The sequence below is a fragment of the Peromyscus leucopus genome, chromosome 11, assembly GCF_004664715.2.
Source record: "Peromyscus leucopus breed LL Stock chromosome 11, UCI_PerLeu_2.1, whole genome shotgun sequence".
NCBI lineage: Eukaryota > Metazoa > Chordata > Mammalia > Rodentia > Cricetidae > Peromyscus > Peromyscus leucopus.
Genome location: NC_051072.1, coordinates 11735549 through 11807637, shown reverse-complemented (window position 1 = coordinate 11807637; position 72089 = coordinate 11735549).

Below are 72089 nucleotides of genomic sequence, written 5' to 3'. Positions count from 1 at the left end.
CTTCTACCAGAGAATGAACACCTGTAGCTGATACACACCTTTAGTGAAGTGGTTAGATATAAGATTAACTAAAAAAAATCAGTAGTTCTCTAATATACAAACAGTAAATGGGTTGAAAAAAATAAGGGAAACAACACCCTTCACAATAGCCACAAATAATATAAAATGTCTTATTGTAACTCTAACCAGGCAAGTGAAAGACCTATATGACAAGAATTTCATGTTTTTGAAGATAGAAATTGGAGAAGATATCAGAAGACAGAAAGCTCTGCCACGCTCATGCATCAGTAGGATTAACACAGTTAAAATGGTCATCTTACCAAATTCAATCTACAGATTTAGTTCAATCCCTATTAAAATCCCAACATAGTCCATTACAGATCTGGAAAGAACAATACTCAACTTCATATGGAAAAGACAAACAATCCAGGAGAGCTGAAACAATCCTGTACAATAAAAGAATTGTTGGAGGTATCAGCATTCCTGATTTCAAGCTCTACCATAGACATGTAGAAATAAAAACCCCAGTGGAATTGACATAAAAAATATCAGACAGGTGGATCAATGGAATCAAATTGAATGCCCAGACATATAAACACACATTTAGGAACATCTGGTTTTTGACAAAGAAGCCCAATTACACAATGGAAAAATGAAAGCATTCTCAGCAAATGGTGCTGGTCTATTTGGATGCAGACATGTTGAAGAATGCAGACAAGCCATATGTATCACCTTGAACATTTTCTTTTCCTTGATCACACTCTTAACATTCTTTTGAATCCTCTGCTCTTTTCTTGTTCTTTTTTTCATTTTTTTACTATGTGTTTCTTTTCTTTATTTATCTTTCTGTCTGTGTATTTATATAATATGTGTATATTTATACATTTGCATGTCAGAAGTCCATACCGGGTGATTTTTTTTCCAATCACAATACCATATTGAGACAGATGTCATATGAACCCAGAGCTTACCATTTTGCTGGAATACTTAGTGAATCCCTAAAGTCCTTATGATTTATTTCTTAAGCAACTGGATTATACTACCATACATCTATCATACCATCATACAAAGCATACTATCACTCTGATTTTTATAAGAGTGTTGGTAACTGTCCTCTGGTAGTCATAATTGCACAGTTAGTACTTTATGGACTGAACCACCTCCCCAAGATCCATGTCCTTATAGTTTGCATGATCATTTACTTGTGTGGCTGGTTGGGAACTGAACTAATTGACAATGGGGCTCTTCTTTGGCTTAGACTGTTCAAACATCCTCAGCTAAAGAAAAGATGGCAAGAACCTATATACATTGTTGGTTATTGTTGTTGGTTTCTGACTCAGAAGTTTGAGGGATGCATTTAGCCTTTCACTTCAGGCCTCTAGGCAAGATAGCTTTCCTGGATAGTACCCTCCATTTTCAAATGCACAAATCATTTTCTTAACATAAGAGATCCTGTGCTTCTTTCATGAAAATGGACTGGAATTTTCAGCAGCAGAACTGGACACTATGGCAGAGTCAGGCTTCACAGGGGTCCATGTACTAACATACAGAGCTATGCTTTCTAAAAGTATGTGATGGAACTTTTGTTTCTTAATTTAGTGTAAACAAAGAAGATATGGGAAGGAAGGAGAAGGATCTTGTTTCTTTCGACTAGAAGTTAACTACTATGCAGAACACCTCTCTGCCCTGTTAACATACATGTAAGCTATGTCCATGTTGATGTTATCACTATGAGTAAAGAATGAGTTCAGGGTTTTGATGCAGAGTAAAGCAACTGCAATCAATAGTTCCTTAATGATAGGAGCTAAAAGTGTAAATTTGAATAATCTTTAAAAACACTCAGCCTTGATGCAGGGGAGAGGAGCTTGGTCCTACCTCAACATGATATGCCATGCTTTGTTGTGGGATAACACTCTTGTACACTTGAAAAACTTGTCACTCCTATTGGTTTAATAAAATGCTGATTGACCAGTAGCCAGGAAGGAAGTGTAGGTGGGTTGATCAGACTAGGGGAAGGCTGGGAAGAGGGAAGGGAGAGATGGAGTCGCCAGCCAGAAACAGAGGAATTGAGATGAGAATGCTGGACTGAGAAAAGTTACCAAGCCACAAGGTTAACCATAGGCAAGAATTATGGGTTAATTTAAATGGAAGAGCTAGTTAGTAATAAGCCTGAGCTATAGGCCAAACAGTTTATAATTAATGTAAGCCTCTGTGTATTTATTTGGGACTGAATGGTTGTGGGACCAGGCTGTACAGAAACCTCTATCTACAATGCATTGTTGACACCCATGGGAAGCCATACTGTCTCTGAGGAGTCGATGGGGGGGGTGAGGGTTTAGAAAGGAGGTGGAAGGAGGAAACGGGAGGAGAAGAGGAAGGAGAAACTGTCCTTGGTATGTAAAATAAATAATATGTTTTAGACACCAAAAAAGCTACCTAAAAAATAATACAAAAAATAATTAAGCAATAATTTAATCCTGAGGTAAAATCTTGTTTTAAATAAATCATGCACACATTTCAAATGGAATGATACTGGTTTTTATATGTGAGATTTTTAGGAAGCAAAGAACCTGATATTGACACAGGGAGGATTAAAGAGTTATTGAATCAAAGTCATTATGCTCTGTCTCCTGCAAGGAAAATGAAAACCTTTGGTGAAAACCAAACCACTTGAAGATTTGGTGTGTGCCTACATATTTATGATCTTAACACATTCATAAAGATGTAAATATTTATTTTATCAAAGATTTTAAACAGCTGAAAAGAAAGAGTAAGAATAAGAGAAATATAACAAAAAATCCTACCTCTGCTGTATTATTATCATTTGGGAAGGCAACTCTGCCATTTATACCTTCATTTTTTTTTCCAAAACAAAGAGTTGCTTTCTGTTCTGCAAACCTTTACAATATTCTTCTGATGTGACATTTTATTTCAGTTCTTAACTCTGGTGAAGTGTCAAAGCTGAAATTATTATATTTATTGCACATTACCTTGGACTGAATAATCCCAACTTCATGTCTGCTACTAATTGCCATTTTAACATCATCTAGTTCTCCAATCAATGTCTTCTTCTTTAGAATTGTGTCCGCTAGCTATTTTTTCTTTCAACACGTCATTGTTTGGTAACTATCTTAATCAGAAAAACACAGGGCTGGTGGTTAGGTTACTGCACTCTCAAAATGAAACATAACAAAACAAAATTAAAACAAACATGTCTGTCAGACGTTCATATAGGTTGTAAAACCTAGAGAATTCAGAAATTAGTGAAGAACACGAGAAGTGCTTTTAATGGCAAGGAATTATGTTTGCTATCTCAGTATTATGAGGAGAAAATGTACCTGGGGTTGAAGGGTATTAGCTCCAGAAAAATCAACTTTCTTCAAGAATTTCTTTAGAACTATGGAGTACTTCTGAACTCCATTGGGATCTCAGTCAGGGATACACAGAAGTGAAATTACCCATCTACAGTATTGAGTGTTATCTAAAACTTTCATCACTAACTATGAGCGTTTCAGAAGATTTAGTCTTAATGAGATGGATTGTACTTTAAAGTTCCTAAAAGAATGAAATTCAAGAAGTAATTTCAGTGTCCATTTAATTGCTTTTTCAATTCTCATGTTTTTCCAGGCAATTAAATTTAATTTTATAAGTTCTGGTTCCTTGATCACTTATAAGCAATGTAAAAAGTTTTTTTGTAAATGAAATTTGAAGATATGTCTTATTTTTAAAGAAAACTTAAATAAAAAAGTTTCTTTTTCTAACTGGCAAAGAAGAAAAGAATACAAATTTTGCAAGTTAAAAATCTGACCTAAATCCCTTAATGTGAAACAAGTGTTATTTCTTTCTGATTTTCCCCCTTCAAGGGGGGTTAGACATAGAGGTCAGGCAGTGGTGACACACACCTTTAATCCTCCCATGTGGTGATATTTTAATTGTGCTGAAATGTGATTTTATTTGTATGTTAATAAATAAAGTTTGCCTGGAGATCAGAGGTCACATAACGAGCCATAAGCAGAAGTCAGGTGGTGGTAGCCCATGCCCTTAACCCAATCACATGGCAGGCAGAGTCTCTGTGTGGTCAAGGATACAGCCAAGTGTGGTGACATAAGCCTTTAATCCCAGCACCAACAGTAGAGACCTGGAGGTCTGTATAGGCAGGCAGTGACAAGGAAGTCATGTGGCTGGGCTTAGAGCCAATGAGAAGGCAGAACAGAAAGGCAATAAAAACATAAATCAGACAGGAAGAATCTCTCTCTGGGGAAGAGATGGTGGTGAGGTGGTAAGATAAGGTAGTTGTGGCTCTCTGCTAGTTCTCTGATATCTTTGGCTATTACCTCTGTATTTGGCTCTGTGTTTCTTATTTAATAAGACTGTTTAGAAATTCATCTACACTCCAACTCAGGAGGCAGAGATCCCTCTGGATCTCTGTGAGTTCAAGGCAACACTGAGCTACATGAGATTGATCTAATCTAAGAGAGAAACAGAGCCAGGAAGTAGTGGCAAACACTTTTAACCCCAGTATTTGGGATGCACACACGCCATTAATACTAGCACTAACAAGGTTGAGATAGGAAGTGAAATGGCTAGGTGGTGAAAGGCACATGAGGCATGAGGAGACAGGAACTAGAGAGCATTTCGCCTGAGGACCCGAAGGCATTCAGTCTGAGGATTCATGGAGGAGACAGGATCAGCTGAGGAATTGTCGAGGTGAGAAGTGGCTATGGTTTGTTTCTTTGTCTCTCTGATCTTTCATCATTTACCCAAACATTTGGCTCTGGATTTTTATTATGAGAACATTTAGGATTCGGGCAACAGAATTTAGAACTTGAAGTTTATGGGTCAAGTTAAAGAAAATAATGTCAGGCACAAAATTTCTAGACAAATAAGCCAAATAGATAATGTATTGATCTTCTTTTTATATTATATCCATATGTGCATTTATATTTAAAACTTATTTCTCAAAGCCTAGAATATAGAGTATTATGTTATTCTACAGCAATTATTTGAACATATGTTTCTGTGACCAAAATGAAAGGCATGGCAATGTAAGTAGCCCAAAAAGACAAAATGAACTCTAAAGGATAAATCTATCAACCTTTGTTTGACTCGCTGCCACTACTGTTCTTATTATATTTAGTAAGGATGCAGGGTGTACATGCAAAGTAAAAATCAATTTTATTTGCCTGAAATATGCAATTTGAAAAAGAGATTAAAGGTAAAATAAAACAGTTACTTTCATAAGAACAGGCCAAAAAATAAATAATACAAAAATAAAATAACCCAGGATTTTTTACATTATAATAAACTAAAAATATCATTGGATTAAAGAGAAATCTAAATGAAAATATTTTGTGTTCATAGCTGAGAGAAGTAATGTTGACTTTCAGTTCAGTTAAAGAGACTATAGATTAAATATAATGCCCTAAAATTCGAATAACTTCTTTTTTTTTCTTCCGAAATAAATAAGAACATCATCAAAACCAAAAAAATCAAGGAGTCCAATCATGGTCTTGATATTTCTTGTTCATATAATCCCTCCTCTCTCTTGTTGATTGGACTCCTGGAGCTCCACCTGGGGTTTGGTGTAGATCTCTGTATCTGCTTCCATCAGTCACTGGATGAGAGTTCTGTCTTGACAGTTAGGGTGTTCGGCCATCTGATAACCAGAATATTTCAGCTCAGGCACTCTCTCTCAACCATTGCCAGTAGTCTATAGTGGAGGTATCTTTGTGGATTTCTCGGGACTTCTCTAGCACTCTGCTTCTTCCTATTCCCATGAGGGTCTTCATTTATCATGGTGTCTCTTTCCTTGTTCTCCCACTCTGTTCCTGATCCAGCTGGGACCCCCTGCTCCCCTAAGCTCTCTTTCCCCCAACCCTTGCCCTCCATTACCCCCTACCCTCAGTTTGCCCATGTAGATCTTATCCATTTCTCTGTCACTGGGCAATCCCTGTGTCTTTTTTAGGGTCTTCTTTACTAGGTAGCCTCCCTGGAGTTGTGAGTTGCAGTCTGGTTATCCTTTGCTTTACATCTAGTATCCACTGATGAGTGAGTCCATACTATGTTTGTCTTACCTCTGGGTTACCTCACTCAGGATGGTATTTTCTAGTTCCATCCATTTGCCTACAAACCTCATAATGTCATTGTTTTTCTCTGCTGAGTAGTACTCCATTGTGTGCATGTACCACATTTTATTTATCCATTCTTTAGTTGAAGGGCATTTCGGTTGTTTCCAGGTTCTTGCTATTACAAATAATGCTGCTATGAACATAGTTGAGCATGTGTCCTTGTTTTATGATTGAGCATTCCTTGGGTATATGCCCAAGAGTGGTATAGCTGGGTTTTAACGGAGGTTGATTCCCAATTTTCTAAGAAAGCGCCATATTGATTTCCAAATTGGCTGTACCAGTTTGCATTCCTATCAACAGTGTAGGAGTGTTCCTGTTGCTTCACATCCTCTCCAACATAAGCTGTCTTCAGTGTAAAAGCACAGGGACAAATAGCCAAACTAGAGGAAACACATGAACTGTGAACCAATAGCTGAGGAGCCCCTATGGAACTGGATGAGGCCCTCTGGATAAGTGAGACAGTGGATGAACTTGAACTATTTAGGAGGCCCCCAGGCAGTGGGACCGGGACCTGTCCTTGGTGCATGAGCTGGCTTTTTGGAACCTAGGGCCTATAGTGAGACACTTTGCGCAGCCTTGGTGCAGGGAGGAGGGGACTGGACCTGCCTCAACTGAATCTACCAGGCTCTGCTGACTCACCAGGGGAGACCTTGCCTTGGAGGAGGTGGGAATGGGGCTGGATTGGGGGGATGACTGGGGGGTGGGAGGAGGGAGGACAGGGGAATCCATGGCTGATATGTAAAATTAATTATAAAATAAAATATTTATTAAAAAATCAAGCAGTCTATGTAGCATCCATGAAGTTCTCATTTTTATATCAAAATTTTTGTGACAAAAAATGATTTTTTATACTGATTTCAGGTCAGAAACACAATCAGTGGCAGAGGAGTGAGAGGTTAGAAGTAGCCCCTATGTATAAGACTGATTGTTTTAACAGAATACTATACTACTAAATGAGGGGGGTGAGAAGCATGCTCTTTAAAAATCATCTGAGGTTGACCTACAAGAAAAGGCTAAAAGGAGATGGATTCTGATGTCACAATGTGTCATCCAAAATATTATTAAAAATGAGTCAATGGCCTAAACATCACCATTATACTCATAAACATCACAGGTTAATAACAAACAAAATTGCAAACAGTTTATAGATTGAAGAGGCCAGTGAGTCATGTGAGTTTCAGGGAAACCTTGAACCCATTGAGTTGTTTATTCCTGAGCTTATGGAGATCTCTGCTCAGATAGAAGGAAGGTTTATTCTCAGGATTCTCCCATACAGCATTCCCTCTAGTTGAGAAATAATCTGCTCATCTTTGAAGCTTTGAGAAATATTATGCAAGTCTAAACTATGGCACTCAGGATGTGTGAATTCTTTAAAATTGCAAAATTGGATTCAAAGCTTTTTTATTCAATTATTCTATTTGTCAGCGAAGAAATAAGAGGTAAATGGAATGTAAGAGTGTATTTAAGGAGATTTCCCATGTATTTGCATATATGATTTGCATTCCTATCCCACTAACCATTGTGTGGACACATGTAAGTGTGTAGCTATAAAGAAACCTATCATTCTGCCATGTGTCTAAGTACCAAGAAGCTATTAAATGTTCAAAAAGTAAAGGGCTAATTTGGGGATAGGGAGAGAAATTTTTCATGACCTACTAATTTGATTACCAATATAGCATCCTTCTGTGTACAGTACATCCATTCACTGGCCCAAAACATTATCCACCAATCATTTCCATTTTTAAGTAAATGGTTCAAAATTTCTATGTTCAATTTTCTTATCAGACCAACATCAATATTGTACTGAAAACAATTAGTATAAGCACTTACCATTCCATAAAATAAGAGAAGGTATGTTATCAACAAAATTAGAATCTGATAGTTGTATTAGGTAACAGCCAAACAGAATTTAAAATGATGTGTTGGATTGAAAAAGGGTCATAGTCAGATAGCAGCCCTGTGTTGTCCTTACTCCAACTATTGATTCTCTTAGGATGATATTCCTTTTTCACTGGGCGGATCTTTCCTGACAGATAGGAGAAGGAAGAGAGTGTGCATCCACTTTAGCTAAAAAAGTATGAAGTCAATGGGAAGAGTCCACACAGCTCAAGATGTTAGAGATCCTCTTATCCCAGTTTAGATTCCTGCTGACTCATGGTTACTGATGATCATTTTCTTTTTTCCCCTTCTCTCATACAATACATCTCAACCACAGTTTCCCCTCTATCCTGCTGTGGATATTGATCTATATAAATAAAACACTGATGGCCAGTGACCAGACAGGAAGTATAAACGGGACAAGGAGAGAGGAGAATTGGGGAAACAGGAAGAAGGAGGGAGAGACACTGCAGCCACCACCAGGATAAGCAACATGTAAAGACACCGGTAAGCCACAAGCAATGTGACAATGTATAGATTTATAGAAATGGGTTAATTTAGGATATATGAACAGTTAGCAAGAAGCCTGCCACGGCCATACTGTTTATAAGTAATATAAATGTCTGAGTGATGATTTTATATGTGGATTCTGAGACTGTGGGGCTTGGTGGAACCTGGAGAGAAGCCCTCCAGCAACACTATCCACTCCTCCTTGTTTCTTCCCACATTGCCCCTCTATTCCAGATCCACTTGTCCTCCATTTCCCTTCAGAAAATAAGAAGAATCTCAGGAATATCGACTGAATATGGCATAACAATATGCAATAAGACTAGGCACAAACACTCATATCAAGCAAGGCAATCTAGTGGGAGAAAAGGATCTTAATACATCAGTATACAACTTATTGGCCAATGCAATGGCTGGAAAATCATAGTAATTATGGACTTGCCCTAGTTGGGTTTATCTATAGATAACTACAATCAAAAGTTTTGCCACACTATTTTTTTTTATCGATTAGATGAAGCACATATTTCTCTAGACTCCCAATTTTGCTTTTCCTTTGGAGGTGTTTTAATATTCTTCAGTGGAGCCAAAATCTTTGTATAGTCAGGCTATAATAATTAGTTTTTAACTGTCATCTTGATATAACCTTCACTCACCGAGAAAGGTAGTTACAATTGAACAATTGTCTAGATCAAGCTTGCCTGTATGTGTTTGAAGGATTACCTTGATTTTTAATTGTAGTAGGAAGACCCATTCCGGTGTTGGTGGTTCCATTTCATGGGGTAGAGCCTGACATCTGTAAACATAGAGAAAACTTTATGAGTATGCACTAGGCAAACGAGCAGACAACATGGATCCTTCACATGTGTCTCCTCTTGACTGTAAAGATGATGGGACTAGTTATTTGAATTCCTGACTTAGCTTCCCCAGTAATGATGTTTAGTCCAAATTATGAGCCAAAATACACTCCTCCATAAGTTATTTTGACGAGGTTTTTCATCATAGCAGCATAAATGAAACTAGAAGTGAGACATATCTATTCCTTTGGTTGCATGGCACTTGACTAACCTGAGAAATGTATCTTTTATTCCTGTTGGCCTTGACAGCTACTAAATTCCCATTAAATATGTTGTATGCAGGGCAAGCCACACAAGAGACAGTTATACGTATTTGTAAAAAATTATTTCATTTCTCTCTAGTTTTCCATATATTATAATAATTCAAACACCTCGACATAACCTTTACCTGATAGTAGAATGCGGTTAAAGTAGCAGGACCTTACTGATTTATGCTTTCTGAAACTCATCTTTCTTTCATAACTTTTGGCTGCCATCACGCTCTCTTTCTTCTGATATTTCTCAGGTCTGACTTCCATTGTAAGAAGAATACAAATGAGTGGTTTTGATTACTCACTCTTCAGATATGAAACTAGACATAAAATACAATGAAGAAACAAGTAATTTTCAGTGAACAAAGAAACCAAATAATTTCACCAGGTCATTGCTTTTATGATTTAATAGCATAAAGAAGTATACAGAAAGTAAACAGAACTATATTAAACATATATAAGTATATTTGTTGAGTTTGTAAAATGTAAATGAATTCAATACACGTAGATGATATATTTCTTCACATTTTAATAATATATAGTGAAAATTCATTAACAGGCAGCAGAGCTCAAATTAGTCAGTATTGACAAATATAGAAAATTTAGCTCCATTTTGTCATAGTCCAATATTATTATTGCCAGTTGTACTTAGCAAAGTAACTCCAAAGAATGTGTTAGTTGTGTGTTTGAATATTCCTGTAATCTTCTTACTTAGGAAATAGAGACAAGAAGATCAGCAATTCAAAGCCAACCTCAGCTATACAAAATGTTAAAGGGTAGCCTGAGATGCCTGAGGACTTGGATAAAAAATAAATAAGCAACAGAAAACAAAATTAAACAACAAAAATATTAACAGGAAGAAGAAAAACCAAAAAGTATTTCAAAAACATCTGATACTATCAAGTTATTTGTGATCTTTGGAACTGTAGAAGTACTTACATGAAGAAATTCTTTCAATGAGGGGGGATTAAAATATGTTTCTCTAGATTTCATCTACTGAGCAAATAAAATTCCATATAATTTGAATTTTGAAACATTATTTTTTACCTATGGGAATGAGTGGCCAACTGGATTCAAGGAATAAACATGCACCAAGAAAAGCAAAACAAAACAAAACAAAAACAAACAATAACAGAGAACCCAGCCAGCAGAGCAGAGGGTGAATGGTGGTCAGATTTTCTGAGCCATTTATATTACATCATGCACTAAGAAAAAATGGATGGAAGAGGAGTCTGGCTGGATTTGATTCCAGTCTTTCCTGATGAGTGTGCCCTACCATGTATGCTACCAAGAGTGAATTCACATTGTGCATAAAGTAAATATTAGCCATGCTGTAGCTTTGTTACAGAAACATGTGAGCAGTAATCTATAAGTTTTGGAAAAATATGACTAGTCTGCAAGTTCTACATCTAAACTTGCGATCTGCACTAACTCTGTTAGATAGTATAGGTTACCTTAAGATGCTTTTAGGTAAGTAGCTGTAGGGGTCTAACAGACTGAATATTTTGTGTCTAGTACTAAATAGAAGAATTATTTAACAATTTTGATACATTAAGAAATAGAATATATGAAACTGGTGAGAACAATTTATGACTTTGTATTTTTTAATTCTTTTGAAAATCTAATTTACTATTACTGAATACCAAACGCCAACATTGGTCAAAAAACATGGCAGTATGAAATAATATGGCGGTTAGTGTTAAGGTACAATACGGTTTTACTTTAGCAACCTTTTTGTTTGCTAGTGTTATATTTTCTTACAATTTTCTTCTTATTATCATTATTATTATTGTTGTTGTTGTGTGTATTGTTATTAAGTGTGCATGTAATACCTTTGGGGAATCTGCTTTCTCCTTGTACTTTTATTTAGGTTCACAGGATAGAACTCAGCTCCCCCAGTTTTGCAACAAGTGTTTTTATCTGCTGAGCAATCTCTCTGACCCATGATATCTTTTCCGTAATTCTGACTTTTCAGGTAGAGCGATAGATTTTCCTTAGATTTTTCATTCCTGCCAAAAACAGACTTGGAAATCTGGCTGATGCATGAACGCCTTATGTTTACCTGAACCCTAGACATAGTCCGGGGCAAATCTGTATGTGGTTAACAAAGCATCTTCCAGAGCCTACATAAGCCAATATAATAGAGAGCTTTATACCAAGTAAACAAACCAGCAGTGGCACTAACTGGATAGAGATGGCTTTTTGTGAGGTGCAGCTCTAATGACACAGGTCATCTTGCACCTTGTCCGTCGATTCACTTTCCTGCAGAGTCAGGATGGATCTACTGCTTAGATGAATGTCAAGAATACAGAATGGTTGGACATACAGTGACTAGGAACACACCCTTGGGAAAAATGTGTTATGTGTCTAATTAATGTAAAATAATGACATCAATACAAATTCCTTACTAAAATTAAAATATTACAAAAATAAAAATTATAAAAAGTGTCTTTATTTTGTATTTACCCACCACCCCCATTTTTGAGAAGTGAAATAAAAGTTCCAGGAAGGATGATCGGTGGTTCAAATGATAAATGAATGTGTATAACAACTATCCTACTGCTGTTCAGAAAAGAAACCATCAGTAGAGCACATAGACAGCCTACAAAATGAGAGAAAATATTTATGAGTTATACTTCAAAAATAGGCTAATATTCACAAGTTACAAATAACTACAGAAAATTAATAACATAAAACTGTCAGTCAACAAGCAGGCTGATGAACTGAGTAAACAGTCTTCAAAGAAGTACAAATGTTCAATAACTCTTCAAAATCATTTACTTTCATTTCATCTTGTGTATGGCTGTTTCACTTCCCTGCATGTTTGCATTACCATGTATTTGCCTGGTGCACTCAGAGACCAGAAGTGGATATCATATCCCCTGGAATTGGAGTTGCAAAGCGTTGTAAGCTGCCATGTGAATGCTGTGGATTGAACGCATTCTTGAAGAGCAGCCAATGCTCCCAATTGATAATCTGTCTCTCCAACCACAAGTAATTATTGTAAAAGAAGGTGTTAATCTTCCGTAGTTTTCAGGGATATGCAATAAAAATTACTTTGAGATACAATCTTACTCAAGGAAGTATGACTACTGTCAAGATCTGACAGTAAATGTTTGAGAAGATGGAAAGAAAGATGATTTATTTACTTCTGGTGTGAGTGAAAACTAATGCAAATGATATGGAAATCAATATGGAAATTCCTAAGAAAAATAAATATAGAAATATCATATGGCCCAGTGTAGTGGGTAGCCATTCCAGCTTGGTTCTGGAAGTTCCAACCCCCATTGAGACTCTGGCAACTGTCACGCCTACGAGGCGGGGCGAGGGGAGGCGCCTAGGGACCCGAGAGCTGGATGGGCCAGCGCTCGCTCTGGGCGCCTCCCCTCGCCCCGCCTCGTAGGCGTGACAGTTGCCAGAGTCTCAATGGGGGTTGGAACTTCCAGAACCAAGCTGGAATGGCTACCCACTACAGCCCAGCACTATCATCACTTGGCATATACTAAGAGAACTGTTTACACACCTTGAGAGATATTTGTACCCCTGTTTGTTCCTGTTGTATTCAATTTTGCAAGGAAATAGACCCAATCTAATTGTCTATCAACAGATAAATTGCCCATGCAAATTTGGTACATATATAAAATGAAATATTATTCAGATATAGGGAAAACTAAATTCACAAAATTTGTAAGAAAATGGATGGACTAAGAGTATGTAATATTTAAATGAAATAACTTTATCTCACAAAGTAGATAAAGATCCCAGCATATATTGCACACACACACAAATCAACACATATATGTGTGTAAGTATAGTATAACATTCTAAAAGGAGAGTAAGAAAAATTAATTTTAAAACCAAAAATACTAATTATGAAAACTCATGAGAAATAATGCACATGAAAATAGATGAGATTCTGTTCTAATAAAGATTATTATGCACTTTCTTAAGTTTATCCTCCTCTCTGTCCAATCTTTTTATATGAGTTTCAAAACATTTTCTAAACCCTGTTCATACTATCTTATAATATGAAACCTAATTTCAAGAGGGGATTATCCATAGAAGAATATGAACAGCTTCAGTACATTGTTAGGTGTCCACAGAGATGACCTCAATTTCAATATCCTAACAATAACTTCTGATAGCTGTATTTTCAAGTAGATGCTTGATAACTTAGTTTTGTTCAAATTTGCTTTGGATCTTTGATTATTTTCCCAAGCTTAATATTAACATTTTCTGTTTGGTAAGCAAACCATCATTATCATACTCACTTTTCTTATTTCCTTGTCTCAATACAAATATTTTATTTCAAAGATAAAAGCAATATAGCACATTCAATTATGGAACACATTAAATGGGAATATTACCTTGTCAGCTTCAATATTATGGTGCATTTCCAGAAGACATGGGAATTTTTTTCTGTTGTAGTCATGTGTCCTTTATTTCACAGTTCCTCACAAAAGCACATTGTGAAATAAAGAGTTATTTTAAAGTGACACAATTTTCTACACATTTCAGCCATATTATTACAATCTGCATTCTGTCTAAGGTTTAATTTTGAAAATAATTGCCTCTTATTAAATTCCCCAACATTACATCATTGCTGGTCATGCAGAAAATTAGTTTGCTGCAGGAAACAGAACCATCCAATATAATCTCTTCTCTTTATAGCAAAAGAGATAATTGTGTTAATCACAAGTCAAAATCTTGGAAGTAGAATACTTTATGGCTAAACTGAGCTGTGCTTGTTCTTCAGAGATGATATATAATAGAATATTAGTGATGTAACATAATGCTGCACATCTAGCCCTCATGATATGAATTGAATATTGAATATTAAGAGAAGCAGGGTCAGCTCCTTGGGGAACTAGTTACCTTATTAAGACATCATCATAGATCCAAGTTCTGCTCTCTTTGGTGCCTGCTGCTTCTTTGCTTGATACAATTTCATACACGTTAAACTTTTCTTTATAAAGTAGACTGGGTGTTTCCTATTGTTAATGTTTCAATGATTGGATTTACTTTGTAGCTGGGAATAGGAATGGACAGTGAGAGGATACTATAAAGGCTTCCTAATGTGATTCCTTGGTTTCTCTTTATACTCCTGAGGGTTGATAAAATGTACTTTTAGCAGCGATGCTTGTATTTAGTTTACAAACACAACAAAATAATGAGCTGAAGTATTTCAGTCAGTAAAATGTTAGCCCTGCAAGTATGCAGGACTTAGTTCAATACACAAAACACTCATTAAGTAAAATGCCATACCTGGTCCTTGCACTTCCAGCCTTCAGGGAGAAAGCCAGGTGGATGGAGTTCTGAGTATTGTTGGTCAATCATTCTATGAAGTTTGTTCCAACCCAGTAGGAAACCCTGCTTCACAAACAAGGGTGGTACATGAAGAAAGACATTTGTGGGGAAAAAATGTCCAGGCTTATTCCTCAGCATCAAGTGGGACATCTATATCATACCCTTTCCAAAAAGGGTCAGGGATCATCTCAGGAAAAGGAGCAAAAATTACAAGGGCTTGGGGGAGTGGAAGTCTGTAATAAAATAATACTAGTTGAGCATAACAGCATAGTTGCAAAAATGAACTCTTAGCTACTAGGACTGCATGCACAAGACTTTCACAGGATAAAACAGTTAAAATTCAATTACAGAAGATGGAAAGGCTCACAAGATTCTACCTATAACTCAGGTACTACTAGTAGGCAAGAGCTACTGAAAGGTAGAGTCCCATTTCTTTAGGGAAATGGGCCCAAAGTATAAATGCTCTAATTCCTCTCTCTCTCTCTCTATATATATATATATATATATACATATATATATATATTCAGAACTAAAGAGATTGAGTATTAAAAAAGAGGACAAAAAAGGGAAAGGGAGAGAAAAGAAAGTAACAAGGAAGAGAGAGAAAGTATGAGAGAGGGGGTAGCATAAAAATGAAGGAAAAGGTAGTGATAATGTATAGCAGAGGATTTGGAAGAGAAAAAAGGAAGAAAAATTTCCAATCATGATATATAAATGTAAAGATATTAAATAAAATATTTTCCTTTGCCAGACTCTATTTTATTGCTGTTCAATATACCCAGAGGATACCTTACTGTTAGGGCCATACAACAGGGACAGACAGACATCAAACACACATAACATCAATAGAGAGACCACAGGCCACAGACAGATGCAAGACAGACAGACAAGAGTGGAGAACTGAAATAAGGTCTCCCTATTAATCTAAACTACTTATGAGGAAGAAACTACTTATGAGGAAGAATTTTTCCTTCTTTAATATCATATCTACATAATTGCATAAAATTCACAACAAAACGGACACTTTACTATGAGTAATTTGACTACAAACATTCTCAAACATATATCTTGTCACTATTAACATGTGTCCTGATTATGCAGCAAGAAATCAAATGATTAGCCCAAAAAGAAATGAGTGTGCTTAAGTTTTATAGGAAGTGTCAAATGTTTCCCAGTGGAATTATACCAACTTGTGATGTGACTACTCACAGGCAAATTTCCTTTTGTTCTGAAAGTGAAGTGGAATGTTAGCCTTTCCTTGGTACCTAATCTGATGTTAAGAGTATTTGATGACACCCCACAGAATGTTCCTCTGTTACCCCTGTTTTTGTCTTGCTCTCCTGCTATGGGTTTCTGTGTTGTCATTCTTTGTGATTTAAGTTTCTTCTCTTGGTTACTGTGCCTGAACCACCTGATCTTTACAGAGCTGCATGATCCGCAAGTCAAACAAGCATCAAAAGTAGGAGGCTGCTTCCCGAATCAGTCATTCAGGCTCTATTATGTGTCTTTTATATAGAATGGCAATGATGTAGGAGCTCAAAGGAATAGGCTTTGAAAGAAAGAGAATGGAGGATGTACCAGATCAATTGTTCTCAACCCTTGGGTCACATCCCCCTTGGAAGTCAGAATTCTCATAAAGATTCAACAGAAGCAAATTTACAGTTATGAAGTAGCAATGACATAATTTTATGGTTGGGGTTCACCACAACATGAGGAACTATATTAAAGTGTCCTAGCATTAGGGAGGTTGAGAACCACTATATCAGACCCAACCATGATATTACCTACATGAACAAATATTAAATAAAATATTGAGTTAAAAGAAAGTATCTTTTATTGAACTTCACAAAGGTCAGAAACACGGTAGAAAACTAAAATTTTGGTTATGAACAGACTCACATTTAACAAGGTATCACAAGCTGTATGGTGACCCTGCTCTGTGATTTTTTTTTTTTTTTTTTTTTGCTGTTGCTGCTGTTTTTTCTCTTCTCTAATTTTAATTCAAGCACAGCTAATTTACATTTTATAACTCCTTCCAAAGCACTACAGTTTAATGTCTAAATTAATTGGAAGTGAGTGTGAATGAAATCACTGAACTTCTCTCCAGAACAAAGCAGTCATGTTCAAATAATTTCTTCACGTCCAAATTGAAGGTCTCCTGAAACCAAAATGAGAACCCTATTAAGAATGAGTATATTTCCAAACTGCTTCAAGAGTAGAATTTCAACATTCTGATAAGGTCACTCTTCCATGTACATCATGTCATTCATGTTGCACTCAACCAGGTACCTATTAGCATTAGACCAGTATCTGCCAGTTGCTCCTCTTTGGGCTATGTGTCTATCAGACCATCATCATATTGACATAGTTTCTCTGCATGAAGTATGCACACTTCACCTCTCCAGTCCTGCCTGACTTAATCCTAGTCCTGCCTGACTCAACCTTTCATGTTTCATCTATTTTGTTCAAAAGGCTGTCAGTTTTTTTGTTTGTCTTGTGTTTTGTCCAGCAAAGCCAATGCATATGGATACATTCTCAAATTGGCAAGCTTCCACATTTTGTGTGTAGGTTGCTCACTAGCCATGATCCTGTACACATGGTCCATGGTCAGGTATACATGGACTCAGTCATCCCCTGCTCCTGAAAAATGGACTGAAGCTTTTGCCCAATGGTCTCACAATCAGGTTTGTTGCTGGCCATGACATCAAGAATTCTGTGGTACTTGCTACTGTGGTAGAGGGACAGACCTTGTGTCATGCCTTGGGTAGGTGACCAAGGAAGACTGCAATACCCAACAGGATGCCATGCAGTAGCTGATTGGGAGCGTTGTAGTATTTTCTTTCTTTCAGAGCTTTTTAAACTTCATTTATTCCACCTATAGCAAATTGCTGTGTTACTGCAGTGTGAGAAAGATGGCATAGATGAGATTCTTATATTATTCTCAATGCTTTGGGCTGGGAGATCATTCAGAAGCTGCTGATCTTGAGAAAGAATTATCTTTGGTTCTCATGACCCTTCTGGCTTCTAGAGGCCCAAGCACACACACGGTTCACATTTATACCTCCAGGCAAACACTTTTAACCATAAAATAAAAATAAATAAGTTCTTTAAAAGTGTGTCCCAATGATTTCCTAGGTTTCCATGCGAAGATTGAAGTGTTTTATGTTTCTCTTCACTTTCTCTCTCCCACCTCTTCTGGCCACACTCTTTCAGGTATGTTTTCTTAAAACTCTTAACACACAACCGAGATTTTTCATTTTTTTTTTTTTCATCTTTAAACTAGATAGAAAAGATGAGGGGACAGACGGGAGCAAGGTTTTCTCTCATGTGCACCTGGCACTAAGATGCCAGCTCTATTAACTGGAGAAGTGTTACTTGTTTCTGAAAGAAAAAAAAAAAACAACAAAACATAAAACATCAAATGGGTCAACAAAGTATTTCTGTCAGAAGATCTGAAGCAAGTCATGGCTATAAACATAACCACCTAGTTGGAAAATAAAATAAAATGGATTTGGGAATAAAAATTTAAAATGGCTTTTAAAATGCAATAGCTGAAGAACAATGGGAACACAGTTTCCAGAGACGGAGCAGTAGCCAAGAGCTAAGACCACCTTATCTTACCATTTGCTGCTGTCCTTCCCCCTGAGAGTCCTTCTTCCTGTGCCCTGTCCTTTTATTGCCTTTCTGTTCTGCCTTCTCATTGGCTGTGAACCCAACCACATGACATCCTTGTCACTGCCTATCTAGATAGACCTCCAGGTCTCTATGGTTGGTACTGAGATTAAAGGCGTGTGTCTCCGTGCTGGCTGTTTCCTTGAACACACAGAGATTCTGCCTGCCATGTGATCGGATAAGGGCATGTGCTACCACTACCAGACTTCTGCTTAATGGCTTGCTTGTAGCTCTGATCCCCAGGCAACTTTATTAACATACAAATAAAATCACATTTCAGCACAAATAAAATATCACCATAGAAGCACACGTCCATTGAAGTTTTGCCTTCTAAAGCAGCACACCCTGGCTAAAGTGTCTCCCAACAACAAATCAGAGCATTTATTCAAATCAATATGGCTTGCTGCTGCAGTAAATTAATTCTGTCCAGATCAAAACCGTATTTATAAATCAAATGACGATGCTCTCCATAATACATGGATGCTTGTGTGACTCTTGGTATGGAATCTATTAATTGTTATTGACAAAATACTGCCATGCATTTCCTAAGCTTTCTCTACAAGGTCTACCAGCAATGAAAAACCTATTGAAAACACAGGCAATGGTGAATGCACAACTGAGCAGGTCAGTAGCTTCCTACTTTTAACTTCTTTGGGTGTTCTCTGAGATTTCTGCATCATGTTTCTTTACAAGGGACTTTTTTTATTACCATCTGGAAACAAAAGCAACTAACTTAACATCTGAAAGGGAACACTGTTTCTTTGGGTTTAAAGATTATTCCATGTACTCTGAGGAACAGAATTGCCCAAAAGGTAAATCAAAACACTGTAAGAAATTACTCTGTGCCTGACATTACTTTGAACCTGACTTGTTTCTTCCAGCTACAACATAGGAAACAAATATTTATGAAAGATGGCACTATGTATGGAAGTCATATGCATTACTGATATTCAAAAAGAAAGTTTGTTTAACATTAACATACTTTTATTTCCAAATTTAAAATCCTGAACCTAAAATGTTTTAGCCAAACTTTGTTTATTTGGCATTCATATGAGAAATAAGAGCACATTAGCACTCTAAAGACTTTGTTAGGCTTCCATATGTCTGCAAAGTACATTTTTTTTTTTTTATCAAGGTGCATTCACTGGAAAATATCCTGAGGGAATCTCCACAGGGTTCCACTGTCCTGGAATCCATTTAATGCCCATTAATGATGATCTCCCTAGAAACTGGGCCTCCTATTATCCATAAGGTCAATTCCATGAAAAGCACCAGACGGACATATAACGGCTAATTTTCATCATGTTTTAATGCAGGTAGAAGTGGTAAATCACCTTTTCTTCTTTGGCTAGGGTAATATTTCTGCACAGCATTTTACCATGTTGAAATGAGGTAAAATATACTCAAAATCACATTGCTTATAGGCCTTTGTTCAATCCAATTTATTAAATTATCCTTAAGACTTAATATTTTTGCCCCAAAACAACTTTTTTATTTTGCTTTTGATGTTAATCAGTTGTCTTTAAATAATGAAGGCCACACTGAGATGCCACATATCAAAAAAAAAAAAAAAAATGGAAAAAAATGTGTGTAACATGTTTCAAAATGTTCCTTGCTGAATTTAAATTAAATATCAAGAGATTGGAGAGAGAGAAATCCTGTCTTGTTTGCAATGAATAAGAAGGTAATTAATTTAATTATCCATCTACCCCCAAGAAACTACAACAAACTAATGTTGCACATAGTGTGAAGCATCAGTCTAAGGCGTCTGTAATGAATGGAATATTACAGATTTTGTTCCTATATCATTATAGAAGGTCAAATTGAGATAAAAATAAGATGTCTAATTTCAAAGGTATATGTGAAAATATTTCACAAATGCACCTAAGTTATTCTGCTTTAACTACTTTTTATTATTTGATGTACTCATTAGGTAAGAATCCTTTGACTTCATTTTCTTCATTTCTGTAAATAGGGAGTCTTCCTAAATCCTCTTCACATGAATAGCTCACTCCACACCATGGCCCAATAGCTAATGAGCTGTAACAGCAGGAAGCTAATCCAGCCAGTGACCCCAGCGTGAGGTCAGTGGTCTCCCCTCTCTTCTCATCTCTTGTAGCAGTTGTGTTTTTCATCTTAGATAAGGGAATGTGCAGAACAGATGGTCTATTTGAGATTCTATACTGGCAAATGGTGAGATAAAGAGTCAGAAAGACCAATTTAGCTCACACAGACTAAAATATGACTTCCAATTTTGGTTTATAAAAAAGAATTTTCACAGAGAGCTCTTTTAGACCTTAGGTGATAGAATAATTTTGAATATTTTTATCTTGTTTCTTCCCGAGGTCTGTAAGAAATAGAGCTGGGCAAGCAACATAGAGACTCTTTCAGAATCTGTCTCTTTTGTGATATGTACTGCTTTCAGGGCCAAGGTAGGTTACTGTTCCAAGAACAACTATAGTGAATTTTCCTTCCTTCCTTCATGCATCTTTGCTGCTACTTCTTATCAGATAATCTACTGAAAGCCTCTTTCTATACACTTGCTGGAAAGGTTCTTCTTCTGACTGAAGGGAAGTGATTTCTGCTGCATCATCCTCTTTCTCATATTTGTGTAGATGTAACCAACCGTCTTATTAAATAAGAAACACAGAACCAATGTAAAAGAGAAAGCCAAGAGGTCAGAGCTCAGAGCTAAAATCTCACCCTTCCTCCTGCAGTGGTCCTAGCTTCCAGAAAGAGAGCTATTTCCCTGTGTGTAAATTGTTTCATAGTCATTCTGCCTTCTCATTGGTTGTAAACCCAAACACGTGACTGCCTAGTCACTCTCTGTATGTACAGCCCCCCAGGTCTTAAAGGCAAATGTCTCCAATGCTGTCTGTATCCCTGAACATACAGAGATCTATGGGATTAAAGGCGTGCGCCACCACAGCCACACTCTGTCTATGGCTCTAATAGCTCTGACCCCTGGGCAACTTTATTTATTAACATACAATCAAAATCACATTTCAGTACAATTAGAATACCACCACATATTTTCCTCTCAAAATTATGGGATTAGTTATTTTGTTGCATTTACTTTATGTTATTCATTCATTTATTTATTTATATAGAAGTTTACAGGTTTTTCTTTCAAATTTGTAATGAACTTAAACCTAAACCTACCATGTTTTATCTTGCCTATGTACAGTGTGAGCCTATTACTTATTTTTATTTTACTGTGACCAAATACTTACCAAGAAACAAGTATGGAATGAAGGCATGATGGTTATTTCTAACTGTCAACTTGAGGTAATCAGCTTAGATGAGAGTATCGGTGGATTTTCTGGATGAAGCTGGCTTCTATGCACGTCTGTGAGGAATTGACTAGGTTAACGTAACTGAATTAGGAAGGCCCTCTCATTTGGGTTTACACAATGTAAGTGTAGACCAGCTGAGCACAAGTGGACATTTATGCATTCCCTGTCTTTATGCTTTGACTGTAGCTGGGACTAGCTGCTTCCATCTCTGGCCTTGGGTTCCTCAAAATTAACTGTAACACAAATAAACCCTTTCTCATTAACTTATTTTTTGCTAAGATATTTTTTCATAGCAGCAGAAATGAACGCAAGACAGAATGATTTAGGTTGGCTCAAGATTTAGTAATGCAATACATGATGGCTAGGAAGGCATAGTAGCAGGAGGATATTGGTCCTTGGGCCCAATAGGAAGCAGAGAAAGGGGAGTATCAGTGCTCAAGTTGCTTTCTGTTTCCCTACTTACTTTGTTTGGGACTCAGCCTCTTGGACAGGAGACACTAGATTTCTGTTCAAATTATTCCATCAAATTTGTAGCAACACCTTTCTGACTCCTCTTGTATGAATAGTTCTCCATACAAAAACAAACAAACAAAAAAAGAAAACATTGTACTTCCTTCAACTAGCACTGGCCTTCCCTTGGACCATATTGCTCCTCTTCCTCACTTTAGCAGACCATGGGAACATGTGTTAATGTCCTTACTCCCTCTTTCTAGTCACATCACCCAAGCTTCAGAGCTGTGCATGTCTTGGTGTTCCCTCTTTTATTGTGCCATTACTCACGTGGACACAAATCTACTCTATATTTACTACCCACAGTGCACATACTTATTCTCAAAGTGCCTATATAGTGGGACACACTAGAAAAATTCCTTACAGGCTTCTTCCATGATGACTGTCCTAGTTTCAGAATACAGCTCACAGATTTGAGGGCAAGGTAATGCTTCTGATATTGGTACACACTTATTTCAGTGCTAGTGCAATACTATGATTTGGGAAGTTGTCAGATGTAAATATATATATATATATATATATATATATATATATATATATATATATATATATACCATTTTATAGGTGTTTCCCCAATGAAACTGGCCATCCTCTCACTCTGTTTTAGAACCCTTTAATCTTTTCAAGATAAAATACAGGTTCTGATTTCCACTGACTTAGGAGAGTTTTCTGCAAGTGTAGGAGAAACAGCAATACAAAGACACAGTTTTCATTGTATTTCCATGTGTCTTTTGTGTTCTCAGAGCTCCTTTCTCCTTGCTGAATGCCAGTCCTATCCTAAGGTTATTATTTTTTATTTGTATTTTACTTAACATTTTTTTATTTATTTTACATATCAACCACAGATTTCCCTCTCTCTTCTCCTCTTGTTCCTTCCCAGACTCCCATCTAACACCTTCTCCAACCATCCCTTTTCCGTCTCCATTCAGAAAAGTGCAGGTCTCCCATGGGCTTGAACAAAACATGGCAAGACCCAACTCCTCACCCTGCATCAAGGCTGAGCAATGTAGTCCAGAATGCAGAACAGGTTCCCAAAAGTCAGCAAAGTGCCAGGGACATGTCCTGATCTCAGTGCTAGGATCCTTATAAATGGACCAAGCTACACAGCTTTCACACACATGAAGAGGGTCTAGGTCGGTCCCATGCAGGCTCTCTAACTGTTGGTCAAGAGTCCATGTGCTCCCATTAGCTCAGGTCAACAGTCTTTGTGGCTTTCCCTTGTCATGACCTTCACACACACACACACACACACACACACACACACACACACACACACGCCCGGTTCATATAATCCTTCCTTGCTTTCTTCAAGACGACTCCCAGAGCTCAGCCCAGTGCTTGGCTGTGGATCTCTGCATCTGCTTCCATCAGTTACTTGATAAAGCCTCTGATGACAATTAGGGTAGTCACCAATCTGCTTACAGTAGATGGCAATTCAGGCACCCTCTCCACTATTGCTAGGAGTTTTAGCCTGGTTCATCCTTGTGGATTCCTGAGAGTTTCCCTGGCATCAAGTTTCTCCCTAACCCTGCAATGTTCTCCCAACTGCAAGAAGTCTCTTTTGTTACTCTTGCCCACTAGCCTGCCCCCAACCTACCTCCCATGCCCAGTCCCCCAACCTGCTCAGTCAAGTTCCCATCTCCTATCCCCACCCCACCCCCACCTCTGTCCCTAGTTTACCCAGGATCTCTTCTATTTCCCTTTACCAAGGAAATTCATGCATCTCTCTTTGGGCCTTCTTTGTTTTCTAGCCACATCTGATAGAAGACTGATCTCCAAAATATACAAAGAACTCAAGAAACTAGACATCAAAACACCAAATAATCCAGTCAAAAATGGGGTACAGATCTGAATAGAGAACACATATCAGGAGAATCTCAAATGGCTGAAATATGCTTAAAGAATTGTTCAACATCCTTAGCCATCAGGGAAATGCAAATCAAAATGAATCTGAGATACCATCTCATACCTGTCATAATGGCTAAGATCAAAAACACCCATGAAAGCTTATGTTGGAGAGGATATGGAGTATGGGGAACTTTCCTCCGGTGCTGGTGAGAGTGCAAACTTGTACAACCACTTTGGAAATCAATATGGTGGCTTCTCAGAAAAATGGGAATCAATCTACCTCAAGACCCAGCTATACCAATGTTGGTGATACACCTAAAGGATGTTCAATCATACCACATGGACACTTGCTCAACTGTTTATAGAAGCATTATTTGTAATAGCCAGAACCTAGAAACAACCTAGATGCCCTTCAACCAAAGAATGGAAAAGGAAAAGGTGGTATATTTACACAATGGAGTATTACTCAGCTGTAAACAAAAACAAAAACATGACATCATGGAATTTTCATGCAAATGGAACTAGAAAAAAGTCATTCTGATGAGGTAACCCAGACTCAGAAAGACAAACAGGTAGACAAACATACTCACTCATAAGTAGATATTAGGAGTAAAGTATAGGATAACCCTCCTAAGGTTCTTAAAATGTTATAGACAATTCCTTTCATTTACCACAGGAATTCAAAGCCATAGGGCAAGGGAGACTGGATCTTTGCCAACTAACACTCACTTCTGCATTTTCCTATTTTTTTCTTGAATGTAGGCGAGTTTAACATTCTTTTTTCTCTTTAACTGGTTATAATCTACCTGTTAAATTCTATCTGTTCCCTTAAGATCGTATTTCTAGAAAAACATGAAAAGAGTTGACTCTGTCACCTCAGTCTAATTCAGTTAATTTATCATACATAAATATTTTAATTTTGATATTTATAGTGAATTTAAATTCTATTCATTTAATCAAATATCAGTAAGAAGTAATTCTCTGGGGAATTTCTGAATCATCATGTAAACATTTTATATAGAGATCTTTTAAAGTATTTTAATTTCCTATTTTATATGTCATTATTTTCATGAATCATGTTTTAAAATTTGTATAATTTATATTATGTAGTAAGCATTATATTTTACCACTTGCTTTACTTCATATCAAATATTGACAATTATGCATGTTATTAATTTTCAAATATTGTACTTAAGATATATCTTTAGCTTTTTCTTATAGGGTGGTTTACTTTATTAACCATCTAAGTATTTAGTTTAATTGTGATTATGTTCTATAATTTCTCCTAACAGCCCATGAAATGAGCAGCAAGAAAAATAAAAAGCACTAATGTTGATGCTGATTTCTAAATTGAAGTACAAATGCTAAAATGTTAACTATAATCTGAGTCCATAAAACTTATGACTTTCTATTAACAAAACAATTTCTTGCTCTATTTGATATAACTGTTTTGCAGTAAATCCTCATACTGCTAAATATTACAAAAATTTACCAATCTGTTTATTTGCTAAATATGTTGTATTTAAATACTTTAAATATCCTTTGAAAATTCATCTAAAACTGAAATTAAGTGTCATAAGCTTCAGTAGGATACTCACTTGGAAATGAATTAAAAAAAATAACTGTTCTAGGTTTTGGGTAATTGGCTGTGTGATAATTCTTTTTTTTTTTTTTTTGTTCAAGGAAAGGCAAGAAAAAGTTGGATACTGATTTTCCTCACATAACACAATGAAAATTCCTTTGAAATCTTCAGCCTTTAAGAAAATGTGTACATTTTAAATGAAATACAATTTTGAAAAATTCACATCTTGATGACATCTTTAATGTCTTGATTCTGATCACAAATAACCGTTCTTGCTATTTTTAGTATTTCTTTGTTTTAATGTGAAAATATTTCAATATGAATTGAACGAGATGTTTTAATTATATCCTATCAGTATCCATAATTCATACTTTAGTGTAATTGATGAAACATAGAATTATTTTTTTTTGAAACCATCATCATATGACAAGTTCTGGGCAGGTAGAGGTGTCTTTTCAATTACACCTTAATTCAGATCTATGGCTATTTGAGTTTCTTTGTATTTGTTTTTCTTACAGTTTTATAGTGATTTTTCTCACTATCTAATAGCTTTTATATCTAATAGCTTTTATGTAAATCTCTCCATGTTTTCTTTATTCTCTGGTTATGCTATCCTGATGGGGTTCTTGAAGATATCATGTACTACCATGCTTTTTTACCTTAAGAACAGCAATTAGAGATAATATTGAATAACAGATAGTTACCCATTTGATCCATAGTCAAGACATGGCTACAAACAAGTTTCCCTATTCTAAGAAGTTAGCATATAAGTTTCTCACATAAGAGATGAGACTATTTATCTTTTCCATGAATTTGATTCGAACCAAAGTCTGTGTCTGGCTTTGATAGATAGAATGTAGCAATGAGATGCATTGTTATGTAATGTAGCAGTTATGCCTTATGAAACAAGGCTAGAGTATTTAATGATTAAAGTCCATATGTGTAGAAACACTGAAAAATGAAAGATCACTCACAAGCAATCTTCCAGCTGGATAGAGTTATGTAACAAATTCCAAATGAGATGACCAAATTTCAAAACTAGCCCTAGACTTCTCATAACATCTTGAAAACAATGACATATTATAATGCTTTGGTTTAGTAGAAAGAAACAGACAATAGGGCAAGCTGCTTTGAAACTGTGGTTAACATTAGCTATGACTATTCTCAGACATGAGTTGGCAAAACAAGTGGGCCTGATTTGCCATGACTCAGATACTCATTATTCTCTACTTTGACAGAAAATATTTGTCTAAGGGGGAAATTATTTAAAATTCTTAAGTAAACATTTCAAATCTTATACCAATTCCTGTCACTCATCCTATCCATCATATCGTTAAAATTGTTGCCAGTTACTTTTTGTCACATGATAATATGATATTTGATAACTTCACAAGGTATAACCAGTGAGCTCGATAAGACAGAACTGGGGGCTTTCCAGCTCCTCAATATGGATGCTGTATCCTGGCAATATAATTCATGGAAATGTTTCAAAACCAAGAATGAATAATAGGCTATAATAAACCAGAAAAATAGAAGTGCCTCAATTGTGAACATAAACATAACTAAATGATCAGTAACATGACTTATTTTTCACTGAAATTCACATGCAATAATTTTGATAGAACTCTGTCACCGTCTTGGAAGTTATTAAGGGACATCAAATTAAAGTTCTTAAGATACACTCGAGTGTGTGATTTGCCCAGGAATTTACAAAGTATTTTACTGGAATGGAGCTAACTCTCTACAACATTTTCAAATTTTGTAGATGAAGAAGTCAGAGGTTTTCAGAGCTTTTGAAGACATTTGCTTCCAAGAACAATTATCCTGGATTCATCACATTGTCAGTTTCTACCTCCTCCCTAAAACAAACAGCCAAATTCAACAGAAAAAGAATGAGAGGGAGAAGACATCAAGGGGGAAGAAGGAAGATGAAGACATATAAAATGAGAGACAGGGACAGGAACAGAGAGACAGAGACAGAAATAGAGACAAAACTGAGTTCCTCAAGGATATGTTTAAGTTCTAACTACCCAGAAATGTGAATTTATAAGAAAATTAGGTGTTTGAAATGTATTCAGTTACATTTTGATGAGGTCATACAATACAAGGCTGTTTGCCTAACCTTAAACAAATCTCATCCTTAAAAGTCCAGAGATTCCTCTTAAATTTCAGAGCATGGCCCAAAAGATATTCAGTTTCAGACTTTGAGAATCTATAATTTGGGGATGTTTTAAAGTTTGCTGACAACCCACTTTTCTGTTTTTTGTCATAATAGAATTAAGGAACCCAAAACAAAGGTTAAACTATGCCTACACAACAACCACACAAAACTGACTACTGTACCCTCACCTATCAGATGCTCACCCCCTCCCCGGACAGAAGAGAAAAGTAAAAAGAGAATTATTAGAAGGACTTCTTTACTGCTTATATAAAATCATAATTGTAATATTGAAAGAAGTGTACGTAGAACTTTAATACAAAAAAAAAAAAAAAAAAAAAAAAAACTAAGCCATGTCCAATGTCACTGTTATCCTAATTATGATCTGGTGCAAATGTCTGATGGATTCTTGTAATAATTCATGGAATACAAATAGAATTATTAATAGTTTTAAAAAGCAATTAGAAGATAACTGTGACTGACCAAATTTCTACATTGAAAGATGATTTTAATTACTCCTGATTGACATACAGCCATTGATTTGGCTTGTGTGATCTTATGAGTCATAGTTAATGCTGAAAATCAAGAACAATTTGCTTTCTTTTTCCTTTCAGGCACAGCAGGTTGATTTACTGTTTACATGGCCACCTGGCTATTTAAATTATCTGGCATGACATCTTTATTTAAGGTGGACTTTCCATGGTTGGCCCAAGATTCTTATGCTAAAACAGCTGATCTATATCACTGCTGTATTATCAAGAGATTTATATGAGGGAAATCATGGGGTTTGAGCTTGATTATTGATTTTGTCACACAATAGCTTGGTGGGATTAAATTAAAACAATTAGAGCATTTCCTATGCAGTATGTTACCAGTTATTTTGAGCCAAATATGTTAAGATATTTAATAGATTGTATTCCAGGAGAAAGGAAAGAATCCATCTTTGAAAAAATATGAATCCTAGGAATGGAGAGATTGCTCAGATCCTACAGGAGACCTGAGTGTGGTTCCCAGAAGCCATGTACAAAAGGTTACAACATTCTGTAACTCTACCTGTGAGTTTTGTCAGGTGGACACCTGTACTCACGATGCATATGTTTAGCCAGGTTTATTATTGCTGTGATAAAATACCATGATCAAAGCAACTTGTGTGTGCATTGGTGAGTGTGGGTATTTGGCATATGCTCCCACATCATTGGTTGTCATCAAAGGAAGTCAGAAAAGGAACTCAAACAGGTCAAGGACCTAGAAGCAGGAGCTGATGTAGAGGTGATGGAGGAGTGCTGCTTCCTGCCTTGCTCCTTCTGGTGTGTTCACCCTGCAGCTATGGGGAACTTAGGATCACCAGTCTCGACAGGGCACCACTCACAGTAGCATGTGCCCTCTCTCATCAACCACTAATTAAGAAGAGGACCTACAAGCTTGCCTATAGCCTCCTGTATGTCCACAAGATAAAGAAGGCTGAACACTATAAACCTACAGCCACCATCGTGCTAAAAGAAAAAAAAAAAATGAAACAAAAAAGCCTGTTTTTCCACTAAAATCAGGAAGACGATATACTATCTGTGCTTTTCTGCTCAGTATAGTACTTGAAATCTTGGAGCAATAGGATATGATAAGCATAAAAAACAACATTTTTAAATGGAATATTTAATAATAAAATATTTGTTTTTTAAAGTGACATTTGCAGATTTTCAATCCAGTTGTGAAAAATAATTTTGTTATTTTGCAAATAATATATTTGGTTAAGTATGAATAATTTTAATTATCATTTAATACATGTAATACATACAAACACTTACTTATTTAAATAAGAAAGGCTATGATTGCCTGTCTGATGCAATTCTGGGGACTGAACTCAGGACTTCATATACTCTACCAACCTGGCTATACCATCAGCCTATTTATATATGTTTACTGCTTTTAATCTCCATAACATCTCCTGCATTAAACTATATTATCTGATTAAAGTTTGTTCTTAGAATGATATATGAAGAATGGTCCCCAACTTTTCCCAAAAGTTAAGTAGTAAATGGTAGAATTTCTACTCCAGTGCAGTTCCGACTATACACCTCTGATGTGGTAACCCTAGAAATTTATGGCTCAAAATGAGTAGCATGGAGAAATAGATAAGCCAAAACAGCTATGGGGAACATCAACATGTGAACTGTTCAAACAAAAGCCTACAAAGAAGACAGAACTTTAAGAGAAAAACCAAGAGAGGAGTCTTGTGGGGAAGAGTGCTGAAATATGTATTATTTTTCAGTGAAATTGATTTTGGATACCAAGAAAAAGAAAAGGGAGACTATATTGTAAAGTATGAAAATAATGACCGGGGAAGGCTATGTTACATGCTTTCAACGATTTCAGTCTTCAGCTTCTGAGTTATAGCAAGATAAAAGATCATCTAGAAATGACATGCCCTTTCAGGAAAGTTGCGAGTATTCTCTGGTGAGATCCAAATTTCATCAAAGTGAGAAGAGCAAGCAGTGTATAAACTACCTTCCAACTAAGACTTCTGAGAAGGTAGCCTTGGCAGCAGGGATGAGCCTTTAGTGTTGTTGAAACTGGAAGGATACTGTTCTTTTTTTTTTTTTTTTTTTTTTTTTTTTTTTTTTTAACTGAGCAAAAAATAACCCTGGTAAAGAAACTTTATTTTAAATCTGTTAATGTTTATTCTAAAAATAACAGCTAAGAGATGACCAAAGGCTTAACATGTTGTCAAACTATGTCCTAAATATTTATGTTTTTTATTACACAATATTCATTTGTTTGTTTGTTTGCATATGTGTCTATAGGTGCACAGGTGTGCATGTGCCATGGTAGGAACATGGATGTGAGCGGGCAACTTGCAACAGCTACTTCTCTCCTGCAGCAATGTGTCCCCTGGAGCTAGACCTCCACTCACCAGGGGTAGCTGAGAGAGTCAGTACCCACGGAGTAATCTCACTCATCCTAAGTGTTCATGTTTACGGCCATACATTACTGCAGCTTCCAGTGCTGGTTTGTAGTGGGCAAAGATCATTGAAGAGATTCATAACTGGTCATAATGTTGAAAACCACTGACTGTTGAATGCTCAGCCTAGAGCCTACATATATCACTTGCTTCAAGCTTAGAGAACGCTACAGGTGAGGGGGTAAAGAATATGTGGAAGTAGAGAATGGGTAGGAATGCTATGAAAAACTGTATTGTGGACACCGCATGGTGGTTGGACACCTGAACTCACAGCAGCAGTGGCTACCTTCCCAAGACCTGCATAAGATCCTGTCAGCCAACGCCCCATCACGGATGTTACCCTCGCATCTTCCCTGCGGAGGTGTAGGCACTGAAGGGTTACTAGGGAGAGATGAATACTATTCCTCAGTGGTGTAACCATTGGTACATTGCCCTTGCTCAAGTAAATAACGCACTACATGCTCATTTAGTTCTCTAAATATATGCAGTGAGTCATGTACACAAGAAATAAAGACATGGAAGGTGAGGGATATGTTGGGAAGATAAGGATAAGAGAAGATAAGGGAAAAATATGATCCAAGTACATTACATTTGTATGAAATAATGAAATGATATTATAAAAATATAAAAAAGTGCATGAATCACTGAAAGACCAAACAAAACAAAACAAAACAAAACAAAAAAACCAAAAACAGTTCCTGTAATATCAGATATTAATATACCTGAGTCTAATAGTAAGGCCCTTATCAATTGTTTTCTTGTTATAGGTGAATAAGTCGATAACATGATCAAAGAATCATAGCATATATGGACACAGTGTAACATCAAATACTGAGTGTGATTTTAGGGCTGGGTAGGTCAACCTCCATACTGGGAAGGTCTTTCCCAGGAATACAGTGTATCTCCATTTTTGAGGGTAGATACAGGATAAAACACTGTTTTTCTCATTGAGGAGTCTGTGGTCAGCATGTCTCTTACCTTTGTAATGAATGTTACTGTTGTTCTCTGAGGGATTAGCTATTGGGAACTGGAGCAACTCCATTTCAATGGCTAGTAACAAGAGCCTCCACCTTTCTTTATTTCCAGCCATTAAAATCGAGTTGCTCTAGAGCATCCCCAAGGCATCCGGCCCTGCCCAGTCGCTCATTTTTAGCAGAAGGACTGAAGGACTGATACCGAATCCTTTCTGGAAGAGTTCTATTGTTGTAAGCTCATTTCATCTTAAACAACTAATTTTGGGCAGCATATTGAAGAGTTACAGAATGTTCTACCACCACTAGAGAGATTGTTCATATTAGTGTTGTCTTTTGTAAACTCTAGAATCTGATCTTCGAAAAACCATTCATATTTGGAAAAAGGAGTTCATTGCATCAATTGCACAGGCTACTCCTGCCCACAACATGACTCATGACTCAGTTGACCAATCCTCAGCTAAAGTACTGTGGTCCCTCTCCTGAAACTCAGTATTTGATTTTTCCCTTCAGAAAATGGCTCTGCCTTCATGTGCACACCACATGTCGTATAACACTCATTTTGAAAATTATTTTGACATTGTGAGAATTTATTACTAAATCACCTTAACCTTGAAGAGGAGAGTAAATTAGCACTCAAAATGGTGAGGGTTTTTTTTTTTTTAGGATTTTTAGGGAAATTAGAATTATTGAAAAGACCCACTAACCAGTTATGTTAGACATCAAAGTTCCTGGAAATACTCACTCAACAGCTGAAATTTATACTAGACTGAGGTTTTCATTTTTTTGTTTAGATACTGACCACTCAATTTACTTTATGTATTTAACCACTTAACAGGTTATTGAAATATATATATTTCAGTTTCCCAACATTGTGTAACATTTGTTGCTTTTGAAAATACAACCTTCGAATACTTTTGCTTGTATATTTTAGCCACTTTTAGTGAGATACCAGAAAAATCATGAGCAATGACATTTCCAAACCTTTTTTAAAGATCTATATCCCTAGACGTCTTAGGTTTTCTATCGATGCTATGAAACTCCACGGACAAAGCAACTTGAAAACAAGAGGATATTTGCAGTTATACCCCTCAGACCACACACCAATACTGAGGGAAGTTAGAATAGGAACCTGTAGGCAGTAACTGAAGAAGAGGCCAAAAAAGAATTCTGCCTCTAGGTTTGGTCAGCCTGCTTTTCTAACTAGCTCAGGACCACCCTCACTATTATGGCACGTGCTAGAGTGATATGGGACCTGCCACATCAATCCTTGATCAAGACAATGCCAATAGCTTGTTCACAGGTCAACCTGATGAGAACATTTTCTCAATTTCTGCTCCCTCTTTAGAAAGGACACTGGCATGTGTTGTTTAGAGAAATCTAACCAGAACATTAAGGCAACTAACTTCATTAGTGTGAGAAGGTCATTGCTATTCAGATTTCATGTGCACCATGAACTTTGTCCTGTAAATATTCCTTTCAAAGTCATACTTGACTCTTTTGAATTTAGGATGAATAAACATTTATTATACTTTTATCTTTACTATGAATTGTTTTTATTGCTATTTTACTCATATTTCAATCATTTTTATACATGTGAGTTAATTAATTGAACCTTTGGGAGACTGTTTCCTCTCAGAAAGAAAGAGGTGTATTTTGCACATTTTTTTTCTGCAGTGCCTGGATTTATGCTTTAGCATGACTGATTTTCTTGCTAACAAAGTTAGCAACAACATCAAATATTCATTAACTAGTGACTCTATGTCAGACCCCGTTATACATGCAATCAATCAAGTAAAGAAAAGTTTTTAACCATGTCTCTCAAATTCCAATGAAAGAAAATATAATGCATTTTGTGGCCAAGAACAACACAAAGGAATATACTCAATTTTAAATTGGTGTAAAATAAATGAACCAGAAACTGGAGATAGGATATACAAAATATGGAAATAGAGGCTCTAAATTTGAGTGTCTAAAAATTAGATTGAAAATAATGTTTAAGAAAGGTACCAGGAACTCATTAAAAGTACAGGTAATGGAAGAAATATGTCCAAATAAAATACAAAACTGAGTAGAGATATTTGGATTTCAAGTCTTATTTAAAGGGTGACAAAATAATACTCTGTGCTATAGTTATGATAAGTGACAAAATTCATGTTGTGGAATATCGATTTGTATATTCAAAATAAAGTACAAATCAAAATGAGCACATCTCAAGACCTCAGAAAATGAGTCACTGGGCCAATGGATGAGTGAGGTTACTCTGAGTCTAACAAATATATGAGATTAAACTCCTTAAAAAAATAAAAGCTTCTTTTTAAAAACAGTTTCAGAGATGCTGGTTCATTGTTGCTCGAACTCTATTTAAAGCCTCTGGCCATACAGCGAAACATCACTGTGGGGTGCTCCTCACTGACAAACTTTACCTTATGGCAGGTCATGAAAGTGATATGAAGATATGAAAACAATCATTTATCTACACTAAATTTAAGTCTCCAGTGACCTAAAATCTCCCACAGAACAAACAGAAAGGTTCCAATTATGTTTTCCCTTTATCAAGATGAATTTGAAGATGTTAATACTTGGCATTGTGTGAAAATTTTCCATATGGAAACAGCACAACCTCACTTTATTCACTTCCTCTATTAACACTTTCCCGTGCTTATCCCCTTCTGCCTCCTACTTCCATGTCCCTTATGGTCACATTTGGCTTTCTCTCTTGTTCTTTTTCTTTTTTTTAGATTCACATATGGCAGAAAAGAGATATTATTCTCTGTGACCAGCTTGTTTCTCTTTATATGGTGGTATCCTATCTATTTCCTCTTTTATCTTATAAAAGTCATAACCACATCTTTCTATGTGGCTGATAAATAAATGATTTAATACATATGACACCTTTACTTTATCTGTGATCCATTTCTGTTCACTTAGGCAAATTCTATATTGAACTACGTGAGGAATGACACAGTAAACATAGGTATGAAAGTATCCTAATATTAAACTTGATTTCTTTCAATTTATGGATATGTATTTTTATAGTTGTTCCCCTTTTCTGCCAAATGAATATATCTAATTGAATATATCAAAAACATTTGATTTTAACAATAACTTTGGTAGTGTTTAACTACTTATTATTAAGGCCTGAAAATGCATTCTTTAAGAACTATGTTTCTCAGAGACTTATAGAATGGAAAGTCTAAAATAAATGCTATTTTGTAAGTTATAATAAAACAAATGCTATTTCGTAAGTTTGGTCTCTGGGTTTGGTCTTTAGTTTATAAATGGTGCCCTTTTTGCTAACCTGGACTGCTGTAAGGAACTCACTAGCGTTCTTGTGTCTCTTTTGTAAGGTCAATAGCTAAATTCATGTACATATATATGTGTGTATATAGATAAATGACAAATATAAATCAGAGATACAAAACCAAAAGTAACATTCCTTTTTCTTTGTAGAATATCTCAAGAAAATGATAGAAAACTTTCCCATTTCTTCTTCCCTCTTTTATCTTTCCATATTCCCTCACTTCATTTTACATTATATTAGCAGTGCTTTTCTTCATATTTCTTATAAAATCGTGGATTTTACAGCTTGGGCAGTTATTTGCCAGTGTTTTTTGCTTATAGTTAATCTCATAAATTTATTTTTAAATACTTCTTTATTCCAATAAATAGACTAGCCCTGCTTTAGACAAAAATTTTCTTTTTTCTTATTTTTATTTAATAAAATACCTACACAAGGTTGCTGTGGATATTGCTCTATATAAATAAAACACTGATGGCCAGTGACCAGGCAGGAAGTAGGTTGCCAGACAGGAAGTAGGTGAGACAAGGAGAGAGGAGAATTCTGGGAAGCGGAAGGCTGAGGAGGGAGACACTGCAGCCACCGCCAGGACAAGCAGCATGTGAAGACGCCGGTAAGCCACCAGCCACGTGGCAAGGTATAGATTTATAAAAATGGGTTAATTTAAGATAAAAGCACAGTTAGCAAGAAGCCTGCCACGGCCATACAGTTTATAAGTATTATAAGCGTCTGAGTGATTATTTTATACATGGATTGTGGGACTGCAGGGCTTGGGGAACCTGGAGAGAAGCCCTCCAGCAACACAAGGTAAAACCACAAGGTTTTATAAACTATGTCTATAACTTTGGGAACACCCACAGGACTGTATTACACTTGTTATTTTTCACTAGCCTTCTTGAATTAAGATATTTTGAAAATGTTCCTACATTACCTCTTTTAAAGTTTTTGTTTAGTTTTTGTTTTCCTATTTGACAGTTTTACAGGAAAAGGATATTTTGAACAATCATTATCACTAAGAATAACTTTCTATTTTACAGTGATCATATTAAAAACAGAAGTTTGCTGGGTGGTGGTGGCGCACGCCTTTAATCCCAGCACTTGGGAGGCAGAGGCAGGCGGATCTCTGTGAGTTCAAGGCCAGCCTGGACTACCAAGTGAGTTCCAGGAAAGGCGCAAAGCTACACAAGAGAAACCCTGTCTCGAAAAACCAAAAAAAAAAAAAAAAAAAAAAAAAAAAAACCCAGAAGTTCTTAATTTGTTATAGAAACACCGTGGATTTCATTGCATCTCTAGAGTAATATCCTGTAGACATGAGTCAGTTCATGTAAGTGTGACAAAACCAGTGAGATGAGGATCACTACATGATGTGCGGACATTAGAGGATGGTGCCACCTAATGAGCTCTTCAGTTTTCTCTGAACTGTAATTCTATTGGCGCTGATGCTTGCCATCTACCGCCATCCAACTTGGTAATGCCCAGAGAATCCTTTGTTTTCTTCCACTCTCAGGAAGTCAGCCTGGAACTTCCAGATGGACTGCTCTTGGCAACTCTCCTTTCTTTGAATGAAGATTAACAATTTAATTCTTCAAATAGAGCCCATTATGGATTGGACTTAAATTTGTTGTTAAAAAAGTAATATCACCATAAATATATTGATTAAAGAGAGTAATTAACTTTTGTTTCTTTGTCTCCTTGATGGGAAAAATATAATCAAGAAAGACTGTGAATTTTTAGTATTAATGCTGACACAATTAAAACAAATGAAATAACATGAAAGCAACATTCATGGGAAAATGGTACAAATATACTTATATACATATATATATATATATATACATGTATGTGTGTGCACCTATTTGGCTAAGATGTCAAAATAAATTAACAAATTGCAATAACATATTATTCCTGATTGATAATTAATATTTGTCCCATTTTCACTCAAACCTGTGGTGGTCATATAAGCAATATACGGAGGAATTCAAGAAACCAAATGGATGTAATTTAAAATGCTCATATTAGTTAAAGTAACTGTTGATAATAATGGATTTTAATTTGTATTATATGTGTATTTTTTGCTTAATAAGTTTATTTTTTTGAAGAACTTCATGTACAAGCACTGAATCTATATCACTTTATCTCCATCTCTTCCTTCCAACTTCTCCCTTAAAATACTTGAAGTCTTCTTTAATTGTTATTGTTGTATGAATGCAAACACACACACACACACACACACACACACACACACACACACACACGTATATAACCTACCGAGTCCAATTTGCTTTGCTTATATAAACATATGTCCCGGGTTGACTAGTTAGGTTTGGGCAAATTATGTGGGAGCTCATGACTGGAGGAAACTGATTCTTCCCCTCTCAGCAAGCATTGTCTATTTTAGATCTACATTCAGGGGTTATACCCTCTGAAATTTCCCATTTGCATTCAGGTAGTGTTACTATGCTGGTCTTCTTCAGGAAACCATTATTTTTGAAAGTTCATGGGTTCAGCATCCCCATCACATATATAAATCTTTATTTCATAGTAGAGACTTTGGTCTTCTGTTTCTTAAAATCTCCCCATGCTATCTTCCAAGTTTTCCTTCTTTTTGCTTGGGTTGCCTTGCAGATGTATCAGTTGTGACTGCTTAACTGATTCTTTGCATTTTGATCCAAAGTGGATCTCTGAAATTATCTCCACTGTTTTTTTTTTCCTAAAAGAAGCTTCTTTGATGAAGGAAGAGCTATATCCAAGATGTGTGGTTATAAGGAAAAGTATTTATAAAACATCTAAACTTATATTGGTTTAAGAATTAGCAGTAGCATGTTCTCCCAGCTCTGTGAATTCTCCAATCACAAATATTTGTCTAGATTTATAGTACCAGGTAGATTCCCTTCTGTTGAGTCAGTGTTACAACCAAATACAAAGTAATTGTTTACCTCTAAGAAAGAAGTGACACTATTGCGCCACTGTGACAATTTTATAAGTCTGGTCATGGTTGAGATTTATAGGCTCTACAGGTGGGAAGAACTACAGATTTCATTTCTCCCTTGGTAGCTTGCATAGTTCCTTCTGATACTTTGGATACAATGAGGAAATATCTGTGGCACTTTCAGCTTGATTTTTCCATTTCCTATACCCTAAGTGTTTGCTGTCTTTAGCTATAGGGACTTATTTCCAAGGTTTCTGAGCCAACCAAGGACAATGTCAGTAGCCTGTATTGTTTTTGGAGTGTATTAGAATCTCATGACCAACAATTTCAAGGGAGGTTGAAATTTTCCATATCTAGAGCTGATACCTTTATTGATAGTTTATAGTTCTTGGATGGAATATTATCACTTCAAAGAGATACAATTTCAATTAAATTATCTATACATGCAAGTATATATGCTTATGCTGTGGATATTGCTTTGTATGCTGTGATTGTGTTGCTCTGATTGGTTAATGAATGAAGTGCTGATTAGCCGGTAGCCAGGCAGGAAGTGTAGGCAGGATGAAGAGAGAGGAAAATTCTGGGAACAGGAAGGCTGAGTCAGGAGTCGCCAGTCAGACACAGAGGAAGCAAGATATGAAGGCAGAACTGGAAAAAGCACCAAGCCTCATGACTGAACATAAATAAGAATTATGGGTTAATTTAAGATTAAGATCTAGCTACCAAGAAGCCTGAGCCATTAGGCAAAACAGTTTTAATTAATATAAGCATCTGTGTGCTTATTTGGGTCTAAACAGTTGCGGCCCAGGCAGGACTGAAGAAAACTCAAGCTATGTGCTTAAATGTTATATATACGTATTTAAAATAAATATAACATATGTATCTCTATGGATTTTTGAATCACCCTTGGTGTTTTTAAACCTTCTTTCCTCCTTCTCCCTTGTAGTAATGTGTGAGTATGTATGTGTGTATGTGTAATATTTGATCAGAACAGAACATTGTACCACGTGTCTTCCTTATTAGATTTCTACATTAAATTTGAGTCAGGGTCTCTCATTGTTCCTCATAATTGTTTAGCAATGATGATAGAACAGCAGGCCAATGATCAGCCTCTTGCCAGTTTTCTGCTTCTCCAGCACAGGAATCACTGGTACAGACCACCATACTCATCTACTTAGGTGGCTGCTGGGTGTTTGAAGTCAAATCCTCATGCTTGTGAAGCAAGTGTTTTGCTGATAGAATCATCTAACATCCTGCATTGTATTTTTATTAAAAATAATTTTAAAAGGGTCTTACAAAAGAAGTTGAAAGAATAAAATTGTCTGTGCTAATTGAATCAGATAACTGGAGAGCCTGGTTAAGCTACATACTTAATCACCTTTTCTCAGAATACACGTCTAATTATTTCTTTTGAAATGCGCATTCATTATTTACTGCTTAGTTTTTTTAATAACTATAGACATTGTGGTGTCTTTGCAAAGTCCAGAGGGTCTTTACACTAAAGACTCATCTGTCATCGTTTCCACACAGCATTCAGTTTCCAGTCTCACCAAGCCTCTCACGTTCTCTACTCTGTGATAATGTCATGCTGATGTCCACATTTAGATGATATTTTGTCATCCCATGTATTTTGACGAAAAATTGATTCATCTTTTCTCATTGTGAATATTGGCTCCTAACATAGGCATATACCCTTGCCACTGAGATACATTTTTCTATTATAATACCCATTTCACGTCATTGTAATTTATGAGTTACTACAAATTTCTAGAAAATTGTATCTTTCAAGAAACAAGCTGTGTGCTTTATGATATTTCTTGGTCAAGAGAGGAGTTCAAAAAGTGTTTCATAGTTTGTAAACAAAAAAAGAAATAAAAAGTTACAGACACATGTACAGAAAAATAATATATTGAAATACTACATATTTTAAAAAGTGAACACAAAAAATTCTAGAAGCTAAAAATAATTAAACATACATTTTTACATTTGAGTTTCCAGATAAAATCCAAGATATTTAAATATTAAGTTCACATAAATAGCAAGTGTTTGCTGTGTAGGTATATCAGATGTTTCCCAACATTAATTAATGTGTCCCAAAATATTTGCTGATTGCTGTGGGAATTCCTTCCATTCAGCCAATGGCTTTGGGGTAGAAATCCCTAGGGTTTGGTTTTGCCTGTGTACATGACCACTTAAGAGCAGAAGGAGGGAGGTCGTGTGCTCTCTTGGGTGGCCAGGACCAGATCAAGCAGTGTGGAACAGCTTGCATTGGTGCCCATTGTCCTTGGACAGAACAGCGACAGCTGGGCCAGCAAGATCAGCAGCAACGTCTTCCTTGTTCTGTATTAATGTGTCTGTATTTACCACTGCACTCCTTATAAATTATTAAATAGACATTTGTGGGTTCACACTTCACATGGCACCATGTGGGGCAGGAACCTAGGACCTTGAGATTAAGAGTCTCATGCTCTGAGTCTGAGAACTCATCCAGGGCTCTCTCTAACCAAAATCGCTCCATAGAGTCCATTACAGTTCTGCTTAGGACTCACTGGTCAGTCATTTCCTGGAGTGCCAAGACAGCCTGAGGGGCAGCATTCTAGGACCTGCTTTAGCGCCACACCTGAGACACCTGCTGGTATAATATGGTTATTACATCCTAAAATCCTCAGGAACCTGCCATCCAAATCTGCCGGTCAATCAAGAGTACTACACCTATGATAATCTTCCCAAGATTTTAATTGAGGTAAATTACTTGATAAATTTAAACTTCATACTGATAAATAAGAAAAAATAAGTAAATGAATAAATAAAGTTTAGAATTTTAATTGACTTCTACTGCAATGGCATGAAATATCACTGAATAATTATTTTATAAGCAGCTGCAGGATTGCAGGGCCAGGCAGGACCAGGGAAAACTTATTTTTACATCAAAATTTCCAGGAGAAACCACAAAACGAATATTTTGGCAGATTTCTATGAATTATCAAAGACCAAAGCTAAGTTTATGAATAAATAACATTATGATTAGAAATAGGGGCAGATGTGATTATAATTACACCAGAATCATGGCATCTAAATTGGCCTCCTCAGAAGATAGATGTTCAGTACTTAGGGACTGGAACACTATCTCAGGTAAACAAAGCTTGAGATGGGTTGAACGTATGGGGCCAGAAGGAAAGAGAGGAAAATTGAGACCACATGTGGCTAATGTAACAGTGAATGGGATTATTATTGGTCACAGTAATGGATTACCCAGATTAACATTGCTTCAATCTCATAAATGTATCATAAACCAACTCACATTTCTGGGAAGAATGCTATAAGACACTATAAAAAAACAGACAATGACCATTCAGGTGGTACAATAACATGACACAATAGCTGTTGATCTCTCAGAGGTACCAATGGCTCTACCCTTAAAATGGTTAACTACGAAACCTGTCTGGGTTGGGCAATGGCCTGTAACATCAGAGAAATTACACATCTTAGAATAGTAGTTCAGGAGCAGCTAAATGCTCAACATGTTGAAGAATCCACCAACCCTTGGGATTTTCTGGTATTTGTTATTAAAAAGAAATATGAGCTGGGCAGTGGTAGCACACGCCTTTAATCCCAGCACCAGGGGAGGCAGAACCAGGAGGATCTCTGTGAGTTCAAGGCCAGCCTGGTCTCCAAAGCAAGTTCCAGGAAAGGTGCAAAGCTACACAGAGAAACCCTGTCTCAAAAAACCAAACCAAACAAACAAACAAACAAATAGAAATCTGGAAAATGGAGAATGCTGACAGATCTGAGAGCCATAAATAAGGTAATTTAGTTGATGGGCTCTCTACAGCCTGGAATGCATTTGCTTCTCTGTTACCTAAGGGATGGCCTATTATAATTATTGACTTAAAAGACTGTTTCTTCACTATAACTCTATAAGAAAAGAATAGGGAACATTTTGCCTTCATGGTACCTACTTATAATAATTCCTAGTATATTAATAGCTATCAATGGATGTTTCTCCCACAGAGAATGTTAAATAGCTCCAACCTGTACCAATATTATGTGTAAAAACCATTGGAAATAATTTATGTACAGTTTCCACAATCTGTAATTTACCATTATAGGGACAATATCTTATTAGCTGATTCAAAGTTAGAAACTTTAGAAAAAAAAAATTTGAAGAAGTAAAGGAAGCTTTGCCTCACTGAAGGTTACAAATTGGTCCTGAAAAAATACAATGGGGAGATTCTATTAACTACTAAGGATATAAAATAGGTATATGAAAGATTCGAACCCAAAAGCTACAAATAGAGATCAATTGCAGACTCTTAATGACTTTCAAAGATTCCTAGGAGACATTTCCAATTTATGGCCCACTATTGGTATAAAAAATCATGAACTGAGTAATTTATTCAAAACTTTATATGGTGACAAGGACTTAAATGCCCCAAGAGGATTATCAGCTGAAGCTAAGCGAGAATTGGCTTTGGTAGAAAAGAAATTACAGGATGCACATGTGGATTGTGTAGGATTCAGAGCTTAATTGCATTCTGATTATATTACCCTCTATACATTCACATGCAGAGATTTTAATGCAGAGGAAAGATATTATATTAGAATCAATATTTCTACCATAAACAGCATAAGAAATTAAAAACATATGTGGAAAACATTTCTGATTTGATTTTAAAAGGAAAATTAAGACTTCATTAATTGACAGGAATAGACCCAGCAGAAATTGTAGTAACTTTAATTAATGAGGAAATTTCCATTTTATGGGCAGAAGATGAATACTGGCAAAGAGCTTTCAGTAAATTTTCTGGAGAGATTATAACAGTTGTCCCCAAAGCTAGAGACTTAAATTCATACAAAGAACCAGTTGGGTCCTTCCTCATATCAGATGGGGAGCACCAATCTCTGGAACCCCTATGGTCTATGCTGACGCAAATAAATCAGAAAAGACAGGTTACAAAACAGGGAACTTAAGCAAAGTGGTTCAAAGCCTTTGTTATTCTGCATAAAAGTCAGAATTGTATGCCATTCTCATGGTACTAATGGACTTCACAGAATCTAGAAATATAGTAACTGACTCTCAATATGCAGAATGAGTTGTTTTACATATGGAAAACACTGAAATTATTCCTGATAAAACAAAATTATCTTCATTATTTGTACAATTACATAAAATAATCAGAAATAGGAGTCATCCTACATATACTACACAACAGATCCCATATAGGTCTACCAAGTCCTCTACACAAGTTAATGATGGAATTGATTAGTTATTAATCGGAAATGTGCTGCCAGCCTCAGAATTTTATAAAACATACCATGTCAATAGCAAAGGTTTGAAAAAGTGTTTTTCCATTACTTGGTAACAAGCCAAGGAGATTGTAAAAAATGTCCTAATTGGTCCTTCATAACCAAACTCCATTACCTGCAGAAAGTAACCCTAAAGGCATACAAAGAAGTGTAATTCGGCAAATGGATGTGTTTCATTTTGCAGAATTTGGAAAAGTAAAATATATACACCATACAATAGATACATTTTCAGGATTAAAATGGGCAACTGTGTTGAGTTCTGAAGTGACTGATGCTGTAAATACACACTTATTATAAGTCATGGCCATTCATGGGAATAGCTGAACAAATTAAGACCTGCAATGCTCCAGCATATGTCTCTAACAAAATGAAACAATTTCTTGCATATTATAATATAAAGCATATTACAAGCAGACCACACAATCCAACAAGACGAACAGTTGTAAAAGATCTAATTGCACTTTAAAAGAAATGTTTAATAAACAGAAGAGGGGAACTAAGACCCCCAAAGATAGACTACATAATGTTTATTAACCTTGATTTTTCTAAATGCTGTGGAGAGACATTGAACAATAGAAACAAACTGCTGAGTTAAACCAGCCTGTGTACCTTAAAGATGTATTGACCTCAGAATTAAAACCAGGATATGTGTTACATTGGGAAAGGGGTTTCACTTTTGTTTCCACAGAAGAAAAACAATAGACACCCTCAAAATTAATATTCAATTTGAACAGGAGAGACCTTTTAATAAGAAGTGATAGTTTATCTACCAATGTGATAATTCAATAGGGGTAGCAGCAAGGTTTAGATTTTGTCTTTAGAGGAAAATAGAAATACTCATCTTCAAGAAGTCAAAAGACCCTGAACATCTAGACATCTAAAGAAGTAGGAAAAACTCTGCAAAAAAAATTACCAAGAAAAGAAAAATAATTTTCTCCACAGGGCTTTGATGGGATTGAAGACTAGATAGCAACAGCTATAATTCTCCCATATCTTAGCTAAGAGCATATCAGGTACAAGATTCAGATATTTAGGATAGGACAGCTTTTGGAGTAATCTCTGTAATTTGCCAATTACCTATGGTCTGGACATTTAGTATGTGTTTCTTGCTTGATGTTGTTCTTGTTAGTGTAGTTCCATTTTTGTTTATGTTATTACCCTCTCTTTCTTCTGGACAACACCCGATAATTGTTCTTTGTGTTAGGATTAGAACCCTTTTATTTAGATAAAAATGGGGGAGCCGGGCGGTGGTGGCGCACGCCTTTAATCCCAGCACTTGGGAAGCAGAGGCAGGCGGATCTCTGTGAGTTCGAGGCCAGCCTGGGCTACCAAGTGAGTTCCAGGAAAGGCACAAAGCTACATAGAGAAACCCTGCCTCGAAAAACCAAAAAAAAAAAAAAAAAAAAAAAAAAAAAAAAAAAAAATGGGGAAGTGTGGGAATTCATTCCATTCAGCCAATGGCTTTGGAGCAGAAAGCCCTAGAGCGTGGTATTGTCTGTTTATGTGACTGCTTAAGAGAAGAGAGTTTGAGCACTCTTGGGTGGCCAGAACCGGATCAAATGGCATGGAGCAGCTTGTAGTTGGTCCCCATTGTCCTTAGACAGGAGAGCAGCAGCTGGACCAGCAGGATCAGCAACAAAATTTTCCTTGCTCTGTACTACTGAGTCTGTATTTTCACTGTACCCTTTAATAAACTATTAAATAGACTTTTGTGTGTTCACACTTAAACTGATTTATTAGAGTGGCTTATAAACTGTGACCACGCTAGCCCAACAATGGCTGTCTTCCCCTGGATTGTGTAAGGAATCTAATAGTTGTTCTATCCATGAGGCTGGATGTCTCAACAGGTCTTCAGTATTTGTCAGAATTCCAAAGAAATAGGCTCTTTCTAATACTACTTAATTGAGAGCTAAGCTAAGCAAGCAAAAATCAAAAACTTCTGTCTTCCATGCCTTTATACAGGTTGCCATGAGAAAGTGTGGTCCAGATTAAATATGTACCTTGTCATTTCAAATGATCCATATTGAAGATCACCCGTGTACTTCTTCTCATAAGTCCAAACATTATCAACTTGTCACACAACCATATCTCCTTATGACATACTTAATTTCCACATGAAAACAATAACCAGGTCATAGTTATACCTAGTATGATGTAACTATCCTAAGTATAACTGCAAGCACCTTATTATTTTTAGAAAAGGTGGGAATATTCTTTGAGTAGCATTCTTATATTATATCAGAGAAACTCTTCAATTTAGTCTCAGGCGAAATTTTTTGGACAAGGGCAGAAAGCAGCCACAGACATTACCAAAATTCCACAATATGGTTTCTAGGCTTCTCACTATTAACTTATCCTCTCAAATCTCCTTAGCTGGGCCTCCCCATTTCACATACTGGTGCTGGTGAAATAGCTAAAAGTTTTACACCCTGATGCTCAGGAAGTCCAGGGAGAGAGAGAGAGAGAGAGGGAGAGAGAGAGAGAGAGAGAGAGAGAGAGAGAGAGACAGAGAGAGAGAGAGAGAGAGAGACAGAGACAGAGAGAGAGACAGAGAGAGAGAGACAGAGAGAGAGAGACGGAGAGACAGAGAGCAGAGAGCAGAGAGACACAGAGAGAGGCCTGGTGGGGACTTTTGAAATATCAAACCTCATCCCTAGTGCAACAACTCTTCCAACAAGGCCATACCTATTCCAACAAGGACCCAACTACTTCAACAAGGTCACACTTGCTAATCCTCCTGTGACATCTCATCAGTTTGTGATTAAGCATGAAAATATATGAGAGGCCAATCTCATTCAAACCACCACTATCTATGTATCTATCATCTGATTTCATGAGATATTATTTGTTGTATAATAAGTGGCATATATTTATCAATCTACAGTTTCATATATTGAATTTAACAACACTAACTTGCATATAAGTTAATGTGAAAAAAATCTAAAAGCATTATATTATCAGAGACCTTATAAAGACTAGAATACGTTTTCAGACTGACTTTGGATGTTTTGAATTAAGTCAAGCCCAAACAAAAATCTACTGAGTAATAAAATAGAAGATACAGAAAAACTCACAGCAGGAGTACACTTCAATTTTTCCGTTGGTATTGTCAAATGTACAGAGCCATGCTTGCACACAGAAGCAGATGCAAACTTGCATAATTTAGAATTTAGGCTGTATTACAATGAATAAAATGCTTAGTTGGTTAGTTTATATAGGAGCCTAGGGACAATGTACTAAATTAAAATGCCATTTTTTGTGTTTTTGTGATAAGATCTTCTAGAACTTTGAGAATCTCTTTATAATTGTTAAATCTGTGGGGCATTAGTTCATTTAGTAAACATTAAACCCATGCATGGTGAAATTTTTATTCCCTTAGATAGTTTTTTTAAAAGCCAAAGCTATTTTGATTTTTGAAACAACTTTTTTCATAGACATTTAAACAATGCTGTGTAATACTCTGGTTTCTCTTCAGATCGTATAAATCTTTCGCCTTTTACTAAACAATGCTGTGCAAAAGTTCAATATTGTATGCCTAGAAGAAAATGAAGTGAGATAGAATGTACAGGCAAAATGTGTCATCTGATTCCACCTGGGCTAAATGAAAATATCTGGAACTATTTCCTCTCAGGGGGAAAATATGAGGAGAGATTAAAATGTGCAGTCACATAAGCCCAATAAAAGGAATAGGGAAGCTACAAAAACTACTAACAGTGTATTACAATAATAAATGTAAAAAAGACGGACATGGTGGTTTCACATATGTAATCCTAACACCTAGGAATTGAAGGCAGGAGAATCAGGAGTTCAAGGTCATTCGTAGCTAGTTACAAAGAGACTTTGAAGCCAACCTGATCTACATGATGTACATATATGTGTATTACATTGATTTTTAAACTAGTGTTTTTGAAAGATTAAAAACTGTAAAGAGATTGGTAAATGTATAAACTGGCAAGAGAGTTAGAATCAAAGGCTGATTATTGGGAGAGAAACAGTGCAGGATGAAGGAAGTTCAAATAAGTCTACATACATTATACATATGTATTTCGCATGTATATAGTATGAGAAAGAAACAGATGAGGATTGGAAATGTATGAATATTTCAGGATACTTCATTTTAGAGATCCTACTTGAAATCATTAGAAAACAACTAAGTATAATCAAATATAAATGTTTGTCAAGTATTAAAGTAACAATACTTAATAAAAAATTTATATTTATAATTATGCATAAGTTACGTCTTTATCATTCATTGGAAGAAAATTAGTTTGACTTATAGTAATATTTATGCTTAATAAACTTAAAATCTCATTAAAATAAATTAAATATATATATATATATATATATATATATATGATATTATGAAGTTGAATGGAAATGCTCCATCTGGAAGAGATAACTTTCTGAAAATATTCTACAAAATTAAAATATAATTAAAATAAGAAAAACAAATATAAATATTCTAGATAGATTATTCTAACATGTGTGTTTTCTGACAATATGTACAAAATAACATTTTGCCCAATATTAGCATTTTAAATAGTCTGTTTTTATTTCCAAGAATGATTGCTAGTGGATGTTTTAAGATCAACTTCTTTGCAATGACAGAATGATTGGTTTTTCTATCAAAGTTTATTATTACACAAAAACTAATATATTATTCTTTATGTGCTCCAATAAATATGTCAAGCCAGAAATCTTTCATGTTTAAGCAGTGTAAAAGTGATAGACAATAGTATTTGAAATTAAGACCCATGGTTAATATTCACTTTAAATGAAAAGTAAACATATGTGATACATGGAAAAACATTTCTATGCAGTCAAATTCACAAGTGTTTTATATAAGATGATGACCTGTTGATCAAGAGAATATTGTCTCAAATTTCCCATGTTCAGGAATGCTTGGATATATTCTTTCATAGTAGAAAGACTTCTGAATAAAAAGAGTGCAACATGAACTCTTGCTAATACATTTTCTATTTTATAAATGAGATAAATATAATATTACTTGTGCCAAAATGACACAATTAAACATTGAAATGTATGGGTTTAATATATGTTATTAAATCTTGCAGCAAACCTTTACAGGAGGAAAGTCCCTTTAACTATTAAATGTACTTCTTTGAAAGTATTACAGAGACATACTGCTCACCAAAATCCCTTCACAGATCCCATTATGATCATACTCCATATTTTCAGTAAATATAATAGAAATAGAAGCTTTAAATAAAACCAATTTAGTGTGTATGAATTGGAAGCTTAACCTTAAGAAGTTCTCAAATTAAGGATTACTCACAGAAGCAGAGTCTCGCTGTAATGACTCCAGCAGGAAACATTTTCATAAGATCCCCATTTATTTAGTTTTAAACTCCTTCATTTTATTGCTGTCATATTAGGGGTTATAACATGAGCTGTACACAAAGCCAACCTGGAGAAAGAAATCATTTGAGCCAATAATTTATTAAGGAGGCCAGTTCCAGTTCACAGGAGTAAGAAATAAGTACATGGATTCAAGCAAAGATTCATAAGATATTATGAAAATTAAATATGGTTTCCAGGTGCCATAAACTGTATTTCATGACTACTTTTGGAAAAAAAAAGGAGAAATATCTTATCTCTAGTTCTTTCTCCCAATCTTTTAAAATATTCCTCTATAATAAAGTGTACCGGTATACGAAGGCAAAACAGTGTATTTATAAGAAAGATGGAGTTTTGACATGAGCTATGGTTTAGGCTGATATGAGATGTCATTAGCATGTAGTTTTTAAATTGTTTGTCATAGTTCATAGGATAGAGAAGAGGCTAGGAATTTACTACCTGTGATACAAGGAATGCCTGGTTCAGAGAAAACAATTAATTGAATCATTAAGGATTCAAGAGGGATTCATCAACAGTAGGTCCATAGACAACATTACTTGAGGTAGAATGTATTTCTTTTTATTTTTTTAACCACAAATTAGGTCTCTTATAAGCTCAACAATATCAAACAAATGTTAAAAATTCGTCCAGAAAATATAAATGAAAGGACACTTGCCATATTCAGGGAATGCCTTGCTAAATCTGAGAGATTTAGCAAAGAAAGATGAGAAAAAGCCCAGAGAGAAGACCGTGACAACGATTTTGGTTGTGACTCTGCAGATGTTGTTAGTCACATAGACACATGATATCCTCATTATAGAACAGTCACAGTTATTGAAGCTAAATGTTTAAAATTGTGTCTTGATAGGAGAATTCATTGCTGTAGACATCTCTTTGAGAAGCACTTTTGTTGCACTCCGATCTTGACAGCATGGAAGGATAACCCTAAGGTTGCAACAGTGGCCTTCATACCTGAGTGGTAAACAACAGCTCTCTTATGTAGCTAGAGTTTTCTTGCCTTGCGCACAGTCAGGACAAATCTTTGTCACCCACCAGTCCCACAGCCGCTCAGACCCAACCAAGTAAAGACAGAGACATATTGCTTACAAACTGTATGGCCATGGCAGGCTTCTTGCTAACTGTTCTTGTAGCTTAAATTAATCCATTTCCATAAATCTATACCTTGCCACATGACTTGTGGCTTACTGGTGTCTTCACATGCTGCTTGTCATGGTGGCAGCTGGCAGTGACTCCTTCCACCTTCCTGTTCTTTCTTTTCTCCTCTCTGTTAGTCCCGCCTATACTTCTTGCCTAGCCACTTGCCAATCAGTGTTTTATTTATTGATCAATCAGAGCAATTTGACATACAAACCATCCCACAGCACCCTTATTGTCCCCAAGGCCCACTCAACAAAAGGAAATCAAGCCTGGTACCAGAAACCAAGCTAGCTACTGTAGGACTAGTGAAGTCAGTGATCTTGGAGGAGAACCTAAAACTATTTCTTTATTAAATCAACACAATTCTCAACTACATTCTCTATATTTGTTTATATGCTTACAGGTAAATGTAGTTTCCATCTTTCATCAAGGAAACTTCTCTTTGTAACATATGGAGAACACCACAGAAAATCACAACCTATCAAAATGCAGTGAACAAGAGATTGTGTGGTACCTGATCCTCACTTATATTTCTATATAACAAAATGCCTAAACCTAAGGCTCAAGGACCATTGCAGAAGAGTGGTCTAGAAAGATTATAAGATCCAGAAGAACAGAAATTTCCTGTAGTATTGTGTCTCCTATGTAAGAATGTAAGAAGCTATACCTATAAAACCACCAACATCACTGTCTGAACTCTATCTGTGCTGTACCTACCACAGAATTGCCTCACTCTACACTGTTGTGTATATGAAATTAAAACTTGTTTCTTCCAACAGAATTTAGGTCTTAGACACATATAAGAATTATTATTTCAATAAAAAATTGTAATTATTTGAGTGTAGTCAGGAACTAAGTTCAATGCTTTGATTTCTCTATTCAGATTTATGTTCAAGTTGAAAGTATTCTTTCTGTTAAGTTGCAGATAGATCATGTCATGTTTTTATAAACATATGTCTAATAATTCCAGTTCTTTAAACAGAATAAAACATCTAACCTAATGTCCAGGGTGCAGCAGTTATTATCTTATTTACAGAGATTTTGATTTTCTGAATCTTCTCTGAGCCATATGCTTTTGTTACATATTTTAATGGTCTTGCTACTTTAAAAATGTGGTTCTTATTAACTCTTGTTATTCTATCAGCTAACACTGTCATGCTGAGTATGGAACCTCCACTATTTTAGACCTTGAGGAAAATCCTCATTATGCCATTGTAAACTGTATTTCAGTCTCAATTGACACCATTTGTTTATAGTTTTGAAAAATCTTTTTAAAATGTTTGCATTACAAGGGTAGATTTCACATCTCTTTAAGACCAATAGTTTCAAAAACATAGAATGAAGATAATCTTTAGAGAAATCAGTTGTTTCCAGTTTAAGAAGATTTGTGAATTTTTATTACAATTTAGTAACGTGGTAGCTTATATAGAATAAGGAAATGACTGGGATAGAATACCACAAGAACATTTTATTTCTATGTTGTCATTAGGTTTTATTGTACTGGTTTATTATTTAATGATTTGTCTTTATATGTTATCTACTTGATTTTATCCTCCATTAATATGAACTCATGGCATTAATTAGTTCATTATTTTTATACAGAGATGTTTGCATTTATTTTACATGTTGAAGAGAAACTGGCTACCAGTTGACCAGAACTTCCTGGATCTCCTACACCCAGGCTCTAGCGATCATCCTTCTCCCCTCTACATCTTTGAGCATAATTATTTTAGATTACATATACACGAAAAGACTTCTATATCTGATTTTTTAAAATCTGGCTGACTTATTTAGGATCATGTCCAAGAGGTCTATTTATGTTGTATAAAAGGGCATATTTTTGGTCTTTATAAAGAAGGATAATTTTCCTCTCCATTTTCTTTATCCATTAAAGCTTTGATGGAAACTTAGTGTGACTAAAACCGTTCACCAAAATTTTGATCATCTGCTTTGGTATGTGATACTAACTTAAATTTATTTAAAACAACTTCAGGATATTTTTCAATAATGACTAATGTGTGGGATAAAATGAGAGTAAAAACAGAAAGGCAAAATGCCAGATGATGTGTGATCATCATTAACTTTAAGCACCCACAACATCATCTAAAGGCTAAATTTCATATTTGTATCACTGAATTGCAATATATTGGGAACTGACACAGATGTCAACTTGTAAGATGGTAAATCAAGTAAAATCAATTGCTCAACTAGAATTTACTTTTCTTATGTGACTAGAATCTATGCAAACCTCACTCCAATACATTAAGAGTTCTAATTTTCTTGCTTAGAAACTTACATACAACACATTGGCAGAAACTTACTTTTTTCAGTCCAAATCATAATTGGCAACTGTCAAGCATATGTGAGTATACATATATTCACATGTACTGTAAAATCTTCAACTTGTTTTCAGACATTTTCTCGTGAACATTTCAACAGACAATTTGACTTAATTTAGTGAACATCCATATACATAATACAGAGATATTACCATTAACATTGTATAATGGTCTTTATCTGTCTGTCTTTTCATGTCCTGTTCATAAAGCAAAACATTAATTTTAATGCTTTTTTAAAATAAATTGCTGACAGCTAACAATGTTTCCATAAGAACATTTCAGCATTACCTTTGAGTTTCTTTTGAAAGTTGAGATAATGTTATTTTTATCTGTACATATGTGGGAGTGAGAAGTAAAATACACAACATTGACTGGAATTGTTATCTATTCACCCCTGGAAATTAACACAGCTCCGATGCTGCCATGATTTATGAGTAATAAGTCTTGTAGAAGGAAATGACTGTTGTTGTTTCTGGCCATGCATATCGTGTCTAAATTAAAAACATGCTTGTAAATGGAGAATCTGTCACCTTCGCCGCAGCTCAGCAGGAAAATTTAATTCATAAATCCTTCACCAGTATAACCTCAGACTTCTTTAAGCACCTACATCCTCAACACAGAAACCCTCTAATTACCTTTCTACTGAAGTGAGATGTTTATGGCAGCCAGCAGAAATATGTGGCAGTGGTCAGCAATGCCATCGTGTGACCCCTGAGGCTGCAACCGTTGCTGAGGACTTTAGATCCTTCACACTTGATCAAAAGAACACAAGTGGAGGCAGTTAAATAAAACATCACTGAAAATGTTAAACTGAAATTATTTCTGCCTAAAGGAGAGTTCAGTTGAATTAGCAGATCATGCTTTCCTAGGGACTCCTGAGCTATCACTTGAAGTAATGTAACTTTTTGGTTTGGATTTCTCATCTATTTGACAGCATTTATTTGGGATTCTAGTCTCATATACTTTTAATTTTAGCTGGGATTTTACTCTTTCATTCAGCAAATTGTACTGACACCTTAAAATGCTATGACTCAAAGACTATCAGCCTGTTATTTTCACCAACCAAGCTTCAATTAAGGGTCTTCCAATTTTTCAAATATATATAAGCACTGGTGGAGAGAATCTTCATGTGGAACCCACCTTTTGTAGTAAGTAGCCATTCATGTTAAAAACAACACTAAGGCTTTCTGTTAAAAAAAAGATGTGCGTGGGTGTAGGTGTAGGGGTGCTGGTCCAGCCTCAACTGAATGTACCAGGATTTGCTGACTCCCCATGGGAGCCCTTACCCTTTAGCAGGAGAGGATGGTTGTGGGTGGGGGTGGGAGGCTGAGGGGGGAACAGGAGGAGGGACGAGAGGGATCTGTAGTTGGTATGTAAAACAAATTTTAAAATTTTCTTAAATTAAAAAAAAAAGTTTTGGTATTATTTCTTTGTTTCCTTAGATAAGGGTGATAGTCTAGAAGCCATTATTCACACATGTTAACTGTAAAATGCCTTTCTAATTTATTTTGTTTCTCTATGCAAAGAATTTCCTGACACTTATAAAAAGCAGATATAAGTGTTGAAATAAGCTCTGGGCAAAGCTGGACGTGTAAATAAGGCAGTAACTAAGAATACTGTACAAAAGGTTGTTAATGTGTGCATGCCAGCTGCTCCCAAAGAAGTTCTGATGCTCTAGTCCTGGTCACTCTTCTGCACTCTTTTTATGGTGGTGGTAATGACTTAAGTTATGATTTTAAAGCCTGTGTGTCACTAAACTTGTTTTGTCTCATTAGAAGCATTTCTGTGTGATCAGTGTTGTTATTGTTTACAGTACTCTGATAATCCGACTAACCTCAATGTTACAAAAGATCCATTTAAGTGGACAAACTGCGTACTGTTCAAGTTTTGTCTGTGATTAATTCAATTATGGGAAATATAATCTCATATCATTGTGGAGCTAGTATCAATGAAATGTATAATTTCTAACAAGCAAAAACAATTCAAATATCTTGAGGAAAACTAAGTGGTGTTTTTAGTTCTCAGTGATACTTCTTGATTAATTTTATTAGTAAATTTTAATTATACAACATGACTGTAGTGGTATTTGCTCTGCCCAGTACCTTGGGCTTTAGGGCCCAAAGAAGGCAGTGTTTCTTGCTATTGTATGTGACCTCTTATAAGGAAAGGGAGAAGGGTCACATGTGCCTATTCCCTGCTCCTGCCTATGAAGTCTATTCACTCTTGGTCAGATCAGAGAATGACTTCAGCTGTCTACTCTACTCAGTATGCATGAGTGTGTATCCTCAATATATGTCTTTATAATCCCTATTACCCATTCAATAGGCTCACTTGGATTGGTTATAATAAGTCATGCCCACATGACAAAACGCCCCACACTCCCTGTGCCTCCTGCCCACAGCTTCTGCAGCAGTGGCCTGCCCCACAAGCACCCCTGAGCTGCTTGGCCTCAATCATATGGATCTGAGCCCTACGTCCCCTCACTGGGGCTACTAGTGTGACCAAACTCTAATGCATCCAGTTAGCAGCTGGTGAGTTTCTCTGCCCTGCAGAGCCCGCAGGAACCCACTGGGCACTGCCTGCCCCCTGCTCAGGTGACCACCTGAATACAGTGGCCCTGTTGGGAGCCTGCAGGCCAGGCAGCTCATGGGCAATAGTTCTCGCAACCATTGCCAGAACCAAGAGCATTCTGTAGCAGATATAGCACCTCATCAGAGAGAGAGCTGTCCATGCTAGGCGCTTCTCTAGTTCCATGCTTGTAGCGGCTGGATCAGGTAACAGACCCCTGCCTGGTTAGAGACGGTCAGCAGACTGTTCCATTTCTTTTAAAACTGTTCGGAGCAGCTGCTCTTAACTCCATCTTTTGAAATTCCCACCTCTCCTGCCACTGCCATTTTGTGCTCAGCTGCCACAGCACATTCAGCCAGCCTCACGGTGTCTGCAGGTGTCCCAGGCAGCACTTCTCATTGTTCAGTGTATTGCTTCATCGGTTGTGAACCTGGCAGCTCTGCCCAGTACTCACAGGTAGGAAGTGCTTGGTTTAGTGTTCACAGGGTTAGATTGGGTTAGATCACAGAGCCCATTCAGGGAGCCTGAGTCAGCTCACACCAGACCTATTTTGGTGCTACACCTCTGACACCTACTGGCCAAGCAACAGTACTACATCCAAAAATCATCAAATGAACCAGCCGTTTACCTAACCTGGTTAGTTATACCTGGAACATCTGGACACGTAGGACAATCTTTTGAGGATTTTATCTGAGGCCAATTACTTGATAATTTTACACTTTAAACAGAATAATAAATAAACAAATTAATAAAATTTTTTTTTACAAATTTTGAATACCTCTAAAAAAAAAAATGGCAGAAATTTCACCACTCAGGAATTTCAAAACTTTTTGTTTGTAGGATGAATGAAATATTACAGGACACTTATTACCTACCTGGGATGTATACAATGTTCATCATAATAGCAATTAGCATAGAGATTCATCTCATATCACAGCAAAAATGAGACTTAATAGGACGGATACAAAACTTAAATGGAAGGATTCGTTTTTTGGATTCCACTAATTTGCCACAAGAACTCGAGTCCATTAATAATAACTGGACAGCCAGTTCTATTGATAATAAATATGAACACTTAATGAATAAAACAGTAACTCTTCAGAGAAATCTTAATGTTGTTCAGGTAATTTCTAAGAAGAAAAGATGGTCACTAATTGATAAAGTCTGTGGACTCATATGTTTCTGATGAACATAAAAAATTGTATGATTCCCTGAAGTCTCTAGAATCCTTTACAACAGAGGATGTTCAAACACTGCACCAAGTGGTAGTCAATGGATTTCAAACTCTGGAGGAGTCTCTCATTAAGGATAATAAAGGAACTAATAAACAGAAGGGCAGAGCCATACAAGTAATAACATCACCAGGTGGCTCTTAAAAAATGGCTAATCCTGTCACCATCTGTGAGAAGCCAGACAATGATACACATCCTGAGGAATATACAGAATATATCTGGCAACCTATTCATATGAGAGATTTTTAAAATATTAAGGAAGTGGTAATCACCTATGGAATGCATTCAACATATGTAAAACAGATGTTAAATATGTGATCTTCTAGGAATAGAATCATACCCGATGACTGGCATCAGTTAATTTCAGCTGTATTAGAGTACAGCCAGCAGTTACAATGGAAAAGGTAGTTTAGAGAAGAGGCTAAGGCCCTTGAATAGCAAGGTAAAATCAGAGGTTTTGAGATCTCCCAAAATCATATCCTTGGTGGGGGTCGTTTCACTGATTTAAATGTACAAAACCATGAGTGAGCATACATTATCCCTATGCTGTACATCATTTTTAAATGCTTGGGGAAAAATCCAGAACCAGGGAAAACAACTGAGATATAAAAAGGTTTTCCAAGGGTCAAAAGAACCATTTACTGATTTTTTAACAAGGATTGACAATGGCTGTAAGCAAGGCAATATCAGACCGACAATTAAGAAAAGTTTTTAACCACATCAAAGACCTGAGAAGGAACATAATAGTACCTGAGAAATGGTAGATGGATGTAAGCAACTGTTGGGAATCTTGCAAGAGTAGACCAAGACAACTGGCAGCCTGGACAGTCACCTAATGTTTCTCAGCATTGTTTGTGCATTCAAATTGGCTACAGGCCTAGAGTATCTGACAGACCATTTTTAGAAGCAGGAATTCTGAAAGACCATCTTACCCTGTCTTGGCAGAGTACAGTGGTCGCTTTCCTTGTGTCCCACTTGTCCAGAAAGGACAGCATTGCCTTCGTACTGTCAGCCGTCAAGGCAAGGGCAGTTCTTCGCCCAGTAGGCCATTTTGTACCAAGAAGACAGACTTCCAAATGGAAATGTCTTAGAAGCCCAACATTCTCTCCGGATCAAATTGGTGCAGCCAGGAGCAATTGTGTCTCATGTCAACAGAATTCTAAGTTATTTAAATGCCATATTCTCTAGGTCTATGAAGTGTTTGAAGATTACCTATCTATCTGAAATATATCTATGTATACCTAGAAGACTTAACTAACATGGATACAAATATGATTATCATAGATGACTAAGTATTAATCTATTTTTAATTATCCATTACAATTTTAAATGCATTACATAAACATAATACCTCAAACAAGAATAGAAATATATATATATATATATATATATATATATATATATATATACAGTATAACAAAATTAACTTCAAGTTTGTATCAATGAACTAAAATTTATACCAATGTAAAACATTTTAAACATAAACTAAAATCTATACCAATGTAAAACATTTTAAATAAGTTGTTCTTTAAAAGTAGGTTCATTAATCTACCCTTTTATCTTATCATCTCTATATCCTCTTATATATCTATATCATATCCCCTTTTCTTTTTTAGAAAGAGATTACATTTATAATCAACCTGTTTTAAATAAAAATATTGGTTTTTCTCTGTCCCACACCAGAGGGCTCTTCTGATTTGGGACACAAGAATCTCTTAACCATTTTTTTTTTAAGCAATATGTCTGGGTTTAGAGGGGGAGTGAGCCAATTTTACCGCTAAAGCCAGCTTGGTATATTTGGGAATTTGGACGTAGCATCTCTTACTACTTCCTGCTGGAGGGGGGCGCTGTATCTTATGAGGACGCAAAGAAAATTTTAGGCCTATGGGGTAGTCCGTGAGGCTGTATCGTCTGAGCCAGTTGCCTTGAAACCGTTTTGGATGTTGGATCATCTGGGCCATGGTGTCATCGGAGACCTTTCAGGGGGTCTTGGCTGGTGAAACCTGTAGCAGGAATCTTAAAGGTTCTTATTAATAAAATCAAACCTGAGGCAAGTTATTGGGGTCCATGCTGGTAGATCAGAGAGACAGAACAAGCCACAGCTATCTCACCTTGCCAATTCCTCAGCTGGTCCTGTTTCCTCAGACTGGAAGCTTCTGTGTCCTCATCCCGATGGCTCTCAGCTGAACTGCTGCTTAAAAGCCTGAATGCTTAACCAGTCACATGCTGAACCAGCCAAATGCTTAACCAGCCAATTTCTCCTCGTTTCTGGTCCCCACACCTTATACATCTTTCTGTTTTCTACCACCACTCCCTGGGATTAAAGGCTGGCTTTCTGGGATTAAAGGCGTGTCACCATGCTTGGCTATTTCCAATGTGGCCTTGAACTCACAGAGATCCAGAGGGATTTCTATCTCTGGAATGCTAGGATTAAAGGTGTGAGTGCCACCATTTTCTAGCCTTTGTATCTAGTGGCTGTCTGTTCTCTGACCCCAGATAAATTTATTAGAGTACACAACATTTTGGGGAACACAATACCACAACAGAAACCTGATGTATCTTAATATGGAACAAATCCATAGCCTCTGGCTTTCTGTGAAAACAAAAACTCTTTTCCAAAGTAACATATCCTTATATCCAAATTTTGAAGTCAAGGTACCTTTAAAATTTACATTTTGGGAAACTGAACAGCTCTTATAATCAAATGTTTTTCTTTAGTTATGAATATCAAAGACAACATAATCCAGATTTTATGTGTGATAGCCATCTTTACGTGGCTTATTACCTTTACTGTTTTTTTAAACACTTTATTTTTAGATACTATTTGTTTATATAACAGTATACATTTTTTCTTTTAAGCCTACGTACATTTTTTACATGCATTATAAACTATTTTATCTGAATCAGTCTTATTGTGAACTTATTGCTTTAAACTGTAGCCTTTTAAGCCTGAAATGGCACTGTGGCTGTTGGCTCTGCCCACTTCAGCTTCCCAACATGGCAGTGGTACATTTTCCGCCAGCTCTGGGAGCCATCAAGTCTCAGAAATAGTGGGTCTACGCTTTTATCAAAGTAGCGTGTAGCCCAGAAATCTTTTTTTTTTTTTTAATACTAGTAAAGACTAAATCTACCACACAGCTTAATGTGCCTGCCGCAGGCAGACGCCTCATTCCCACCATACTGCCAGGTCAAAAGCACACACCAGGAACCCGCCAGTGTTCAAACCTGCGTTTTGCAGTGTCTAGCAGCCCCTATGAGACAAGAAGCAGGAACCTGTTTTTGGCTCTGTTTAGAATTGGTTATTAAATATTCTCAGGTTTAAGGTGGAAACTCGAGCCGTTGGGCGCCATTTGTTGCTGGAGGGCTTCTCTCCAGGTTCCCCAAGCCCCGCAGTCCCACAATCCACTTATAAAATAATCACTCAGACGCTTATATTACTTATAAACTGTATGGCTGTGGCAGGCTTCTTGCTAACTGTTCTTATATCTTAAATTAACCCATTTTTATAAATCTATACCTTGCCACGGGGCTGGTGGCTTACCGGCGTCTTTACATGCTGCTTGTCCTGGCCGTGGCTGTAGTGTCTCTCCTCCTTCTTTCTGTTTTCCCAATTCTCCTCTCTCTTTGTCCCACCTATACTTCCTGTCTGGTCACTGGTCATCAGTGTTTTATTTATATAGAGTGTTATCCACAGCAGACTACATAGCTATAGTTTTCCTTGTTAACAAATGCAAAAAAGAAACTCACTAAAGAGACGTAAAGTGTTTAAGTTTGAAAGATATCAAACGATAGTTTCTGGTTGGTAATACAAGTTAATTTAGAAAGCAAATTAGTTATAACACGTTTGACTCACCAAAATAGATTAGAGAGGTGTATTTTCTCTGGGTTTGTCAAGTGTGTATGGACTGGACATTATTAATGTAATTCTTGACTGTATATATTATATATAGTTATTATAGTTATTGTGTATAGTTTTTCTTAGATTAGTTATAACCTTTTTATTTTTTAAACAAAAAAGGGGAAATGTGGTGATATATTTTGTACTCTAATAAAATTTGCCTGAAGATCAGAAAACAAAAGAAGCCACTAGATTAAATATAGAGGCCAGGCTGTGGTGGCACATACCTTTAATCCCAGTACTTGATGTTACACTCCTTTAATGCCAGAACTAAGATCGATGGGCAGAGAAAGATATATAACATGTAAGGAGACAGGAATGAAAGGCTTTTTTGGCTGGAGCCTTTCAGGTGAGGACTCAGAGGATTTAGGCAGAGGATTCATGAAGTTGGTAAGGTAACATGTGACCATGGCTTGTTCCTTTGTCTCTCTGATCTTTCAGCATTTACCCTAATAACTTGTTATGAGATTTTTATTAAAAGACCATTATAGAATTTGTGTTACAGTTTACTCCATTCTATATTTGTGAGTGTATTTCCTCAATTTATACCTTAATAAATCCTTATTACCCATTAAATAGACTCACATGGATTGATCATAATATATGAAGGATTTTTATATGACATATAATGTAGCTTTTAATAACTCCATTTCCTTTCCTTATTCTCTCACCATGTATTCCCTGATCTTGCTATTCCAAGATGGTCTTCAGCCAACTTCCATACCTTTCATTTAAAATACAGATTTCATATATGAGAAAAAGCGCAGTGTGTGTCCTTTTAAACACAACCAGTTTTTGAATATGACATTGTGTTGAAATGCAATGATCTTCATTTCCATTCATTTTCCTGAAGATGATATGATTTCATTATTCCATATGACAGAGTAATAACACACACGGTATATGAACATTTATAAGTACCTAAATACATGTATATATATACTCATGAATACATGTATGTACATATAAATAGCGCTGTATTTCCTTCAACTAGTTATCTGTTGGTGCAAGTGTAATTTCTTTGTGTAACTTGTCTTTCATAAATAATGGCATGATGAACGTGGGTATGAATATGAATTTTGAGCTAAATAATTTTTCAAATCCATGTATTTTATTTCTCTCAATTTAACATCGTTTGAACCCTTTTATTTATATCAAAAGAAAGCACTAATTAAGGTCATTATGATGGCACTTAGCCATTTAGGAACTATCATACAGGGTGTTGAAGCTTTTCAATTTGATTCATTTCTATATTAAACTATGAATATATTTTCTAATTGCTATGGCCTGCTGCCTATAAATTACATAGAATGCTAGTGGTAATTGGCCTATCACAATACACTGTATATAGAGAAACTCACGGTATAATGTATGTCTCCATTAGCATCGGTTTTCTACAGTGCCTGTGTCAACAGCCATGGTGAATTTCCTCCATTTCAGCAGACATCTACCATCTAGAGTAAATTTAGTTAGTGCATTCCCCTGGAAATTTCTTCTTCATATGTTTAAATTCCAGTTACCTAAGCAAATGAAAATAATGCACTCTTCTGTTCAAAGAACTTGTTACCATGACTTACAAATTAGATGTTTGTGACTTTTGGGAAGAAGAGATGGCTTCACATTTGTGGAATTTCATCATCAGTGACAAATACCCTATCTATTTCATAGGACCTCTATTGATGAGTGAAGACATGGACCACTAATACATATAAGAACACAGCAATAGTCTATGCATTACTGGAGAGTCAAAGAAAAACTCTTACTCTTCACATAACCAAGTTTAGGTGTGATAGCCAGCATCGCCACCTGCCATACTTTGAGTGCCTACAGACAAAGATGCAACCATCACCAGAGAGCAAATCTGGGAATTGATTGTGAACTGACTCCATACACTCAAGAACTGTGTTTCATAACTTTGTTTGTTAAGCCATTTGGCATTTGCTTTTCTGTTAAAGTAGTCTGCTGTGGTTAAGTCTCTCCTGCATGCACATGTGTTTGAACACTTGGTCTTAAGCTAGTACTTCTGGTTGAAAAGATGGACAGTTATGGGATGCATCAGGTTACCAGATGAGGCCCTTAGGATTTTATTAGCTGTCCCTAAGTTTTCTCAGTTTCCGGAGGACACAATGTGATCAGCCACCTCCTGTTTGGGGCCAGGCCTTCCCTGCTGTGATGGGCTGTGTTCCTTCTTAAATCATGACCCCCAAATAAATGCCTCTTCCTTCATGTTGCTCTTGCTAGGTGTTTGGTCACAGCAACAAGAGACACAACGACCAGCTTAGTGAAATCGAAGGCAATACGGACAAGACCCGGCTTTGATTCACTTGTATCAACTACAAGGAGTGTAAAGCTTTGTGGGCAGTAGTAACTCCTCAAAGCCTCAGGAGCAGCGTCTACAGTGTGACTTCTCTGTCTGCCTCCGGGGGTCAGTGACCTTAATCTACGGAAATCCATTCTATAGAAAGTTTAATTGATGAATTGCTTTCTTGATTTTGTCCTGTCTCGACTGATAATATGGGTTCACGTTTTTTTTTTTTTTTTTTTTTCCTTTTGAACCAGGGGTCGCACTACAAATTAAGCTCTCATATACTGTGGTGCCCATTAACCAATCAATAACATTCTATTTCTGTAAGTAATACCTGGTCCGTGAAGTCTTACCTCTATACTTCTCCATTTTCAGTCAGAATTGACTGATTCCTATTTTTTTGCTTGCGCTTTTTCTACTGCTGTGTTTTGTTGTCATAGTACGTAATAGAGTTTATTGTCGTCTCCTTGACTCCGGGGTACTTTGAGTATGTATTCACCAAATACACTCCTGAAATACTTTCATTATTTTGTTATTCTTTGCACTGAGTGGAAATACTCTTGCCGGATGGTAGTGGCACACGCCTGTAATCCCAGCAATCAGGAGGCAGAGGCAGGTGGATCTCTGTGAGTTTGAGGCCAGCCTGGGCTACACAGTGAGATCCAGGAAAGGCACAAAGCTACACAGAGAAACCCTGTCTCGAAAAAAAAAAAAAAAAAAAAAAAGAAAGAAAGAAAAGAAAAGAAAGTACTCTAAATACTTATGAAGTGGAGAAAGGCTGAATTCTCATATATTCTTTGGTCTAATTGCATAACAGTATCTAATGATTCTAACTTATATCTCAATGCTCAGTGTAGTACACTTCAAGGCAAGATCTTTAATGCATTTTACTTAACTTACATGAATTAAAATGCACAGTAAATTAGAAATAAACTAATTTTCTTTACAGAAATTATTTTTGGAAGAAATAATTTCTAACTTATCCTAAAATATTGAAAAGATTATGGAAAAGGAATTATTTTCCTTTTTTTATTGTTTTGTTCTTGTTTTCGTGAGATGTGGTCTCATTATGTAGTTTTGCTAGCCTGGACCTCTACAAACTAGGCTGGCTTAAAACTCTCAGAATTGCCCCCATTTCTACCCCCCAAGTGCTGATACTAAAGACATGTATCACCATGCATAGAATAAATGATTTCCTTAAGAAATATGCTTAGGGTCTGGTGGTGGTGGCACACACCTTTAATCCCAGCACTCAGGAGGCAGATCTCTGTGAGTTTGAAGCCAGCCTGGTCTACAAAACAAGATTCACGACAGGTAACAAAACTATAAAGAGAAACCCTGTCTCAAAAAACAAACAAACAAACAAACAGACAAAAGAAATATGTGAGAGGAACCTAAGGAAAGCAAAGAAAAGCTACAAAACTTTGAAGGAAGTATAACTAAGAATTTTATTTGTTTCTTTAAGAATATCTTAGAAGGCATTTACCCTTGCTTTTTCTTATTAGTTATCATAAGCCTTGATGTTATAGAGCATTAAATAAGAATATGAGTTGTGTATGAACTTAAAAAATTATTTCAATAAAAATTTGAATTTTTTGAGGCAATGTTTATAACAGATGTTAGTCTTTGCCTACCATAGTAGCATTAGCACTAAGCAGAGAGCTAATCAATTTATAGTAATCACCTTGATCCATGTTCTTTAATTTATATGCTAAGCAGATGAACTAGACGGATTGTTATTACCAAACAAGTGGTTCCTTTTTATTAAAATCTTCCTGGATTTCAGACTGTTTTCCATGACATCTAATCCATTGTTCTTAACTAGGAAATGGTGGTTTTAAAAATGCCGTATAAAAGCTTAGTAAAAACCGTACCATATATCTCTAACATTTAAAAAAGGAACTCCTCAGCATAATGGCATATTAATTCAACTTCTTTTGAATATTTGTTGCATAAATGGCTCTAATTTCTAAAATACATAGAATAGATTATAAAAGAACATAAACTTGAAATGCAATCTTTAGCTTTCGTTTCAGAGAATAAATTAGTAATATGCATTAATGCATTATTCCAAGTAGAGGATTTTGTGTAGTTTAGCTTCATTATATAGTAACTTATCTAATTAGATTTTAGTTGTAAATAGCTCCATGAGTTTTCAAAAATGCAAGGTACTACACATTGTGTTTTCAAAGTAACAAAATAACAAAATAACAAAAGTGAAAGTGAGTAAAGAGAGCAATAATTATCTAGAGTTATGCCAAGCATAATTTTAAGTGAAGGTAGAAGTCACACATTGAATTAACATCCATCTCTCAGCAGGGTGGCGGTAGACAGATCTATTAATCTCTCCTGTTACTTTTCTTTATAAATGTGTTTAATTTTTTAATCTATTAACATTTACTTAAAGTTAAGGATGCAGTAGAAAATGCAGATCAGAATCTATATTTTTTGGTGGATTGATAAATGGGGATGTCACCTGTCCTCTGTACATTGGAAGCTGAGGAGTTCCTATGAGTCTTAGAATCATCACTTGACAAGTTGATACATACATATGATAAGTCATAATAGTTCTCTGACACTGAAATACTTGGTGATTTTACTCTCTGCCAGCTAGCACCTTTCTTTTCATATCCCTCGCAAATAGTGTATTTACTGTTAGAATGGGATAACTATGTATTTTTGTCACATATTGTCAGAATTTCTTTAGGTATTACTCAGACAAGACATTCTCACTCAAAATATACAATAATTAAAGGTATCTGTTCTGTAGATGGAAGGGTGGGTTTTTCAGGATAATGGGATAATGATGAGTAACTGAAGTCTGACTAAATCACACCGAGTGACTTTATTTCTGAGAGAGTCTCATGTAGCACAAGTTAGCTTAAGATTCACTATATAGCTAATGATGAACTGGAATTTCTGATCCTACTACTTCTATGTTCCAAGTGCTGACTTCTCATGCATGAACTGCAATACCTGTTTTTTGTGGGGCACTGGTGATCCATGTCATAGCTTTTTGTGCACTAATATAACACTCTGCTAAACTCTATACTTAACATATTTACTGATACTGAGGATCGATAACTAATATGAATCTGTTGAGTGATACATATATATCACTATACATATGTATATCCCATAATTTGATAGTTATATTTTATATTCTTTTAACAGCGGGAGTAAATATTTATGGTGTGCAGGAGGCCGTGGGAGTATACAGCAGGTGATAATTAGTATTTAAGAGGTTGAAGCGCCAGACCCACCTGATGGGGAGGCCTGCCTGGCAAGGCCGTGGAGTCACTGACTCGTTGTTTCTGTTTGTAATTTTTCTCATGTGCCACCTCATTTCTTCCCTAGTAATTCTATGGGTATTTTCCCCACTGCTTGTGTGTTCATCTCGAGAAAATATTTCATCTTTGGGCACACATATAGATGTGGGTGGTCAGGAAGATGATTTCTGCTTAAGCTGTATAATTCTGACAATACTAGACTATTTTTCATAACTGACACAGGGAAGTAACAGTATTCTCAGTCACAAAAACAGCTAATTTTTTAATTTCAGAACAAATTCAAAACAGAGTAGCTGCTCCGGCAGTGAATACACACCCTTAAGTTCCAGGTGTTTATTGCTGAATCAAGGTCAGAACTGAAGCAACGTTGGTAGACGTAACCCTCTGCAGTAATTCTATTTCTGCGCATGCCCCAACCACTCAAGATTCAGCTGGCTACTGTCATTGTTAAGTCTTGAATTTGAACGTCATTCTCTGCCTGGGGATGCTAACCACTCAGGCCACGTGCTTGGCCAAGCGTTACTCAAGTCAATGTGACCTTCCTTGCCTGTAAAAAACTGTGTGACTTATCATGTGTTGTGAGAATGGGTGGGACACTGAAAATGTAACATAGAACTGTCAAGAGTCTAGCTGTGAGAGAGAGAGGAAGGTGAGTGAGGGAGAGAATGAGTGAGTAAAGAGTAAGTGAATGATGTGGCAGTGTGTGTGTGTGTGTGTGTGTGTGTGTGTGTGTGTGTGTGTGTTTGGGATACAGAGACAGAGAGGCAGAGAAACAAAAGGAGCACTGTGTGAAGGAGCTGCTGCTGTGTAAAGAGCTAGTTGTAAGTGTGTGTTAGAGTGTGTGTGGGGTGTACAGAGGGAGCTGAGACGAGAGAATGAATAACTAGGCAGGATAGAGCAAAAGGGATTTTCAGAAAGAGATTCTGAGATCTATGTATGTAAAGAGCAATATATAGCTATATATTAAGAGATATAGCTATGTGGAGATAGAGATTTTTCAGAGAAGAGATTTTTTTCTTTTTTTTAATTAAGAATTTTTGGTTCATTCCACATTCCAACTACATATCCTCCCCCTCATCCCTCCTCCCACTCCCCCCTTAGCGTTCCCCCCACTCCTCATCCCCTCCTCTGAAAGGTATGGCCTCCCATGGGGAGTCAACAATGCCCAGCACATTCAGCTGAGGCAGGTCCAAGCCCCTCCCTGTGCATCAAGACTGTGCAAGGTGTCCCACTACAGTCAATGGGCTCCAAAAAGCCAGTTCATGCACCAGAGATAGATCCCATCCCCAATGTCAGGGGCACCTCAGACAAACCAAGTTACACAACTGTCTCACTCATACAGAGGGCTCAGTCCAGTCCCATGCAGGCTCCACAGCTGTTGGTCCAAAGTTCATGAGTTCCCACTGGCTTGGTATGGTTGTATCTGTAAGTTTCCCCATCATGGTCTCAATGTTCCTTGCTCATAGAATCCCTCTTCCCTCTCTTCGACTGGACTTCCGGAGCTCAGTCTGATGCTTGGCCGAGGTTCTCTGCATCTGTTTCCATCAGTTACTGGATGAAGGCTCTATGACAACGGTTAGGGCTTTCACCAATCTGATCACCTGAGTAGGCCAGCTCAGGCACCCCTTCCACCACTGCTAGTAGTCTAAGTTGGGTCATCCCTGTGGATTCCTGGGAACCTCTCTGGCAACAGGTTTCTCCCTATCCCCATGATGTCTCCCTCTATCAAGATATCTCTCTCATTGCTCTCCCACACTGCCCCTGTTCTAGTTCAACCAGACTACAACCCACAGCTCCAGAGAAGGTTGTAACAAAGAGGAACCTGAGAGGGAAGCATGGATAGCCCTGGGAAGAGGAAATAGATGAGATCTGAGTGAACTGGGGCTGAGGGGGGCAATCATGGGGAATGGGAGCATGGGGAAATGGGATGGTCGAGATGGTTAAGATGAAGAAAATGAAAAAGTTACCATCAGAAAAAGTTACCATCAGAAAGCATGTTTTCTTATTTTTTTCCCCTCAGATAGAAAAAGTCTAGTTCTTTCAGACTTTATGAAGTTTTTTTGTTTGTTTGTTTGTTTTGTTTTGTTTTGTTTTCAAACCCTGGTGGCGACTGGAGGCAGGTCCCCCAGTCACTGATAATGGTGCTGCTGTTTGGCCAAAGTTTGAGTACTCAATATTAGAAATGTTTTGCTAGTCATGCATAAAATATTTATTCTTCATGTACGGAGGAAGCATTTCAAGATATTTAGAAGATTAAAAAGTTTCAGATGATTAGGACTCTAAAACTGCTATGCTTTTTACTATATTCATGCCCATTATAAATTTATAATTATAATTATATAAATATAAATAGATTATATAAATAATAAATAATCATATATATTTATAAATAATTATAATTCATATATGACTTATACACAAAGCAAAACAAGATATTATCAATAATTTAGGAGTTTTATAAGGTGCAGTTAGGCTTCTGTCTGAATATGACTTTATCAGAAACAATGGGATTCATAACATTAAGCCTGATACTCAAGAGGATTATTAAGTGACTATTTGATAGGAAGAGCAGGTTACAAAAAGACGAAGAGGTAATCCATATTTCAATGTATGAGGTGGGATGGCATGATAATTCAATATGATACCTATAATGCTGAAAAATTTTTAAATGTGAATTATTTCTGAAATAATTTATTTAATATTTTCAAATCCCCTTTGCCTATGAGAGAGTGAAATGAACTAGAATAAAACAATTGAAAGAGGAACACTAGTTTATGGCACAATCACCCAACCTATCTTGAGCATGTGTTTTCTTTCTCATACAATGTTTTCAGTACTTAGCTGTTCATCTTGTCTACCTTAGTCCCAATGGGCACTCTGGCACAAAAGGTTTTCATCAAATAAACCTTCATAATTTTCTTCTGCTCTTCATTAAAAATCACGCAATAAAAGCACATGTTTTTAAGAGCTACCTGGCCTTTGAAACAAAAGCAGCCCTTTATTTTTTGATCAGTTTTTGAATAGAAAGTAAAAGTTTAATTTGAATTCTTAAAGGAACTGCTTAAATTTTAAGTGAATATGTTATTACAAACTAATTGACAATTATGTAATTTTAATACATAATGTTCCTTAATGTGTATAACCGACTCCTTTGAAGATATTTCCATGTGGAAATTTGTTAAATGTGTCAACTGACATTTTTCCAAATCTCATTGCTGCATATTTACTTGAACTTAATTTCAGGACTTTTCCCCCTCGTTTTTAGTAAGGGAAAGCCATATTCTCTCCTAAGATCCTGAATATTCACCTGAATTTTCACATACACTCCGTTCCTGATCCACAGATTATTTGCTGCACCTTCACAGAACTTTCAGCACCTCATCATTTCTCTACATGGACTACATTGTCATTTATTCAGTAAAAAAAAAATGCTTATTAGGTGACTATTCAATGTCCTATTGTATATCCACTGGTGGTAAAACGTTGCTTTCCTGTGGTGTGCAATCAGGCAGGGTTAATCTTCACCTCGTCTGGAGACAAGAGTGACAAATAGATCAAATAAGATTTCCCCTCCATGCTGATGTTTTTCAACCTTCACTCTTTAAAAATGTGAACTAGAAGTTGACACTTGACACAAATCCTTCAACTATTCCAAATTATATTCAGAATAAAAAGGGAAGACTTTATGAAGCCCTCACCCAAATCCCATGAACCTTGACCTCCATTCACAACTCATCCAAATCTTATTTTCCCAGGCAGCCTACACCAATTTCTTTGTGCCCTTGAACATGGGCTGATCGTCACACTGCTTTCTTTGACTTTGCTTTTTCCGCTGGTTAAAAACCAAACAGCAAAATCTTCTCCATATATTCCCAAAGTCTCTATTCCTTAATTGTGCCCAATTAATTTGTATATATCCCATGTAATTTAAATTATTTTTATATGTAGTTTCATATAATACTTTCTTTTGCAACTTTATAGGAGTCTTAAAATATTTTTTGCTGAAAGATAATAAAAACTTTAAAATGTTTATTGAGTACTTTTAAAAATGAATACATGGAATACTAGTTTATCATTTTAGTAAAGTACATTATGAAAAAAATCAATTTAGAAATTAAAATGCTATTGCTTCTAAAATATAACAGTATTTGCCTTTTTGTGTATATGTTGAATTTTATGTGTGAATTATATTGTAATTATGTGATGTGTCATTGGCAAAATGAATTATGAGTTAAATACTTTCCTTAAAATAATTTGATATTTGTCTCATGATATAGTTTACAAATAGCCAAACATTTAAGAGAATATTGATAGTATGTTAATAATATTAAGAGATTTTTATCAGATTTTTAATAATTATATTTTGTAAAGCTGATAAACTTTCCTGGACAAATTTTCCTTCATTATTTGAGAAATAAATGTGGATATCTGCTGTGTAGTTTGCAGTCTTCAGGACGTGTATTCCCTTTAGTATGTTATTGTAGAGGACTACACAATAAAAGCTTATCAACTTTCATATCAATCAATTAAATGTTTCAATAGGAAATTTGAATTGCTTGGTAAATTCCTTCTGATTATCACTTGATGATAAGGTACAATCTGGAAGGTGAGATTTTTGAGAATTTTTGACATTCTTTGACACACACCCAAAATGAAGGAAACTATTCATAATGTCTGCTTTCAACATGAGGTGATAGAAGATAAAAATGTGAATGTTTTATTTAAACATACTAGTGCAATGAAAGGCAGCTATATATTAAATATGATTTCAGCGATATAAGGGGTGTATTTTGTGTCCAAGGATTTTCCTTCCCAGTCTAAATTAGCTTTTGTCAAAGTAACATAGGGGGAAGAATACCTAGCCTTATAGTTATACAGTTCCATGAAAAGACATGAATGAGTAGGTTTGGAAGTCAAAACGAAGAATATGTGTAAATGATTAGAAATATGTACAGCCCTCCAAATGACAAAATGATGAGCTAGGTATCAAAGCTTGAGATGATGTTCATTAGAAATATGAACTCTGTTTAATGTCAAAAGGTATTAAATACTTCCTGAGATCTGCGGTATTTATCCATGTAGGAGTACAACATTTGGTGAGATTTTTAAAAATTCTATGCTTAATACATGATAATCATGGGTAATAAATATTTCATAAATTATATTTCACTTGAAGTCTAAGATGATTTATTAGGTTCATGAATTCATTTAAAATTCAATACCATTGAGTACTGCATCACTGAACTTAATAAGTCAGATTCTCCCACAGAGTAACTTGTTTCTCAGGTTTCTGGGGTCCTATTAAATTACGTTCTTCATATATTAAATGTCTCCCTAGTGTTTTAAAGAGTTAATACTTTTTTCACTATGGAAGTATAAAAAATTAGCATCATGGCATTTTTTTTCACTCAAATAACACTGTCTTTGTGCAGTCTGATTGCTTAAGGTTCATAATTTTTTTATAATAGTAGGTATAGGTGTGGACTCAGGAAAATGAACAACTTTTTTATTCTCTCAGCAGTAGAATATTGCCCCCACTCACAAGTTAAAATATTCTATATGCTATTTTCAGGATTATGATGTCTCTGTTGCAGAATCAAGTATATACAAACCTAACATGAAATTTTACACTATTTGTTGCCTGAGAACATAAAGAAAGTATAGTGATAACTCCCATCTTGTTTCTATTTGGAAGTTGATTGCTAGTAGTAAATAAGTTTTTATTCCCTTCCATTCAAATAATTTGCTCTATTAGCATAATAAATAGAAGTTATTATTTCTGCATCTTGAATCTTACATTGTTTAATTATTGTTATGCTTAATATGTTGGTATGAATGAGAATGGATCCCATAAGCTCATATATTTGAGTATGTGATTCATAGTTTGTGAACTGTTAGGAAGGATTTGGAGACATAGCCTTGTTGGAAATGGTGTGCCCTTAGGGGTATGCTGTGACGTTTCAAAAGCCTGCACCAGGCCTAATCTTGCTCTTTTTTTCTGCCTCCATCTTGTGCTTAAGATGTAAGCTCTCAGTTACTGTTCCAATTCTATGTTTACCTGCCTAACTCCATGCTTCTTGCCATGATAATCATGAATTAATTCCCTGAAACTGAATAAAATCCCTAAATTAAATGCTTTATTTATAAACTGTCTTGGTCATGGTGTCTCATCATAGCAATAGAATAGTATCTAAAAAAAAAACTCTTCAAGAAATAAATGAAATAAATGATACAGTTGAAACACTTCATAAAGTTTGTTTTGGTAAGAATTAATTTCCTCCCATAGTAGGTATATAATCTTAAGAATTAAAGAATGAGTAATAAACAATTAAGTGATGCTGAGCACAACACACACACACACACACACACACACACACCTCTTTAAGGGGAGGTACAATGTAAATTGTATGATAACTATTGTCCATAGGTAAGAAGTAGATATATATCATGAAATCACTTACTATAAAATGTGACTTATTTTATAAA